Genomic DNA, 60,948 nt, shown 5'->3' with positions numbered 1-60,948 from the left:
ACTCACAGACCTACTGCAAGATCTGACACACTCACTCATTTTGGGACACATTAGGTACATTTGATGCAAAGATCTAGGCTAACATACTGGTGGATAGCCTCCAGATATCCAAGAGAGAGGAAGAGGGTGAGAAAGGGAGAGAGGGAGAGAGGGAGGGAAAATGTGGGGGAGAGGTGAAGACTCTCAATTGTATGAAGAAATGTGTGTGTTTTCTTAGAGGCCAAGGCACATAAAGATATTCTATTCTACTTAAGAAACATTGACTTTGTTTCACATGACCCTAAAAGATACAGTCAAAGGTAAATTTGTCTGTGCATTTGTATTTGTTTTTAAAAAGGTTATTCTCTAATATTAAGATACCTAGAACAAAAGTATAAAAGTGGGTAGAAAGAATAGTCTTCAACTTGTCCTCATTGCACAGATAAATTCCTCTCAGGTAAGAATAAGAGAATTCAATATTTACAATTTTTCCTATAAAGGTTTGAAAACAAATTAGTAGGATAGAAGAAACTAGAGTTGCTGAAAGAAGGAAATACAGGCACCTACATTAATTTGAATGTCATAGCCCTCTATGTTTTGACAATTTATTTGATAAATTAACATTTAAGTATTAAATAAAGAAATCATTTATATAAATTATATTACCAAGATGGTTATAATACCAGGAGGACAGACCAGTATTAAGTATTTCAATGTGAGAATTGATATACCCATGCTAAACATTGGTTATTTTAAGCTAGCCTTCAGCTAGTAGAGGCAAGAGTATTGCTTGAGGACAGCCCAGGGCTACATAGTAAGAATCTTTCTTCAAACATGGTCTCAAAGGGCTGGGAAGGTGGCTTAGTGGTAGAGTGCTTGCCTAGCATGCATGTAATCCTGGGTTCAGTTCCTCAATACCACATAAACAAATGGTAGAGTGCTAACCTTGAGCAAAAGAAGCTCAGGGACAGTACCCAGGCCTGAGTTCAAGCCCCAGGACTGGCAAAAAAAAAAAAAAAAAAAAAATCACAATCTCAAAACATTTGAAGTGATACTTATGTTGTATATGTAGAAATGTTAATAAATAATTCTGTCAGAAATGTCCATAGCACAGACTCAAAAATAAAAAGAATAGGCAAATTCAGTAAGTTGGGGAAACACTTCTACCTTTATGTTTTCTTTTAAAAATCACATATAAATACTGATTTAGGTTTCAAATAGTTACAAACTATAAGGATTTGAAGAAGAAACCATGGCTCTTGGGTAATTCCTTATCACAAATTCTTGTTGGATTGAGCTATGGATGATGGGTGTAATGGTTTCAACTAAACTTATAGCAGGCCTTTCAAAGCAAGAGACATTTTCCAATTACGATCTTGTTCAACATGAAACTTAATAGCTAGCCTCCAATTTTCATTGTTGACTCATGCTTCATGGCACTCTGCATTGACCTTTCTCTTTAGATTTTGTTTTTTGGGCTGGTTGTTGGGCTTGAACTCAGGGTGTAGGCACTGTGCCTGAGCTTTTTGTTCCTCAAAGCTAGAGCTCTATCATTTGAGCCACAGCTCCATTTCCGCTCTTTTGGTAGTTAATCAGAGAGAAGAGTCTGACAAATGTTCTTGCCCAGGCTGGCTTCCAACTACAATCCTTAGAATTCAGCCTCCTGAACAGCTATGGTATGATTATAGGTGTGAGCCACCAGTGCCTTGCATCTTTAGCATTTTTAACAACTCCTTCACACGTTATTATGAAGGTAAGATTATTTTTCAAGGAACTCACATTTTCAATCCAATAAGGCTGACTTTTCAACAATCACAACTTACTTCTAAAGAAAATAAGATTTAATTTACTTTATTATAAAAGGAAATACATTTTAGCACATAATTATTGTAGACAACAGGATATTCAGAAAGGTTTAAATTGATAAGTAAGAACATGTACTTCACTGAAATATACTTACTTATAAAAACATATTGCCTTTGCCATGTGAAAACCTGCTGTTTAGTTCTCTAGATTTCTTTATTAGGGCTTTTTTCTGAGCTTCATCAAACCGATTGACCTTGAGATCCTTATCCCGGTCAAATGGTATTCTCTCTTGGGGCTTGTTTTTATCTTCAGCAGCCTTATTTTTTAATTTTTTATGATGAAGGTCCATAAGAGATTCTGATCTTTTGGATTCCTAGAGGTAGGAGAGCAGGGAAAAAAATAAACAAAAAAATAAATACCTTAGCTTGTATAGATTATGCGGAGAACATGATCACAAAGGAGAGCAATTATACAGCAGCAGTGTTCACTAAGGAGGGCTGTTTACAAACCCAACAGTTTTCCCAAACCCCAAAAGGTATCTAGCAGAGACAAATTTACTTCCACAGAAATAGAAGGTATTTATTATCTACATGTCATGCAGTAAAATTAGAGTAAGATGGAGGGTGAACAAATTAATTATGTTATTTAAATACTAACAAAGAGGATAAACCAAAACATGGTTATGAAAGGATTCCACTCTAACTTCCTGAATGCTGGTCCCTGAAGTCTACATGGGTGGATAGGGATCTCAAACAAAAGTACTTGAAGATCCCTGGTCTCTATCTCTGTGCTGCTGAAAGAACTTCAGATTCCTGAGTGCCTCCACAGACTGGGAGAATTGACTTTCCCAGCATCTGGGACTCTCAGAAACTGGTGCTTTTATCAACAAGGTTCTAAAGCAGGTGATCCATCAGAGGGGATATGCACTGAGGAGGTCATGCTTTCTTGTAGTTTGTCTAAATGCTAAAAAGCTACACTACACAAACTTGGTGGCTTATCATCAAATTTCCACATGCTAATGAGGTAACTCCTTAATGAAGTTGTTATAAGGAGGTAAATTTACCAAAGGATATTATATATGTGCATGGAAATATCACAATGAAACCCCTCTGTACAATTAATATATGCTAATCAAAATAAGACAGAAGGCATTAACTCAACAAAAGAGGTAAATATTAATAAGGAAGAATGAAATGACAAGCTAAAAAGATGAAAGGAAAGGGCATGTAGATGTTAGAAAGAACTAAAGAAAATAAAGAAGAAAGTCTGTTAATACTAGTATAGACACATGAGAAAGGATGGAGTGGTAAGGACCCCATTTACCTAAAGAAAGTAGGGGAAATGGGGAAATGATTTATATTGATGAGCAAAACTGTATAAAATACAAATAAAACAAAATACAAATAAAATGGAGAAAAATAAGAGTTATGTACTGATTGTTTGATGTACTGATTCCTTATAATAATAAGTTAAACAATAGAGACAAATGAACACACAAAACTACAATTGAAACAATTCAACTCATAAATGTACCCAGCTTGAGCATTCTGGGCATGTGTTTTACCACTGAACTATACTCCCAGACCATAAATTATTATTTTTTAATCAGTTGTTAAAGGTGTATAGTTGGCCTGGTTTTGATGTGATTTTTCAGTGTGACACATAGAACCAAACTAGTGCTCAACTATTAAAAAATTACTTTAAAAACATAGAAAAACTGCTGTACTATTCACAATAGCTAAGTTGTGGAAACAGCCCAGATGTCCTACAACAAATGAATGGATCAAAAAAAATGTGATACCTATACAAAATGGAATTTTACACAGCCATTAGAAAGAATAATATTTTTCCATTTGCAGGGAAATGGATGGACCTGGAACAAATCATGGTAAGTGAGGTAAGCCAAGCTCAGAGAGACAAATGGCACATATGTGGAAGCTAGATCTAAAATACATGGGAACATAATAATTTTATACAGGTCTCTAGACAGTCACACAGTGAGACCAACGGGGGATAATGCTTAGGAGAGGAACAGAAAGGCATAATGTCTATATGCATCTGATTATACAAAATAATATTTATTGACATGAACAGGAAATGGAAATGGAAATGAGTTTTTTTTTCCTTTTTTGCTATTTTTGTTTCCTTTTCTTTTTGTTCTGTTTGTTTATATGTCTTTAGGAGGGTAAATGGAGGGACAAAGAGTGAAAAATATGCAGCAATGGTACTTACTGGATACTATTTTGAAAATGAGCTATACAACTTGTGGGTGGGGATGTTAGGAAAAGACTGGGAGAGAGAGAGGGAAGGGGTGACACTTTCCAAAAAGAAATGTACTCTAGGGCTGGGAAGTTGGCTAAGTGGTAGAGTGCTTGCCTCGCATGCATGAGGCCCTGGGTTCGATTTCTTAGCACCACATAAAGCAGACAAAAGCCAGAAGTGGTGCTGCGGCCCAAGTGGTAGAATGCTAGCCTTGAGCTGAAGATCTGAGGGACAGCGTCCAGGCCTAGAGTTCAGCCCCCATGACCGACAAAAAAAAAAAGAAAAAAGAAATGTACTCCACCTGATTTATGTAACCATAACCCCTCTGTGTATCACCTTTGTAAGATCAATTTTTTAAAAAAACTAGAAAAACAGTACTCTGAAAATCCTAAGTGCAAGTTGAAAGTCAATTAATGTAGAGATAACTTTGCTTTAAAAAAAATCTAGCTGATTTTTCACAGTTAATCATTTAACAAAGATGAGGGCTGACAGTATAGCTGAGTAGGGCATGTGATTAGCATATATGGGTTCAATCTCGAGCACCAAAAACAAAACCAGAAAATGTTTGTGCTTTCTAACCATTTATAGAACTTTGAAGGGGCTGGGAAGGTGGCTCAGTGGTAGAGCACTTGTCTTGCATGCATGAGGCCCTGGGTTTGATTCCTCAGCACCACATAAGCAAAAAGAAAAAAGCCAGAAGTGGCGCTGTGGCTCAAGTGGTAGAGCGCTAGCCTTGAGCTGAAGAGCTGAGGGACAGCACCCAGGTCCAGAGTTCAGGTCCCACGACTGGACCAAAAAAAAAACCAAAACTTTGAAGAGTTTATTTTGAATGGGATGGTTTTCTCAATAGCTCTTGTAAACATCATTCTGGATGATGCTTTTTGTTTTGTTTTCATGTTTTAAAATTTCAGTTTATAGGGGCTGGGAAGGTGGCTCAGTGGTAGAGCGCTTGCCTTGCACGCCAGAGGCCCTGGGTTCGATTCCTCAGCACCACATAAGCAAAAATAAATAAATAAAAATAAAAATAAAATTTCAGTTTATAAAAGGGTAGGACTATAAAGTATTCTAGTTTTAAGACTATAGTAATATTTTGAAAAGGTCGATTTCTTAATAAGTAACCAGAATATCAGCATGAGATTAAAACTCTAGATTTTGGAGGCACTTTAACCGAAACTGCAGGCCATTTCATGTCACCCTAAGTACTTCAAACACATTCACTATCAGTATTTGCTTATACCTTTTTTTCTAAGATAAACTTAAAATGTAATGAAACTTGCAAATATTAAGTACATATTGTTTTATAATTCAAAATCGAGTCAAGATTTAGTATATTTCCATCACTACAGAAAGTTCCCTATGCCACTTCCTAGTCAACTCTCATATTCCTACTCCAACAACCTCCATTATGTTATTTTCTGCCATGTATTATTCATTCTGCATATTATAGAGCTTCAGATAAACAGAATCACGAACATGTGCTTGTCTGTGTAAGACTAACCACTCAGCATAATGACTTTGATTCATCCACATTTGGCATTTATTTTAATTTGTTGTATTTTACAGCTTGATTTTTCTTTTATCAATGGATCCTGGACTGTAGTAACAGCTATTATGAATAAGCTTCTGTGAACATTTTTGTGTCTTTTTTAAGATTACTATGAATAAAGCATTGTGTCTTTTTGAGACTAATATGTTTTCATTCATCTTAAGTAAATACCCCAGGGTATATTTACTTAGAGTAAATACTATAGAGTCATAGTGTAGATGTGTTTGTTTTTTTAAGAAAGTCAGGTTGGAAAATGAGCTAGCTTGTTAATTTTAAGCCATTCTTCTAACATAACTCATTATTGTAAAAACTGTGGCTTGAGGTACTACTATATATTGCATATGATAGGATTGAGATGTAATTTTGTTTTCATTCAGGTCTAGGTATTTTCTAACTTTCATTACCATTTCTTCTTTGACACAAAGCTTAAAATTTCCCATTATATACAGCTTTTAAAAATTATCCTGGGGCTGGGAAGGTGGCTCAGTGGTAGAGCGCTTGCCTTGCATGCACGAGGCCCTGGGTTCAACTCCTTAGCATCACATAAGCAGAAAAAGCCAGGAGTGGTGCCGTGGCTCAAGTGGTGGAGTGCTAGCCTTGAGTTGAGGAGCCCAGGCCAAGTTCAGGCCCCACAATGGACAAAAACACAAAACAAAACTTCAATCACTGAGCTCTCAGTTTTCATAAAAGTCCCTTGAGAGTTGATTTTTTTGGTCAATTTCCAAAAATGCTTTGTATATGATTGATTGTTCACAATTTAGGCTAATATATACCCAACAAATCAATTTTTATATAACTTTTCATTTACTGAACTACTAGGAAGAGAGAAAGTGATTGACATTTATTATTTGAGCTGGAACACTCGTTAAGTTTTTTAAGAGTAAGAGGGATTATAACTTAAAAAAAAAAAAAAAGTGAGCCAGGTGCTAGTGGCTTACACCTGTAAACCTAGCTACTCAGGAGGCTGAGATCTATGGTAAGAAAACCATTGAATTGTATGTACTATAAGAGTGAATTAGATCTTAATAAAGGTGTTTTAAAAAGTTCTTACATTGTACGAAGACACTTGCTCAGCCAACCTCTTATCTCTTGCTGATGGTATGTGGTCTTCATCCTTCTTACCCAATGACTTCCTTGATTCTTGTGTTTCCTGAAGAACAAACACAGATAATGTATTACCCAAAATAAAAAGAAATCTTATAACCTCATCTAGGCTAGTAAATTCCTTCCAGTTAGAGATTTTTACATATTTGAAGAGACCAATTCATGAGTAGCCTATTTTGCAAACAAAACTTCTAATCAACCAACTAACTGGAAGAAATTACCTATTTACTAATCTAGGGTGAGTTTTGACTAATAATAACAAGATGTAGGAAAATGAGGTTTAAAAGAAATCTATCATCTGTTTTCTTTCTCTTTTTGTCAGCCGTGGGCTTGAACTCTGGGCCTAGATGCTGTTCCCAGAGCTCTTCAGCTCAAGGCCAGCACTCTACTACTTGAGCCACAGCACCTCTTCCAGTTTTCTTGTGGTTAATTGGAGATAAGAGTTTCACCGACTTTCCTGCCCGGGCTGGCTTTGAAGCACAATCCTCAGATCTCTGCTAGGATTATAGGTGTGAGCTACCAGCATCCAGCTATCGATCATCTGTTTTCAAAAACAATAAAAAGATCTGGGGCAGGTGGCTTATGTCTATAATCCTAGCTATTCTGAGGTAGAAATTGGGAGGATCTTGGTTTGAGGCTAGCCTGGGCAAAAAGTTCATGAGACCTCATCTCAACTAATAAAAAAAGCTGGCTATAGTGGTACATACTTGTCACGTAGTTATATAAGAGGCTAAGATAAAAAGGATAGTTAGTGGTAGAGGCAAAAAAAGGAGACCCTATTTCAAACATAATCAGAGCAAAAGGGGCAGGAAGTATCATTGAAGCTATAGAGCTAAGAGAGCTGGCATGATGGCACATATCTAAAATCCCATCTACTCAGGAGGAAGAGACTGAAACATCTTCGTTTAAGGCCAGCTGGGTTAAAACTAGCAAGATCCGATCTCACAAACAAGTCTTTTATGGTGCATGTGCCTGTAATCCCAAGGAAGTTGAGACAAGAGAGTCACAGTCTGGGAAGGCTGGGCAAAGGACAGGGTGCCACCTGAAAACAAATGGAAAGCAGAGGAACTGGAGGTATGGCTCCAACTGTACAGCACTTGCCTAGCAAGTGTGAGGCTCTGAGTTCAGTCTCAAAAAAATCAGCTAAGAAATGCTTCTAATAATAACCTTTTTTTTTTTCTTTTTGCTTATGTGGTGCTGAGGAATCGAACCCAGGGCCTCATGCATGCAAGGCAAGCACTCTACCACTAAGCCACCTTCCCAGCCCCTTTTAATGTGTGTGGCTCATGTATACATTTTATCTCCCCCATGTATATTCAATTACTGTTCTGAGACTTTTTTTGGATCTAAGGATCAAAGGGAATTTGTAATGTTGTCAAATGTACAAACAAATGATAAAGTGTAGAGATTTCAATGAATCAGGGAACCTGTGATTTCAACCCCAGGATAACCACAAAAATACTATCAACATAAAAATAACCCTCCCACTTCATAACCACCTCTCTACAAGAGAAAGTTCCTCAGGAAGCTATTTCATCTTTCTACCATCACCAAACATGCCTGACCAAAGTACTGATCTCATATTTACAGGAAGAGAATAATGATCCTGAGAATTCTAGGAGTAAGGATCACAGTAAATAGCAGATGAAGTAAGTATGGGACTGTTTAGATCAAAATTAAGCATTTAAGTCTTACATGGGACATTTCATGGGAATTACACCTTTAGGTAGGGTCAATTTAAGGAGCAGTGCTGAGGACACTTGAGTTTTTTATTTTTATTTTTATAATAAACAGGAAGACTTAAGAAGAGGCAGAAAAAAACAATTTTTATACTGTAGCATTTTGATGAGGATGCTTATTACCTATGTTGGCAGTCACATGGACTTTGGCACAACTGACTCCAGTATTCTGAGAGATTCTCTAGGTTGGAATTTGCTAGGTTAATCTGAAAATTTGGTTTTCTTTTCAAAATATTTTAAAAGATACATTTTCAGACAGACAGTATATGGAATATGAAAACTAGGAAGTTTGGATTTAGAAAGGTCAAAAATGGGATTTTTATGACAGCCCCAGAAAAAAGTGCTTCTACAATAAGACAAGGTAAACTAACCTGTGACTTAGAGCTGAAGCTTCACGAGACTATTGATTGGAAAACAGTAAATAACAGTCTGTCTCGTAATTACTCTTTGGAGGAAAATGTGTACTTTTCCTTTAGAATCCTAACTCCCCAAAGGAGAACATTTTAATACTTTGGCCTTAGCAAAACAGAGCCGACACAGACAAAATTCGTAAGTAGACCAATATACAAACAAATAAAATCTCCCACCTTAGCTTTCCTCTCCCTGTCTACTGGAGTATCTGTCCAGATTGATCGATCTCCAGACTTGTCATCAGCTCTTCTCTTAAAAGTTCTTGGCCCAAGACCAAAATCTTTCATTTCTGGAGGAAGCTCAGTCATCCATGATTCTCTTGTAATTGGTTTAGATGAATCCTTTAACAGAAAAAAGAAGTTGAAAAGAAAGCACCATGGACAGTATATATAGATAATACTGTGTAATTATGTTTTTCAAAATGAGATTTTAAATTTGCTTAAAAACTTCAATAGAATAGACTGTTTTTATGATATACATTTGCAGTACATATTAGGAAATACTTCACCCAATTTGTTCTTTTGTCTATCTTTTGCCATACAGAATATTTTTAGTAGACAATGTCATCAATTTTTCCCTTTGTAGTTTCTGGGGTATAAAGATCCTAAATATCAACATGTATACATGTACAAAAAGACACAGACATACATACACATATAATATTAAGATTACAAGTGGTATATATTTACTTAGTTTTTAAAATTTAGAATTTTGATCTATGAAGTTTATTTCTCAAAAGGTTTTATAAACTTACATCATCTCCTTTCGTTAATTTTTCTTTCATTCTCTGGGCCCTTTTTTCAAATTCTGCTGTTACACTGTAGTTAACTGGTCCTTTTGCAGGCATTGGTCCAACAATATCTTCATTTTCATCTTCACTGCTGTCTGTGTCCTAGTAAAACAAGATATAGTCTTTAGTCTAAGAAGAGATCACCAGGTATAGAAATAGATCCTACATTACTCAAACTGAAGTGGATTACCCATAGACAACAGAACAAAAAGCCAAACAATTTATTAGCTCATCCCTAAACCATGATGAGCTTTTCCTTTTCAAGTGTATCGTGCAGAAATGACAAACCCATGGCAAGTGGGCTATCCTATCACCCCTCCTATTTATGGGAGACTCCATTCAATTGTATTAACTTTCCTCTTGGTAGACACAGATACAGCCTCAGAATTATCAAAAGTATTCCTTTTTATTTTTTAACCAATTATCAGTGATGACAGGCAAAATCAAATTTTATTGTTGGTACATAAAGAGTGCTTTGGAAGATGTCAGCAAGCAAGGCATATTTTTCAGCGTTCATGAAACAGAAGTACTGTGTAATAACACAAAACACTGACCTACATCGAAGTGGTCCAGAATACCTCACTTACCCCAAAGGTAAAATAGCACTGTTATCATGGAGTTCAGCTTGTTCTTATTAAATAAGATAAGCATTTTCTCTTTGTGGGTCTGTTACATGCTATATACAGTAGGCTTGGGAGGCTGTCCTTGTCCTCCAAGAGATTTCTTGTGATGGATAACAATAATCTGATCGTCCTTCACACTGTTAGATGATTCTTTTTCTTCTAACTAGTCAGATCAGGAGGGTGTGTGTGTGTGTGTGTGTGTGTGTGTGTGTGTGTGTGTTATTTGCTCAAAGCTAGTGCTGTGTGTGTGTGTGTTATTTGCTCAAAGCTAGTGCTCTATGACTTGAGCCACAGTGCCACTTCTGGCTTTTTAGAGGTTAACTGGAGATAATAGTCTCATGGAACTTTCCTACCCTGGCTGGCTTCAAGTTGAGATTCTTAGATCTCAGACTCCTAAGTATAGGATTCTTGGAGTGAGCTACTGGTGCCCAGCATATTGCTTTCATTCCCCACAAATCACCCAAGTGTAGTTTACTTTCAATGAGTTTTCTTCTCTCTGAACCCTGATTGTTTTTACAACAATTCAGCAATTATTTATCCTCTCCCCACACATTTAGTATGTATGGACTTTGGCATTAAAATACCATACTTATTCCTTAGAAAACTTTTTGAGGAAACCTAAGGTTAAATAAGTATATTAAGAAAAGATACACAACTTGCCTGAAGATAGAATCTAAGAATTAATATTCCATGACTAAAGGCAGGATTTTTTTTTTTTTTTTGCCAGTCCTGGCGCTTGAACAAAGCCTATGCATTGTCCCTGAGCTTCTTTTTCTCAAGGCTAGCACTCTACCACTTGAACCACAGTGCCACTTCTGGATTTTTCTGGTTATGTGGTACTGAGGAATGGAACCCAGGGCTTCATACATGCTAGGCAAGCACTCTACCACTAAGCCACATTCCCAGTCCAGGATTCTTTACTGAGTGGCAGCAGTCCCTCTGTTCTTTTCTTAAACTATTAGTGATTTAACTTTAAGTGTTTATAGCTTAGCTCTACTATAGGAAATTCCTTGATATCACAGACATTATCTTTATTTTTAATTCCACGCATACTTGAGGAAATAAAATGGGCAAATATAAAAGATGTAATAGATATATTATTATTGTTTAAGATGGTGGGATAAGCTAATGGTATGATTACTTCTATCTGATAAAAGGCAGCTTTATGAAAGCTCATGTCTTGATAGAAACTTTCAGAAATAAAGAGAAACATAAATGAAATGGAGGAATAGAGATACAATAGGAAAAATGGACATAATACAGAAAACTTAAGTCCAAATCTACGCTAATCTAATTCAGAAAAACAAGATATTAGGCATCCTTCTAGGACATTAAGGACTGTAAATTTAGACTTAAAAGACCTCATTTGTAATTATTAACATTATAATTAACTAAGATGTTAGCTAACCTTTTTTTTGGGGGGGGGGGGGTACTAAGGTTTGAATGAGACCATGAGGTCTCCTACTTGGTAGGCTGGTGCTCTATTACTTAAGCCATGCTTTTTGCTTATAGTTTTTTTGCTTTTGGTTGGTCATGGGGCTTGAACTCTGAGCTTGGGCATTGTGCTTTACCACTTGATCCACAGTGCCACTTCTGATTTTCTAGTGGTTTATTGGAGATAAGAGTCTCATGGACTTTTCTGCTCTGGCTGGCTTTGAATCACTATCCTCAGATCTCCGCCTCCTGAGTAGCGAGGATTATAGGCATGAGATGAGCCACCTGCGCCTGGCATGCTTATTGTTTTTGAGATAGGGTCTAGTAAACTTTTTTTGCCTGGGTGGATCTTGAATCTTGAACTTTCCCTACTCCAGAGGATGCTCTGGAGTGTCTAGGATTATATGATGAACCATGTGTGCCCTGCTAAACATTTAAAAAAAAAAATCACAATGGAAATTGAACTCAGTGCCTCACATTTACAAGGCAGGCACTCTACCATTTCAGCCATGCCCTCATCATTTCAGCCATGCCCTCAGCCCCCTGTTTAACCTCTCTAAACCTTGGTTTTCATGGTTTCAGATGGGGCTGATAATAAATACTCCCCACCAACAACTTAAAGAGAATCTTGCATTTTGTTCTTCCTGTTTTGTAACTCTTGGGAAAAATGTTGATAATTCTGTCGATCACTCTGGTCTCAGTCTTACTGCCCATCTAACTAGCTTGGGCATGGACATCTGGTAAAATTTTGGTCAAACAAATGTGAATGAAGATCTGTAAAAAACCTTCTTCTAATTTGATGACAGATTAATTTTAGTGAGTATGTGTCTGGCACCTTGCTGGTTTCTTAGAAACTTCTCAGAGGAAATAACTCTGAGTTCAGTCTTTACAACTGCACCTTATTTCCATTCACAATCTCATTTTAACTGTTAACTCGTCAGCGGAGATGAGCAGGAATTCATGAATTCACTTGTAGGAAGAGGTGTTTGCTAAATAAAAATTGGCTTTGATAGACATTGTGTAAACCTGGGTAAGTTACCCACTATTTTTGGTCTTTCACTTATTATCTGTAAGCTACAGATAGTATCTATTTCATGAGTCTGGGGCAGAGGTTAAGATCCACACGTGGAGAAAAAACATTACAAATGATACACATTTCAGCTAGGAGAAAATGAGCCTTCATATATTACTATAAAATCATTTGATTATTTTTATAAAAAAATCACTCCTCCACCAAGTTTATTTGTTATCTGTAGGTAACAGATCTGGTTAGAGAGAGCTAACTTCAAGTTTTCTCTCCTCCAGGTCAAATCACAATGATTCCTTAAATTTTTCATCATGTTCTACTTTCCTAATGCTTTAAAACTCCCTTTTCCAAGATAAATAGCACCAACAGAACCTCAGATTTGTGGATAGCTTTTGAGTTCATCTACCTATGTTATGATCTTAAACCAATCTGAATATAACTGAGTCTTACAATACTCAATCTAATCCTGAGGTTCTGAGTTATTTATCTCCTATTTGTTAAATGAAAATGTTCCAAACCTTAGAATTGAAATATGTTGATGCTTGTCCTTGGTCCTCTCTGCCTTTGTCACTTTTCTGAGTAGATTTAATGAAGCCAGGTGGCAATGCAGGACCTATTATAGGCCTGAAAAATAAAATGGACCTTTGTCATTCTCCCTGACGAAAAAGCTGTTTTCAGAATAACAATTCACAAAAATAATAAAGTTAGATAATAACCCATGTTCAAAATAAGCATTTTAATTAATACATTATTTTTACTATGTGTTTATAAAGCTTACTGCAATCTTTTGATACTGGTATATGCATGCTTTCTAAAAGCATTATACTAGGTTAAAAAAAGGATAATATTATTTCATAATGGCTTTATGATGTACTTTTAACTAGTAGAGGTCTTTTTCTGTTTTGTGCCTTGGCTCTTTTTTTAGTTTTGATGTTCATGCCCACTAAAAAGTATCTTAAGAGCATTATAATTACAGTTAGAACTACTTAAGTTTAAACTGGATTTTTCTAAGGACACACAGAGCATGTGCACACAACAGAGGCCAGTAATCTGTGCCAGGACAGGATACAGATCTACACCCTGGCCTCACTAATAATCCAGCAACAGCATGGAAGTATAGAAGAATTTAACTCCCTACTTCACTGAGTTCTATGGATAGAAAAAAAGATGCTGTGCTAATCACATTTCAATCAGGCCCTTTTCTATTTCCTAAACACAACCCAGGTCAGTATAACACACTCCACTTTGGGAAAATTTTATACACACAAACTATAAGTGACTGAGCTGGAGCTTGAGTCCTGGCCTTCTAGTCTTTCGATCTGCTCACTGCCACATGCTGAAGAGACTGTTATCAGGTCAAAAGAGAGAATGTCTGAATTCTGGACCTTACTATATGTAGTGAAAAAATAAAAGAGAAAACATATTTTCTATTCTCTTTTATACTTTTTAGCTTCTTCATCCTTGCTTTTATGACAATATTTTTCCTACAGTTGTCACTGGGTGCATGTCACCAGTCCAGATGACAAGTCCCAAGCCAAGTTTTCCAGGTTCTCATATGTTCAAGTTAGAGAATCATCAGAAATTCTGGGTTCTGTTTTGGTTCATGAATTCTCTCTAAGCTTAACAATTTTGCATATGAAAGACAGGGAAGTTTGGTGTTGTTAGGTTCAATTAACTAAAGGAAGTATACTTGTTTTATACATGTTTTATTTCTGAGTACAATTTTCTAGTTCTTTGGAGGTTTTGAGGTTTGAACTCAGGGCCTCATACTTGCTAGGCAAATCCTCTACTGCTAAGCCATGCCTCTATTCTGTCTTTGAGTTAGGGTCTTGCTTCCTGCCCAGGTTGTGCCTGTATTGCAATCTGCTTATCTTATGTTTCATTTGGTAGCTAGAATGACAGGTGCATGCCACCATGTCCAGCTTCTTCCACTGAGACTGTCTCATAGACTTTTCTGCCCAGGGGTGGCATGAAATTGTGATCTCCCTGAGCTTAGGCTCTCCAAAGCTAGGATGACAGGTACACACCACTGCATTCAACTATGGGCCGAAAAGAAGTCTCTTGAGTTTTTCTGTTGGGGTCAGTCTCAAACAGTAATTTTTAGCCTCCCAAGTAGCTAGGGTTACTGACATGAGCCACCAGGACCCTGCTCTTAGTACATTTTTCAGGACAGCTACACATACAATTATAGTTTATTTTTCTGGCCTGAGGGAAATCTGTGGAGATAAAACTAACAGTATACAAAAATCTTAAAATATAGTAAACATAACTACAGCATGATTATGACTATCTTAGAGGCTTTTGACCCTCAATATATGCTGCTGGTTATTTATTTCACATATAGATTTTTATCATTTTGTTAAAATGTAATTCTTAAGAAACTGCTTTAAATCTAAATATAGTTAAATATCCTTTATTAAAAATGTTGGGAAACAGAAGTGTTCCACATTTCAGATTTTGGAATATATACATATAAATGAGATATCTCAGGATCCAGGTCTAACCTTAAAACCCATGTTTCGTACATATCGTATACATACAGCCTAAAAGTACAATACTAAACATTTTTTTATGTATGAAACAAGGTTTGAATACACTGAGCCATCAGACCTATGGTATCAAGTTGGTACTCAAATGTGCTGGATTTTGTAGAATTTTGGATTTTAGACTTTTAGATGAAAGATACTACACCTATAATGTCTGTACATGCCTGCCTGTATTACTTTATCTTTTTGAAAGGGAGGAAGGGTGCTGTCCCATCCAGCCTCCCACCACTTTAGTGAGTGTGAAACTAAGAGATATGGAAGTTTTCTATAATCTATGTCATAAATGTGCAAATAATCATCACTGTTATTATTATAAAAAAACAACTACTTTCCCCTATGAACAACTTTTTAATGCTATGGAAATATGTATATTAAAAAAACAATTTGACAACTCTTTCATGAATTAATAAACACTGGTGGCAATATTTTAAAAACACTGGCCCGAAACATCATACATTAATTATCACCTTGGTGGAGAATCATCCTGCTTTTTAAATCCAGGAGGAAGGGCTGGTCCAAAAAATCCTTCCTCATCATCATCATCATCATCATCATCATCATCGTCATCCTGGTTTCTCCTTTGTTTTCTGGAAACATAACAGTGTAACTTTATGTTGAGAAAATTTTCACAAAGAGAGAGAGAGAAAGAGAGAGAGAGAGAGAGAAGTTTGACCTTAAGGCCTCAAACTTGTTCTACTTGCTTGTTGGCTGGTATTCTACTACACTGCCGACGCTACTTTTGGATGGCTATTTTGGAGATAATGTCTCATAGACTATTCTGCCCTGGCAGGCCTCAAATTATGATCTTTCAGATCTCAACCTCCTGAGTAGTTAGGATTAAAGGTGAGCCACTAATTCCTGGTGGAAAATTTTAATTTCTAAAGAAATAAGTAACTAATAAATTGCACATCTAGTATTTAAATGGAAAAGCCTCTTAAAAAGAGTCTATGGCTAGAATGTTTAGAACACTTACTCATTTGAATAATACCTTAAGGAAACAACTCCAGGAATGTAATATAAGAATGTAATATAAGAATTTTGCTAGGATGAGAATATAACTTAGAGATTACTTTCCTACCATGTATAATCCTCACTATCATAAAAAATTACTGAAATTCTAGATATCTCGACAGCTATATATCACTATAATAAACTCCTCTGTTTATGATCAAACTATATATGAGATTATTTTTTTCCATGTTGTAGAAATCCAAATCCATATTCCTTTACAAGCTATGTGTTCTTGCCAACTTATATTTTTGATTTATCATATAACTTAAAAGACTTACTTTGCAGTTGGCCCACTGTCGTCTTCTTCAGATTCTTGATTTCTTTCTTCAGATAAAGAACTGCTGTCCTCATCGCTGTCTGATGAGTCTGAACTACTGCTTTTATAATTAGGGGGCAGAGCTGGTCCTGCAACTGAAGATTTGTTGCATGTAACATAAGCAGCCACAACTGTTTCACTGAACTTCCTCACTAAGTTTTCACTTTCTTTTCTGAAAGTCACAGCTGGCTATAGATAGTTTTTTATGGACTTTCATAAGATTTGGTCCTGTTTCATGCACAGTGGTTTTATCCTTTCCAACTCCAGGAATGTAATCACTTCATCTTATAATCCTCTCCCCCTTTTTGTACTGATACTGGGGCCTGGTTCTACCCCTTCGGTATTTTACTAAGGCTGGTGCTCTATCACTTGAGCCATAGCTCTACTTCTAGCCTTTTGGTGATTAGTTGATAAGAGTCTCATGGACTAACTTGCCTGGGCTGAGTTTGAACAGAGATCCTTAGATCTCAACCTTCTGAGTAGCTAGGATTACAAGTGTGAGCAACCAGCACCTGGCGTTATACCATCTTTTTAATAAAATTAAAAAAAAAACTTCGTTAATGCCCACACTTAAAACCATAAAAAAATAACATAATTTCTCTGGTAACATCAAGTTATTGTACCTGCCAAAATTGTACCACGAATATTAAGCAAAATATAGACCAAACAACTACAGTTCTTACATACTAAGAACTTGGCGAAATAGACAGGACTTCAAACCCCGGGGTATCTAACATAAAACATGTATTATAATGCAAAGAATCACTATTTTTTTTTTTTTTTTTGCCAGTCCTGGGGATTGAACTCAGGGCCTGGGCACTGTCCCTGAGCCTCTCTGTGTTCAAGGATAGCACTTTACCATTTGAGCCACAGTACCACTTCTGACTTTTTCTGAGTTGTTTATTGGAGACAATAGTCTCATGGACTTTTCTGCATGGGTTGGCTTCAAACTATGATCCTCAGATCTCAGCTACCTGAATAGCTAGGATTAGAGGCATGAGCCACACATTCAAAAATAGAAACTACTAAAATGCCAGTCAACAGTAAAATGAGTAAATGAATTGCAGAATTGGTCACCCAATGGAATTTACCCACACTTTTCTTCAACCTTAAGTTGAATAGAAATTTCTTTGCTAAAATAAAAAGAAGACCTTTTAAAATGGCTCTATCAGAAATGAAAGCTGGAAGGAAACCTGTAGTAAAAACACCATATTAAGGTAAAAAAGCAAAATTTGATTCATAAATGTTTGGGATCTCCCCTTGGGATCCTCCCTCCCCCCCATAAGGGTGGGTCCTGGGGCTTGAACTCAGGGCATGGACTCTAGGCCTGAATATTTTTTTGCTCAAGGCTGGCGCTTTACCATTTGAGGCACAGTTCTACTTCTGGCTTTTGGGTAGTTAAGTGGAGATAAGAGTCTCATGGACTTTCCTGCCCAAGCTGGCTTTGTAATCTTGATCCTCAGATCTCAGGCTCCGAAGTAGCTAGGATTACAGGTGAGAGTCACTGGCACACAGCGGGATATTCTTTTCTTTTCTTTTTTTTCTCTCTTTCTTTTTTTTGGTCGGTCATTGTGGGGCTGAACTCTGGGCCTGGGCATTGTCTCTCAGCTCTTCAGCTCAAGGCTAGGGCCCTACAACTTGAACCACAGCGCCACTTCTGTTTTTTTGTAGTGCTGAAGAATCAAACCCCAGGGCCTCATGCAAGCCAGGCAAGCACTCTACCACTGAGCCAACTTAATGTCACTCCCAGTATACAAGTGAGAACAAACTTCCTGGAAGCACCCGAGAGTGCCCGTTATACTTCAAGAAACAAGACCATAAGGAAATAGTGAAGATGCAAACATCAACAAATTATTTAGATACTGTGGATTACAGAGAGAAAAACGCTGAGGATAAAGAGGAAGGCACAAAAACGTTTGGGAGAGTTTAGAACGGTGACATTAAGTTTCAGGATTGGTTGGAGTTTGTAGATTGGTTTACCTAAGAATCCAATCAGAGACCAAAGGGAGCTTAGCGTTGGTGAAGTGTGCGGACACTTTTGATTTGGTGCTAGGCGATGCGTCAGGCTAGGAAGGCAGGCCTAGGGCTGGAGGACATGGGGTTTTCTGCACTGATCTAGTAGGCGAGAGGCAACCTGGGACAGAGAAGAGGGAAATGGCTTCGTTCTATTTTGAGCTTCACCAATAAGGGTGTGATCTGTGACTTGTATCATGAGGATAACACCGTTTTCCTTATAAAGTTGCTTGGGAGGATTAGATGACTGAATAAGTTTTGATCAATTAGCAGGGTATCCAGCTTCTGTTCAGTGCTGTGGTGTTGCTGTTGTTGTTTTTCCCTCAAGCTGAAGCAGTTCCCGAGGAGCCTCTTCCCCCCCCCCCCCCCCCCCCGCCCGCTACGGCCAGGGAAAGAGAGTTGGCTCCGGTCGGGGTGCACTGGAACCCCACTCCGCCGCCCTCGGATGCCCAGACTGCCTCCAGGGACAGGGTCGGGCTGAACACGCGGCCGCTTACCGGGGCTCGGGTCTCGCTCCTCGTCCTCCGAGGTCCCGCTGGCCTTGAAGCCAGGGGGCAGCGCTGGTCCGATCAGGTCCCTCGCCATCCGCGGTGGCGGACAAGATTCGGGCACACAAGTTTAGCCGCGCACGTCAAATCCTGCTAAAAGGCGGTCCGCTAACGCTGCGAATGTCGGAAGTTTTTCCGGCGCCGACCGATGACGCTGCAGCCTGTGGTTGGTGGAGACGGTGTAATTAGCATAGCGGAGGTGACGTTTCAAGTCTGTTCCACCGCCGCACGCTGGGATCCCAGGCTCGGGGGTGGCATGGCCGAGCCTGCTAGCGGTTTCGTGCCTTCAACCGGGTGGCTTCCAGCCCCGGAGATGAACCCTACCGTGGGGCCGCTGAGAAACACCGCCTCGCCACAGGGCAGCTGGGCGCTCTGGGCGATGCTGCCGCCACCGCCACCTCCCTTGTCGCCACCCGTGGACGGGTCGAAGCCTTCCTCGGAGGCGCAGCTCGCCGGGGAGATGCAGCCTCTCTCCGGGGCGCCGCCCCCCTTTGACGCCCACATTCTTCCCGGGGCTCAGCCTCCCTTCGACGCCAAGTACCCCCTGGACTCTCGGCCTCAACTCAGCGGCCAGCCTTCCTGGGATTTCCGGGCTTCGACATCCTGGTACTGGAGACAGTCTCCCGATGGTTTTCCCTGGCATCAGAACGCACACAACTTTCCAGGTAGGCCGGTATGCCTCTGATCGTTCTTCCCCTTATCTTTTCTCTCTCTCTTCTTTCTCCCCTACCTCTCAACTCTGTGCTTTATTCTTGGTGTTTGGTGATGTTTTAAAATATGTCCGACTGGAGTTAGCTAATAGGTTCATTCTGTTTGGCTATTATTTTTAAATTTCAGCTATGTTCCGGAAACGTCAAATAACCCCCCCCCCCCTTTTTTTTTAAATGCCAGTCTTGGGGCTTCAACTCAAGGCCTGGGCGCCGTCCCTTAGCTTCTTTTGCTTAAGGCGGCTGCCTTGCCACTTGAGCCACAGTTCCACATCGCGCTTTTTCTTTTATGTTGGTTAAACTGGCTGGTTTGCAACCTCGATCCTCAGCCTCTGAAGCTAGGATTGCAGGCGTGAACCTTATCCTTGTGAATAATCCTTATCTTTATGGAACTTAACATCTTCCGAGAGTGGGAAGACAATTAGGCAAATAAAAGTATGTGTTTGAAGGTGCATGTCGGACATAGTAGGGCATGTAATCCTAGCTGTACTCTTCGCACACTGCAGGCTGAGACAGGAGTTCAGTGGTATTGTAGGGGTACATAGCAAGATCCTGCCTTAAAAAAAAACGAAAAAAAAAAAAAAGACCAAAAAAGGAGGGTAATGAATTCTGTGAAGAGATAAAGGAAAAACGAGTGCAATTTTGAATATTATTGTCGCTTACAAGGAAAGTGACATTTGAGTACAGACTTCAAGAGGTGAGAGATTAGAACTGTAAGCGGGGAAACAGGCCAAAAGAAGTTCCAGTGAAAAGGCTGTAAGTCAGAATAGAAACTAGAGTGGCTAGAGCAATACTGGCCCTGGGGTCCAGCGCAGAAGATTGAGTGAGAGGACAGATTGGTAGGTCGTTCCTTGTAGATCATGGGACTTTGACTTGTATTGTGATTTGGGTAGTCCAGGGGAGTTCTACCCATTTGATTCATGTTTTTAGCAGGGGTGGAAAACCTTTTAATTCCTCACCCCTCTCAGGCCCACAAAAATCACTTGATAAGTGAAGGGGAAGGCACATTTCCTTGTAGATGACTGCCAGAGAGCTGTCTGCCTGTATTGATCATTTAGCATGGCTTGTAATGATGTAAATATTCAAGTGGATTTGGGCAGCAAAAAGGCTTCCCCACCCCTGTAAAAGATTACTCTGGCAGCTGATGGAACTTGAAGGAAAGTGAGACCAGTTAGGATGCTATTGGAATTGTTAGTGAGAGATACTAGTGACTTAAAATCAAGAGTGTATGCATAGGGTGACACAGTCAAAAAGCCTGGGATGTGAGGTGTGTGAGATAAAGAGGAGACATGGGTAACAAAGGTTGTTTTTTGTTGTTGTTGTTGTTAGGTTTTTTTTTTCCCAAATAGCTAGAAGGATAGAGTTGTAGATGGGGAAGAATGTGAATGGAGCAGATTTGGAAGACCAAGATTGAGTTTGGAATATATTTAGATCAAGTAGAAATTCTGAATAGGCTGTTAGCCATTTGTTAGCTATTAATCTATACTTTCAGATGGAAATTTGTTAGTAGAGTTGTAAATTTGGGTCTGCAGGCATTTAGATTGTACTTTAAGCCATGAAGTTTTTGGGATATACATTTATCCAACTATATGAGATCCAGTTTCCATTCAGTTGAATCCACACAACTAGTACTTACTGTGTGCTGGATGTTAGGAATGCTAATTTGACTAAGTCAGATGAGATAGATTCTCTAAGTCATAGTACAGTGTGATGGATAATAAAGGCATTTCAAAAGCAATTTAGAGTTTAGAGGAGGTTGGCAAAAGATTTTGAAAGAAGTGTCTTGAGAGATACTTACATAGCTAGAGATAAGTTTTGGAGACTGCAGAGTTCTGGTGTGACTGAAGCAATGTATATGGAAAATGTTGGGGAAAGGCTGGGTAAGAACTGAAATCTCTTAAGAGAACTCTAGGAGCCATTTGTAGGTACTGGCTTTGGGCTGCAGAATTATTTTTGTGGTGTCAGTATGCAGGATCTGTTGGAAGGGGTTAGGGATTCAAGACAATTCAGGAGAGTGGCACGGGAATGTAAGATGAAAGATTAGGGTTTCTGAGCAGGATAATAGCTATAACAATAGAAAGACGTGGTGGGATTTGCGATGTGTTTTACATAGTTCTCTTTTCCTAGTATGAAAATGATGCTGAAGGATTAGGATTAGAGGATTTACTGATAACGTTCCTACTAGTTGAAATAGCTGAAATAATCTAATTAGGTTATATTGTTCATTCTTTTACATAAGCATCAGTGGTCACAAAGTCTCACTTGTATTACTTTATTTGAAAAATGCTTAATGTAGTAATTGATGCTAGGTTTTTTGTTTTGTTTTTGTTGGTCATGGGCTTGAACTCAGACCTGGGCACTGTCCATGAACTCTTGCTCAAGGCTAGTGCTCTACCACTTGAATCATAGCACTACTTCTGGTTCTCCAGTAGTTAATTGGTAATGAGAGTCTCGTGGACTTTCCTGCCCAGGCTGACTTAAAACAATGAACTATGGTCAGTACTCAGATCTCAGCCTCCTGAGTAGGTAGGATCATGGGTGTGAATACCAGTGCTAGTTTGTTTGTTTGTTTGTTGTTTTAAACCATTCTAACTAAAGGGCTTAGTGTACCAATGCTTTTACTCCAGTATCTATGCTATGTCAGAGTAAATACAATTTTATATTATAGTACAATTGCAATCTTTAATGGATTTCTCTTTGTTTTTTAGTTAAGAATTCTTATTTTCCACGAAAATATGGTACCAAATTTACGGACTTCAATTTTCCTCCTAATAAAAAACAGAAAAAAAAGGTATTTCTAAACTATTGTTAAACATGAACTTTGGTTCTCATATTATTGTGTCATATTTTTTAAGTGTCTTTGTTAGTGAGATATTGGAGCTCTACTATAGTTGGATTTAAAATAACTTTTTTGTTATTATAAAGGTGATATACAGAGGAGTTACAGTTATATCAGTATAATAAGATTTTTTAAGGGTCTTAGCTAGAAAAGAAAAACTTAAGGGCTGGGAAGGTGGCTCAGTGGTAGAGCGCTTGCCTTGCATGCATGAGGACCTGGGTTCGATTCCTCAGCACATAAGCAAGAAGAAAAAAGCCGAAGTGGCGTTGTGGCTCAAGTGGTAGAGCACTAGCCTTGAGCTGAAGAGATGAGGGACAGTGCCCAGGCCTAGAGTTCAGGCCCCACGACCGGACCCCCTCCCCCCCCCCCAAAAAAAAGAAAAGAAAAACAAAATCATTTTGAGCAATTGGAAAAAAGAAAACATTAGCTGTTTCAATACGAATCAGGAATAAAAATAGTTGAGAACTATGATTACAAATAAATGTAAATCTTATTAAATTCTGATAAGTTTTTAAAATCAGTAGCACATTGGGAGGTGAGGGATGAGATTCTGGAAGGTAGAAGTCTAAGTTTTTTCTTAATACAGCATGGACTTAGATCAAACTATAATGAAACAGACCATTTATTTTCCATTATTGTTTTTTGCTTTTTAACATAGAAGGGTCTTATAGGAACATATATCTCTGTAGCAAAAAAAAAAAAAGCAATTTTTCTGTTTCTTTTTTTGTGTTAAATTCAGGTAAAATTAAATGTAGTGTTTCTACTTGAAATAGTTTATATTTAGTCTTATTGTGCACAAAAAGTGAAATTCAGACTTTTTTGTATTACAGTTATGTTTGTTGTTTATCTTAATTGATTGCTATCAGTTCTTTTTTAATAGAATTTGTCATGTTTGTGAAAATTTTTGTTTGTTTGTTTTTGTGTGTGTTGTTCCTGGGGCTTGAACTCAGGGCCTGGGCACTATCCTTGATCTTTTTTGCTCTGCGTTAGTGCACTACCTCCTGAACCCAGGGTTCTACTACTTCTTTTTTGTTGGCTAATCGGAGATAAGAGTCTGATGGACTTTTCTGCCTAGCAGGCTTTAAACCTCAGTGCTCAGATCTCAACTTCTTGAATAGCTAGGATAACAGGCATGAGCCACTGGGGCCTGGCATGAAAGTTTTTTGTTTTTGTTTTTGGTTTTGGTTTTTTTTTGTGTTGAATACTCTTGATTATGCTTCACAAATCTAAAACTGTTTAAATAGACTGCCTTTATTCAAGTTACGCTTATATACCTAGATCTTTCAAATTTGAAGTGTACAGTATACATAATAAATATTATTAGTTTAGAATTAGTTGAATGCATAGAGTTGATGTTCTTCATTTTGACATAAAAAGTTGAATAGCTTGAAAAACAATTTATATTAACAATTGGTATATATGTAGCTTATTAACAATCTTTATATTAAAAAGTAAGAAACCACTTTCTATATAGTATGCAGTCTAGTAATAATTTGTTTTATGTTTATGAAAATAGCAAATTGTGAATTTTTAACAAAATAATTTTATTTATACCTGGTTTATGCTGTTACTTTGCCAAAAATAAACAGAATCCATCGTTTAAAAAAACAGAACCAGTTATTTATTCCAAAGATCCTAATACACTGGGGGTTGGATTTTAAAAAACTATATATATATATATATATATATATAAATATATATATATATATATTTGTAAAGGTGATATATAGAGTATTACCATTACATAAGTCAGGTAATGATTATATTTCCCTTTGAACTATGTCATCCTTTCCCTGTCTCTCTCCATTTTTGCCTCCCATCCCCACCCACAAGTTGTATCGTTCATTTTCCACATAGTGTCTAGTGAGTACCACTATTGTATTCAGTCTTTGTCCCATTTTTTCTGTACCTCCCCTTAACTTCCCAAGGAAAAATAAATAAGCAAGCAAAAGGAAAAGATAACAAAAACAGTAGCAACAACAAAAATCTTGGAAATATAATTAGAGGTTTCTTCCACATATAAAGGGTATATGAAAATAAAATGTGTTTCTAGAAGGAGAGTTATGTTTTTATTGTTGACCAAAGTTTTTACCAAGAGTCTAATCCTTGTTTGTTTTTCTTAGCAGAAAAGAAAGGAACCAGTTTTTCACTTTTTTTGTGATACTTGTGATCGTGGTTTTAAAAATCAAGAAAAGTATGATACCCACATGTCTGAACATACAAAAGTAGGTATTCTTGCTTCTCTTGAAATTCTCAGCTTTCCTTACAGGTTTATAGTTTTCATAGAAATATTTGATGATTTGACCAATGGGAACAAGCCTGGGATTTGGATTTTGAGGGTGGGGACCCACTGCTCTTGGGAAAAGTAAGATGGCAGCAAAAAAGAACAATCTGACAGCTCTTTGTATGTGTGCACCTTTGCTGCTAGGTAAGAGTATTACTTCTCTTCTCATACTCTCTGCCTCTTTGTGAGTTCATTCCCTGTAAGGCTTCCTTGACTATACCCATTCTGTAATTAACTCATCCCTCTTAAGGATGATACAAATTTTAAATATTGGAGTACTCCTATAATCCTAGCACTCAGGAAGCTGAGTTGGAGGCTCATGAGTTCAAGGTCAACCTGGGCTATTTAGCAAGACCCTGTTTTAAGAAAAATGTTAAAGTTAAAAAAAACTGAAAACATTTTACATGGTGCTGATCTGTGCTTTCATTCCAATGGAGAAACAAATGAGGTGTATTACTGTGCTGTTGACAGTGAAAATATCTTACCTTTCTAAATATGGCTCTGTTTTGGTGCAATCTTTGTTATTAAGTGATGATACCATAAAGATGGAAAAACTGTGTACATGACAACTTACCTTTGTATGAACAGTTGGCAAATTTAATGTGGGAAACCTTAAATTGTCTTTTTTTAAAAAAAACTCTTGCAGTGTCCTGAGGCAGATTGCTCTTTTAGTGCACATGAGAAGATTGTACAGTTCCACTGGAGAAATGTAAGTTTTTATGTTTTTTTAAAACTTTTTTTGATACATGCTCTTCTTATTTTATTGATGTATTACCTTCACAATTCTTCATTTGTGCAGACTAATAGCACTAATGGAGTACTTTGTAAGGGAGTTTCACATCTTACTTAATCTTATCCTCATAAAGAACTATGCCAGGTATGTCAATAGCTCCATTTAATAGGTTAAAAACAAATGATTTGTCTAAGGTATCAAGATTGATTCTTTCACTGGAGTTTCTTGACTCTAAATTCTGTGTTACGCTACTTGAAATTGTCATGTCTACTCACTGTTTTAACTTTCACCCTCAAATTTGGCTGTAAGTCACTCATTTCAGTATTCACTGTAAGTCAGAAAAAATAATTTAGTCATTTCCTATATCTAAAATTAGGTTACTCCTATTCCCTTATCAGTAGCATTAAGCTAAATACATGAGAAATCACTCCTTTTCCTTTAAAGGAATAATCATAATATGCTTGGAAAATACGGGCTTCTTAGTCTAAAATTCTTTTTCTGCTTGTAAATTTCTTGTTGGCTTCAAAGTCATCCACATAATCTAGAGCATACACTATACTTCCTGATGTTCAGTAGGCTTTTTCCCCTAGATGCATGCTCCTGGGATGAAGAAGATCAAGTTAGACACACCAGAGGAGATTGCAAGGTGGAGAGAAGAAAGAAGAAAGTGAGTAAAGAGCTGAGAGACAGTAACTTTCTTTGACTGTGGCAAATAATGACAGTCTCATCCTAATGTAAAATACCAAAAGGGAAATTTGAAATTGATCTTTTATAATGTTGTGATCATTCAACTGGAAATTATTGGTGCTGATTTTTTTTTTGTTCTTCAGAATTGGTACATAGTGACATTTAGAAAATTGCTACTTGATTATTTAAAAATACAATTTTATTATTATTGTTGTTGTTATTAAGTAGTTGTACAAAGGGGTTACAATTCCATAAGTCAAGTTATAAGTACAGTCCATCATGGTCAGTGTCAACCCTTTCACTACTCTCCCTCATTTTCTTCCTCCTGTCCCTACCATCAAATTACGCAGTTCATTCTTCACATAATGTACATTGAATATAATGACTACATTTGCTCACTCTTCCTCTCTCCACTCCTGTGAACCCCCCTTTTCCCAACACCCCAAAAACATGTTTCTACTTCCTATTATTTGTTTTGATAAACAATACTTTATTCAGGGAAGTTAGGCCTTTGGATACCTTTCAAGTATAACCACCTTTAGTCAGTTTGTGTGTAAATGCATTGAGCCCTTGTATATGTTATCATGCATTAAAAATATAATTTTTATTGGAGGAAGTTCTATGGTACTATGGCACAGGACTGTAAGCTGCATGGCGTGGGAGCTTTGAGTGTAGCTTTTGGGAGAGTTAATAGGAACTCTTATTTAAATGACATCTATTGTAATGCTATTATATTTTATTTTTTGAGGGGAGCTAGTATATGCTGCTCACTTGATGTTTAGTGACTGACACAGTAATGGGTTAGGTAATATTATTTAAAGATGTATTGTTTACGTAGGTGCTGGTGGCTCATGTCTATAATCCTAACTACTCAGGAAGCTGAGATCTGAGTATCATGGTTGTAAGCTAGCTGGGTAGAAAAATCCATGAGACTTTATCTCCAGTTAACAAGTAAGGAAAAAAACAAAACAAACTGGAACTGGAGCTGTGGCTCAAGTGGAAGAGTACTAGTCTTGAACACAAAAGCTCGGGGACCAGTGCCTAGGCCCAGAGATCAAGTCCTGGGACGGCCAGAAAGTATAATTGTTTACTGTTTATTCATTCATTTTTATTTTTGACACAAAATTGTCAAATGACTGTTATATGCTGGTCATATAACAAATTCTGTTCCCTATAGAGCAGTGAACAAGATTGTAGCAGTCACCTGGCTTATTACTATCTTCTTATTCTTCATTTCTCCTATTACAGCCTTACCAGAGTGCCTGTCTGTAACAAAAAGAACTTGTACCTTTCTTCACTGAGAAAATCTTGCTAAGAAAAGAAAATGTCAACTGAACTAACTGTTGTTAGCGATAATTGGTTTAAACTCTGGTTCAAGTATGTAGATTATCTGCCAGTCCCTGAATCAAATTTAACCTTTTCTATAAATACATAGCTTTTTAATGCAACCTCAGCATTTTTCATATATGGTAATTGGCATAGATTTAGATGTCTGTGGTTCTGCTGAATTTTATATGGTATTTAAAATTTACCATATGAATATATATATATATATATATATATATATATATTTGTCCATTGAATTACTGTTAAAGAGTGAATTATGTGAAAAGAAGACTCAGCTTGCACAATGATAAGGATGGCTGTAGGTTCCAACTTGGAAGGCAAAGTTTGGACCACAAAATAGTTTAGTGGAAAATTTTCATTCATTGGATACAAAGCTCCTTACTTCCCATGATGCTTCTTTACAGGTCCCTTTTTTTCCCCTGAAGTCACTACTCCCCAACTATCTTGTTTTTTTTTTTTTGCCAGTCGTGGGACCTGAACTCTGGGCCTGTGCACTGTCCCTCAGCACTTCAGCTCAAGGCTAGTGCTCTACCACTTGAGCCACAGCGCCACCTCTGGCTTTTTCTGCTTATGTGGTGCTGAGGAATCGAACCCAGGGCCTCATGCATGCAAGGCAAGCGCTCTACCACTGAGCCATCTTCCCAGCCCCTCCCCAACTATCTTATTTGTTGTTTTTCTTTGCTTGCTTTTCGTTTTTGTTTTTATCTGTTTTTCTATCTTTTTCTTCCTAATTTGCACAGAGGAATAAACACAGAAGAAGAGTTTTAAAAAACTGTCAGTGATGGTATTGAAGATTGTTAGATGGGATGGAATTGTTCTGTTTACACTATTTTTTCTCTGCTACTTAGCTCTGACTTTGGTCAGTTAGAGGCTGTTGTGGTTCAGTGGTACTAATCCCATTTTTAACTTTAATTCTTCCTAGAGCACTGACAGTGGTCAGTAGTTAACAAATTCTGCATAATAACTAAGAAGTTGTATAAATAAATTTAATTCTTGTGAATCTCCCAAATTTCTAGTTCTCTTAAAGCAATAAGAAAGGTCGGAAATGAGTTTCATTTGCCAGTTGGATTTCTTATCTCTAGTGGGTATGGAAATTAAATAATTACATAAATGGGGAAATAAGACCAGTGTTGAATTAGTGTCTATGTAGCTATTGTGCTCTCCCAGACTCTTCCTCCCTTTCTCTTAGCCTATAAGAGGAAGAGGACCTCATCTAGGCTGGAAAGTTAGGGTTTCCTATGACAAAGGAGGATGAGGTAACAGAAGCCAGGAACAGAGGACAGACATTGGCATATTCAAGGAACTGTGAGTGTAGGTTAAGACAAGATAAAAGTGTCATAAAGTGGCACTTGGAATGGAGAAAACCTGGAAGAACACAGATAGTACTTGGTGGCTGATGCTTGTGAGGCTGAAGAAGAAAAGGATTTTTGAGGAGACTTCCAAGTTTCTTTCTAAGCCCTTCAGTGAAAGGTGGTACCTGAGATAGGGAACTCTGGAGGAGACAGGATTGTGAGGTACTGATTTTGGACACTTGAGTATGACAAGATCCTGAAATATCTATTAAAGACTGGCCTGCGTGTAGATTTTTTTTTTAACATCATGATAACTACAAATGTGGCAAAGAGTGAAAAGAGATGCAATGCTGAGCATTGCATCTTGAGTCTATGCTCCTTTAACTCTATTGAAAGGCCTACTAGAGTGTAAAAAGCAACAATGTGGCTAGGGGGGATCCAGAAAGGAGGAAGAAATGGGACTTTGGTGTATCATAGAAGCTACTGAAGAGGAAGAAGGTTGGCAGTGTGGATTGCTATGGAACGGTCAAATAAAACAAGACCAAAAGGACTGGCTTTGTGAAATACGTAGTGCTTCCTTGATGTGGATTCCAGGTGATTCCTTAGCCTTTGTCCTCAAGTTTTTTTTTTTTTTTTTTCCATATCTCTCTATTGCTTTCTTCAATTGTGGCACATTAGATGCTGCAGTGGAAGTATGTGTACTTTGAATCCGTTGAGTACCTTTTTACCTTCCCTTTTCCAGAGTCCCTCACTATGCAGCTTTAGCCTTTTAATTTCCTGGCTATCCTCTAGATTGTCAAGTTGGACATAACTTCTCATCCATCTATCCAGCTCTCACTGTCACTTCCAACTGGTCTGGACCAGTTAAGCCTTTCCATTCCTTAACTCTTTAACTTCTTTGATGTCAACCGCCTCTGTCACTCTCCCTGACTTGGCTCACTTCAGCCACTCTTGTCAGTATCTCAGCTCCCTCACTCATTGCCCTTCATCTTACCCACTTGGCCAAGTCTTAGTACTGGCTCAGTTGCTAGGTCCTGTTCCAGAAAACCACACCATTGATAGGTACCCTGCAAGTGAATATTCAGCAGTGTGATTTGACCTCAGGAATTGACTTGGCTAATGAGAAGCTTAGGCTTATTGTTTGTATTCATTGTTTTGTGGTAGAAAATCGAGTGTTCGGTCAGTGCTTACATGTTATACAGATGAATGTGTAGTATAAAATTTAAAAATAAATTTAAGCTGATTTTCTCTTAGTTAGCCAAAATGCTAATTAAAACAAAGTTCTTTAAAACTGATAATATTCAGTAGTGTGAGCTAAACTTCGCTATAACACACAAGATACTGTAACAGAGTATATGCTCTTAAACGTTCAACATCTTTTTACCTCCAGATTTCTGGTGTTTTTCACCTCAGTGTAGGGTCAGCCTCTAACTTTCAAGGCCATCCATGACAGTGGTTATTTCAGCATGTTTTCCTTATAGGAGCTTTTGGTCCTTGCCAGACTTGTTATTTATGATAACTCATATACTTCTAGAAAATCTTAACATTTTTCATCTTCAAATTCTACTCCTTCTTCTTTGCCCAGCAGAAATCTTGCTGTCTTTGGGGATGCATTTCTTCATCTCCCTAGAAGAATGTCTCCCATATTTTTGAATACTATATCTCTTCTCTGCTTAGCATAGATGTCTTTTATTGGTCTATCATTTTTTTCATTTGTTTTTATTCTGGAATAAATTGTCAGCCTTGAAGGTAATAAGACCATCTTTTACATGGTTGCTGTTGTGTCATAGATATGTGGGAGGCTTATTTTTTTTTTTGGGGGGGGGTCCGGTCGTGGGGCCTGAACTCTGGGTCTGGGCGCTGTCCCTCAGCTCTTCAGCTCAAGGCTAGCGCTCTACCACTTGAGCCACAGCGCCACTTCCAGCTTTTTTCTTTTTGCTTATGTGGTGCTGAGGAATTGAACCCAGGGCCTCAGGCATGCAAGGCAAGCGCTCTACCACTGAGCCGCCTTCCCAGCCCATGTGGGAGCTTATAAATGTTAATATATGTAAATAGTTGAATTATTATTATTTTTTTATTTTTATTTTTGCTGCTCCTCGGGCTTGAATTCAGGTGCTGGGTGCTATCCCTGAGCCTCTTTGTGCTTCAGTCTAGCACTCTACCACTTGAGCCACAGAGCTACTTCTGGCTTTTTCTGAGTAGTTTATTGAGATAAGACCCTCACGGACTTTGCTCATGCTGGTTTCAAATCATGATCCTCAGATCTCAGCTTCCTGAGTAGCTAGAATTACAGGCCTGAGCCATTGGTACTCAGTAACTATTGTGATTTTTCTTTTTAACATCAAAAGTCTCCTTATATAGAACAGACTACTAAGACAAACAAAATTGATGTCTATTTGAAAGCATTGTTTTCTGAAGTTGAAGGTGAACTCTGCTTTCCATGGTTCTATGCAACAAATAGTTAAAAGGAAATATTTCTACTAGCTTAAGAAATTTAAGCAGTATTATTACTGTGTGTGTTTATATAAAAACTCCTGATAGAAGATACATTTGATTTTCTGTTAGTAAGAAATATCAACTTTTGGGATGGGAAGGGGAAACAAAGGAGGAGGCTACAATGCTTGATAAGAAATGTATCATTATCTTGCCCATGTAATTGTAACCCCTCTGTACAGTATTTTCACAATAAAAAAAGAAATATCAACTTTTGAATGTATATTAGTGAAAATTATGATATCCTTTAATAACTTTTTGGTGTTAATTTAGCTTGAAAATTGGAAGCAAATGTTTTGTATTTTTAAAAGCAAACTTTTGCTGTCTATGGCTAAGGTCATGAAGACTAGACAAGAATAGATTTGGGAGGTAGAAGCAGAAGCCAGTGGTCAGACAAAAGTTAGCAATATCTACCCAATTAAAACAAAATTCCCTGGCTGGGAAGGTGGCTCAATGCTTGCATGAAGCCCTGGGTTCTATTCCTCAGCACCACATAAGCAGAAAAAGCAAGAAGTGGTGCTGTGGCTCCAGTGGTTAAGTGTTCTAGCCTTGAGCTGAAGAGCTCAGGGACCGTGCCTAGGCCAAGTTCAGGCCCCATGACCGACCAAAGAAAAAGCAACAAAATTCCCCCAGCCTTTGCAAACTGTAAAACTTTCTTTTAACAACCGGCCAAAAACGAAACAAGTGGGAGGTACAAATGCTATATTGGCATTGAGGAAAATGTAGTAGAGGTTGGTTTCTATAGACTGGCTTTCAGAAAGTAGACCATACTTCACAGTATGACCACTAGGCGGCATGATTTTGTAATATTTTTCAATATTCACTTTAGCTCAGGAAATCCATTTGATTTGTATCCCAAATTCATTCAAACTAAAGAACAGAGGCTGCCTCCTCTTTAATAATGCAACATCTTTTTGAAGTTCAGAAAGACTTGAAAAATAGTGGCATAGCTGTGTTAAAGCAGTTGTGTTTTGGTGAGAATAAAAAGGATTTGTAGTTACAGAAGATTGGTCTAGAAGAAAAGTCAATGAATGGGTAATCATTTGAGAATGAGGAGCAAATCATAGTAGGATGGAATATGTGGAGATAATGGTTGGCACAGTTTTGTTGTACTTAAGGGTAGTCACTTAAGACATTGTTAGCTAGAGGGGATAAGAAATGAAGAAGAGAAAAAGGTTTGGTGTCAGGACTTATCCCTCATGATAGAGGAAAGATAGAAGTATGGGGAGGAAAGTGATGTTAGATCAAAATACAGAGAAGCATGATGTGAAATATCCTCTGTTAGAAGTCTTAACATCCATTCTCTAACAGGAAATATTGAGGTAAGTTTTATCTGTATATAATTATGCAATATAAGATATAACTTGAAGTTTTTCTCTAGAGTCTTAATATTTCAAAGAGTATTTTATTAGCCTGAACTATATGCTCTTTATTCTTCCTCACTCATTATTTTAATTTTTTAGTTGCAAACCTTAACTATATAAGGAGGGATTTCACTATGATATTCCCAGGCAGGTATACAATGTATATACCCCTGCTGTGGTCTTCCCCTTCCTAATACAGTTTCAACAGATTTCATTGTTTCATTTTTATACATATTGACAATCTATTTTGACCATATTCATACTCTTTCACCCAAAGATAAAGTGACTCTGTTTCCAAGGGCTTTTGTGTTTGTTTTGTATGTGCCAGTACTGTGGTCTCACAATCTCTTGGCTTTCTTGCTCGCTGTTGGCTTTCTGCCACTCAAGGCGCTTCTCCTTTTCCTTACTCTTCCTGCCGGCCCCCCCCCCCCCCCCCCCCCCCCCCCCCCCCCCGTCGTGGGGCCTGAACTCTGGGCCTGGGCGCTGTCCCTCAGCTCTTCAGCTCAAGGCTAGCACTCTACCACTTGAGCCACAGCGCCATTTCCGGCTTTTCTCTTTTTGCTTATGTGGGGCTGAGGAATTGAGCATGCAAGGCAAGTGCTCTACCACTGAGCCACCTTCCCAGCCCCCCTATTCCTTACTCATATTTCAGTTTTATGTTGGTGAAGAGGGGCTCCTGATTATAGGTGTGTATATAAATAGGTCTGGTATTTCTGATTCCCTTTCTGAAGAAGAATTTTGTTTTCTAGTATATTTATTTTTCTCTATTTTTTAGTCTCCAGGTTCTGTATAAATGATAATAATATAAATTTGGAAGAGGATTTGACTGATTTCAAAGCTGAAACTTAAAATCTTGCAATTTTGGAAGGAAAATTAAGAGATTTCTTACCTGCAGGAGCATGATCATTTAATCTACCAGAAAGAGAACATTTGCTATTTTTTTTAAAAAAAGACTTCTTCCAAAGGAGTTTCTCCAAGACTTTGGTGTGTTATTTAGAAAATCCCTTTATATGTTGCCTAAAATCCATTTACTATTAAAAAATGTTTAAATCCTTTATATTGAAAAGCACATATGTAATATCTGCCTACTTCTATATGATAAAGTCAAACATTGTGAAATATCAAATCATACTGTTTAATCTGTGGTTCACCATGTTAATAGATTGCAAGATTCAGAACAATAATAGTAAAAAAAACTGTTAGGATGGACATGTAAGCTTGAGATTGTGAAGGAACCTGAGTGCCTCTTTACATTCCATGCCCACCACTGTGGGGCTGGCTAAAATGATTACTTCTTTTGTCATCATTTCTACTTCCACATGTTCTGTCTTTAGATTGAGAACAGCTGGCTACCATCTTTCCTTTAAGACTTATTTTATTGTCACTTCTCATCCTCTTTAAGAGGCTGCAAATAGTTCTTTCATCTTTATTCAGAGGTTTTATTTTTCACCCTTTTAATCATCTTTGAGACTCTTCTGAATCTCTTCCAAGTATTTTCCTTGTCATTTCATTTCCATCACATTGACGCAGTGCTCTGAGAATATCTGGCCACTTTGAGTATCACAAAGCTTTTCACACTTGTACTAGAGTCAGAGTCCACTTCATACACCCTTAGATTATATTTGTTTTTAGAAGCATAGCTGTATGTTATTGGCCAGCTATCAGATTTTTTTTTTTTATCTTGTATGACCTTGATCCTTTCCTTTTAGGTTTATTTGTAGCTTGAACATTCATCATCTTTTGTTTATAGAGGTGGTTTTTCTTGGCTGGGTATATTGCCTTTCACTGTCCTTATTGAAATTCATTGCCTTTTTCCTGATTACTTCACCACTACCCAATGTCATTTCCTTTCTTCTCTTCCAGATTGGCTAACTCACGGGCTTCATATTGTCTGTGTTATTCAAGCTAGTGATGTAGTTTATTGTTTTTGTTTTAGAGGTGAATCTGGAGAAGTGTCCTAGAAACAATGGCAGAACACAGTTTGTTAATGTTTCTCAAACTTTCCTCTGATGACTAGTCAGGCTGAATAGTGAGACTGGTGTTCTCTCCTTTCATGTTTTACCTCCAGAGGTTGATCTCTCTTATCAGAGTTTAGGCCTGCATCTCCTTACATCTGTGCTACAAAACAAAGAAAGCAATTTATATTGCACATTATCATCAGATTTAATCTTTTTTTTTTTTGGCTGTCATGGGGCTTGAATTCAGGGCCTGGGCACTGTATATGAACTTGTTTTGGCTCAAGGCTAGTGCTCTACCACTTGAGCCACAATGCTCCTTCAGACTTTTTTTTTCTTCTGTTTATGTGGTACTGAGGAATCGAACCCGAGGCTTCATGCATGCTAGGCAAGCTCTACCCCTAGCCCCTAGCCACCTTCCCAGCCCCAGATTTAATCTTAATCATAGTCTTGTACATGTCTCTCTGCTTATAACTTTTTATCGCTTCCCTTTACCTGCTGAATTATATACAAACTTTCTCAGATGAGAAAGTATCTCACAAGGCACATTTTGGCCAGAACCTCTCTTTCTGTGCCATCATCTATAAATGTATTTCATACATAATTACAAATATGTGTGAATATCACACTTTCTGTGGTCTTGGTTTGTTTGCATTATTTTTTCTATTTAGATCACTGAAGCTTGCTTTCTATCTTAATAAGTCAATGCAAGACCAATGTCCTTCATATTTCTTTCTTTCTGGATTTTTCCATTTTGAAAATCTTTCTTTTCTACCCACCCCAACTCTATACTCTTGAGTATTTATATTGTTAATATTTTTGTTCTAGTTATAGCTGTTTATCTGCTTTTCTTGCCCTTCCTGGTATATCATATTTTGAGAACTATCTCGGTGACTTTGAGGAAACCCAGCATGCATTTGCAAAAGTTACTCAATAGACTTGTTATTTCTTCAAGTATGTTAGGGTACTTGCCAACTAGATTTTATCGGTTTGAACATATTATATGACATATTTTATTTCAATTCTAACATAATCTGATCTGGTAAAGCTTATCTGTTGTAAACTAGTAGCACTTTATAATGAGGTAATATTGGTTTTTTAACAAAAATTGCTAAATTTAGTTACTAGATTGTTAGCAACTATTAGTTGCTAGGTAGCTTAAAGCTTTACACAAAAAACCCTTTTATAATTAACTTCCATTATTTTCTAGAAACTACCCAACTCTGTCCAATATTGAAAGGAAGAAAAAGCTAAAACTTGAGAAGGAGAAGAGAGGAGAAGTATTAATGACAACACAGTATGGGTAAGTTTTATAAAACTTCACTCTCAAGGTGTGATATACTTTTATGAGTAAGTAAAGGAACAGAAATCAAGGACTTAAAGTTTCTTTCTTTTTTCTTTTTCTTTTGTGTTAGTCCTGGGGCTTGAACTCAGGGCCTGGCCACTGTCCCTGAGCTTCTTTTCTCAAGGCTGGCACTTTACCACTTGAGCCACAGCACCACTTCTAGCTTTTTCTGTTTATGTGGTAATGAGCAGTAGAACCCAGGGCTTTATGCATGCTATGCAAACACTACAACTAAGCCACATTCCCAGCCCTTACCATTTCTTCATTCTCAGTTCTGAATCCTTTGCATCTGTAACATTTTCACTTTAAAGAAAGTTTAATTATAGCTTAAGATGAGTATTATCTTGTATTCATAGGAGTTCTTTTTTTTTTTTTTTAAGATAAAGTTCCTTGAACCTTTGTCTCTCAGCTGAATTGTCTCCTCCTTCCAGAGGTTTTCAGTCTGTATAGCACATGGCTGAGTCTTTTTTCCCTCATTTTCTGACACTATTCTGCATCTTGCTTTCTTCAACACTGAAAATTTGACTTGGTGATTGCCCCATATTGTAATCTACAATAATCCCCATGCTTTACAGATGTGTAAGAAACTGAAGGATGCACTGTGGTATTTTTTTGTTTTCTTTTTCAACCAGTTTCCCACACAGACATTTAAGTTCTTACCAGCCTTTTACTGGTACCGAGTTGCTATTACATAATATATTTCATAAAAGTATCCTGATGATTCCTAGAAGTAGATCTGCTGAGGTTAAATATTATATTCTTCCTTCCTTCCTTCCTTCCTTCCTTCCTTCCTTCCTTCCTTCCTTCCTTCCTTCCTTCCTCCCTCCCTCCCTCCCTACCTCCCTCCCTTCCTTCCTTCCTTCCTCCCTTTTTTCCTTCCTGTCTTGTCCTGTCCTGTCCTGTCCTGTCTTGTCCTGTCTGTCTGTCTGTCTTTTTTGGCTAGTCTTGGGGCTTGGACTCCTGAGCTTTTGCTCAAGATTAGCACTCTACCACTTGAGCCACAGCACCACTTCTAGCCACTAAACCTCATTCCCAGTCCAGTTAAATGCACAGCGTGAAATTTTATGTGTGTGTGTGTGTGTGTGTGTTATATATATATATATATGAAATATATATGAAATATATATATATATGAAATATATGTGTGTATATATATATATATATATATATATATACATATATTTCATATGCACACACACATTCCTTTACACATTGCATGGCCTCCATATCATTTATAGTGTTTTTACCTCACCAAGTTCGCTTAAGCCATCTCCTGGTCAGTGTCTAACCATGAAGTTCTTTTTCTAATTTCTGTCATCACAGATATATAATGCATGTTCTTAGAATTATACTAATTATGATTTACAATGATTTCAGTGGCTCAAAATTATTTTTGTGTTTTATCTGTTATATGTAGCTGTTAGTAGTTTCATTTTTACTGTTGTATAGAAGTCAATTATGAGAATATATATCTTTTTCTCTAGATAGACATCTAGGTTCTTTCCAGTTTGGACAATTATGAATAAAACGGCTATGAATATTGGTGTGTGTGCATGTGCCAAGGCTTGAACTCAGAGCCTCACTCTCTTGTTTAGCCTCTTGTTCATGGCTGTTGCTCTACCAGTTGCACCATTTCTTCAGTCCAGTTAGCTCTTTTGCTGCTTAACTAGAGAGTTTCAGAGTTTTCTGGCTTCAAACTATGATCATCAGATCTGAGTCTCTTAGCTAATATTGCAGTTGTGAGCCATTGATGTTCAGCTTATGAACACTGTCTTTTGTGGGAATTAGTACTCATTTTCATTGATACATATAGAGTTATATAGAGAGAGTAGATCATAGGGTGTCCGTGTTTAGCTTTAATAGGTTTAACAATTAAACCATTTACATTTACCAAAAATAGTTTGAACCAATTTATGCTTCTTGCTTTGTCTGTGTCTTGGTCTTTGTTTGGTATTGTTATACTGCTCTCCCATGTTACATCATTTTCCTTCTGACTATTGATGTTGAACATCTTGTCATGTGGATATTCTCTTGTGAAGTATCAGTTTATACCTTGGACTATTATTTTGTGTTGTGTTGTCTTGTATTTTGCAGTACTGGGGTTTGAGGTTAAGGCCTCATGCTTTCTAAGCATGTACTCTTATCCCTGAGCTATACTCCACTTTGAGTCTTTGCCTAGTTTTTAATTGAGGTTGCTTTTTCTTGACTTGTAGGAGCTGTTTATTAGATACACTTTTTTCTTTGGAGTATATGCATTACTGATACAATAGTCTTTGTCTTGCCTTTCTACTCTCTTAATGAATGTCCTTTGTTTTTGTACAAGAGTGAGTAATTTTTCAGACACATCTGTGTTAGGCACATCTGTGGTTCTTGATAAGGCTCAGTGCTATTGGGGACTGGTTGGCTGATAGGCTACGATAGATAGGCAGATTCTATTTTGGTGCTCTCTATTCTTTTGTGTAGAAAATTGGGAGTGTATACGTATTTTGTGTATATAGCAGTATGTGTACATGTGTGCATATATACACATGTTTTTGTATGCTTGTATAAATATATGAATATGTGATTCTTTTGGCATCAAATTCTTTAAAAATTATAGCAAGCCCTTGCATTGTAGATTTAAACTGATCGTGTCAATTTAATTATTACGAAAACAAGGTAATACCTTTCACTTACTAAGGGCTCAGTCTCAGAGTTATAGTACCCTAAATGCAAAGCATTTTTTTTGTGTGTGTCAGTTCTGGGCTAATGCTCTAGCACTTGAACCATAGCTCCACTCCCAAAAGCACTTCATTTTATTTAATTCTTTCTGTCCGCATGATTCTCATTCTACAGACAGGAGTAACAATAAAAGATATTTAATATTGTCTAAGAGGGATGGTGAGTAAGGAGCAAAATTGAAATTTAGGCTCAGATTTCTAATTCTTCGTACTTCCACTATTAAAGAATTTTGCCTGATAAAGGGCAAATAGTTTTTCTTTGAGTAAATTTAGTCCCTCTAAAAAGCTACTTTGTATTGTTTCCTGAGAAATCCTTCATAAATGCTTTTTGAAAAATACCATGTTTTTCTTAAACATAAAGTTAGAAGATGCTCACATAAATATTTGTTTTCTTTCTAAATGAAGTCGATGCAGTTACCAGAAGCACACTGCACCTGAGCTGGCTGTGGGGCTGGGCAGAGAGCAGTCCCTGTCTAATCTACTTTAAAGTTCAGCGGGAAGCTCAAATAAAGTGGCATATTTTTAAAATTATTTTTTAAATTATCTTTAGATCATTGTGCAAAAGGAAAGGTAACATTTTTAAATGCTGAAGAAAGTTTAAGACTCCTTTAAAAGGAGTAGACAAAACCATATAAACTCCAAGGTATATTTTTATATTCATAAACGTAAGTTAAATTGATCGAATGATTGCACAACAGAGCCAAATGTCAGAGTGGTAAACATAAGAATGGGAGTGTGTAGCTGAGCATGAGTAAGATAAATTATGTAGTATTGGTAGATTGGTAGATTGTGTGGTATTTGTTCATTTAACGGACTACTGTAAACTTCTCTGTCTTTGGGAGACAGTTTCTTTTATTTTGGTTGATTTAGTTTAGTAAGCTACACTTGATCACTTTAACATCTAGTTTCTTTTACACTCAGTATTCCTTTTCAAATATTTTTTTTTGCAAAAGTCACTGCATTTTTTACTGAACTGTATTTTTTTTCTTTCCCCAGCAAGATGAAAGGAATGTCCAGACATTCACAAATGGTGAAGATTAGAAGTCCTGGCAAACACAAGAAATGTAACAATAGCAATGCTACTCATGGAGCAGTCACTTCATCAGGGAATCACTGCTGTGGTTCAAAGCCTGAAGGTCCAGCAGAGGCAAATGAAGATCCTCTTGGTGTATTGATAAACAGTGATTCTGGTAAGCAAATAGGAAAGCAGTGTGTACATAAGTATGTGGACAGTGATGCTTAAATTGATTATCCATAGCCTTGTTCGTGGAGATATAATGGAAAATACATACAAATGAAGTGATTATTTTATTTTTATATTTGTAGTTCCGCAGTTTTACCTCAGGGCCTTGTGCTTACCTGGTAAACACTCTACTGCTGAACTGCATCTTTAGGCTTTTTTTGTACTGATTATTTTTTAGGTAAAGTCTTACATATTGCCTGGCTGAATATTTGGACCAAGTTTCTGGGATGGCAAGTGCATGCCACAACCACACCCAGCTGCTTCTGTTGAGATAGAATCTTATGGGGTTTTTCTGCCTGGGCTGGGTTGGATCCTTCTAATCTCATCTTCCCATGTAGCTAGAATTTTATAGGACTGAATGACTAGTGCCTGACTGGTTTTTTTTTTTGTGTGTGTGTGGGGGGGGGGGGTGGTATGCTTGAACTCAGGGCCTGAGCACTATGTCTGGGATTTTTTGCTTAAGGCTAAAACTGTACCACTTGAGCCACAACTCTATTCCTGGACTTTTGCTGGTTAATTGGAAATAAGAGTCTCATGTATTTTCTTGCTCAGGCTGGCTTTGAACTGTGATCCTCAGATCTCAGCCTTTAACGAAGAGCTAGAATTACAAGTGTGAGCTAACAGCACCAGCTTAATTTTTGTTTTTATGAGGAATATCTTATCAAAAACCTCATTTCAGAAATCCTTTCTGCGTCTTGGGGTAGGTACATGGGACAAGCAAGTTATAGTGAAAGATACTATTTGTTGGTTAATTTCCAAAGTATGCTATAGTATTGGGAATTTTATTTAAGGTTATTTCTCATTACTGTCTGTACAAATTTGCTTGATTATTTTCTCCTTCATTCCACCTATAAAGCATTAATGCTTTGGAAGCCAGTGTTATTTGTGTTCCAAAGAACAGGCTTACTCTCCTTGGAAAAATAGTCCTATTTATTTTATTTGTGTAATTATATTCTTCAGAACTTAAAAGTATACGTATATGTGTCCATAGTTTATTCAAATGTTCTCTTTAAGACTTAAGAAAAAAGTTGAAAGCACTAAAATACTGCTATCATGTACAGGTAGTTTCAGCTTCTGAGACTCCAGTTTTCCTTCAGAGAAATGGAAATGTATGTAACATTGTGCTTTAATTATATATTCTTTCTACTACAGAAGAGAAAGATTATTAGTGAGTGAACTGCTGTTTATCATAGGTTTGATTCTAGTCTCTGTTCAGCTTGGATGACAGTTTCTATGACAACCACATGGTAAAAGTTATTAGAGATGGCAAGAAATGAGGGAAACCTTCCCTGACTGGATTAGGATGCAGAAATGTTGGGTTAAGTAAAGATGAAATTTAGTAGGGATGGTAATAATAAAAGTTTAACGCCAGTTAACAGTTACTGAGTAAGGTTATTTCTTAAGCTCTATGTGCTTTATGAATATTAACTCTTCCATATGATGACCATCTACATAGGTACTATTACAACTTCTGCTTTGGAAATGAGGAACACAGGTAATCTACCTTAGCCATACTGTTGATTAGTAGCAGAGCCTTTATTTGAACTTCAGTAATCTGATTCCACTAGTATCCTACATGTCCTCCATAGGTGAAGTTTGAAGTTTTCTCAGAAATACTGCAGTCCTACGATAGTGAAGGTGTGAGAACAAGTTTAAGGAAAGGCATACAATACTTTAGCCAGTGCTGAGTTTACTTCTGGACAGTGACTTTTTTTTCTTCATTTTAGTTTTAGAGACATCTTCAGATTTGCAGTGTGTGATTTTGGTGACAAAATGTCATCTGTAGCCCAAATATAAGTTCCCTGTTAAAATTCTTACATATTCTTGGTTATTAGCCTACTTAAGAGTTTGTTGTTGTTTAAATCTCTTTTTGATATTCATCAGTTAAGACTGAGTATTTTTTTTTACAGTTTAAATATATATACAATAACCTGGTGGTATAATCGGTAATAGCAGCTTTCAGGATGCTAAAGCAGGAGGATTGTGGGCTACACAAGTTCCCACCGAGGATACATAGTGAAACTCACAGTCCAGGGTGGCTAGCAGCTCTTTGGTAGTTTTGGAATAGTGACAGAACAAAAGCCAATAAATAAAAATGCAAGAAGTTCTTTAACTTTTCTTAAAAATTTAAGTGTCCTATCTGAGTTAGAAAAAAAAAGCAGCTACTCAGTAAGGTAGCCACAACCTTCTTCAACTGTAGAGCCTTACCATCCATAAAATAATGACAATCTAACTCATTAGTCACTTGTTATCAATATAGCTCTTGTCATAGATCATTAGAACATCTGTTGGCTTTACTGGTTAAAGAGTAGATGGTAAAAATAACCTGGAAATAACCTGGCCTAGTGCATAGCTAGCAAAAAATGCTCCATCCTTAAATGTCTTTGATTGTATTATGATACCAGGAATCAAACGCAGGTTCTAAGTAGTGCTAAGCAAGCACTCTCTGAACCACACCCCAGCCCTGAGTGTCTTAAGAGTTGAGAGACTATAGAAGACTGAATCCAGAACTTTGTGTATGTTAGGCAAACACTCTGCCACTGAGCTCCATTCCCAACCTTTGCATTTTCTTTAGTAGACTTAATTATAGATCTTCTTGTGGGCTAAAGAGTGTAATTGTTTTCTCCTACAGGCAAAATCAAGTAATGGCAGTCAGCAATGTATAAAGAAATAAGTTATAGAAAGAAATTGGATGGGAAGCTGGTGTATAGAGTTGGATAAGACATTGATATTGACAATTTCTATACATATATATATGCACACATATGCATACATGGTTGATTTGGATATTCTTTTTTCCTATTTTTGTTTTTGAGGAGATTTATGAGGTTCAACATTTTGCTTGCTCAGCATTGTAATTCAGAGAAATGCTGTAGACTTAAAGAGTCATCCCTGCTTTTAGTCTAGGATGGTTGGCAGCCCTTAGATACTTTCTGAATGGGACTGGTCACTGGAAAGAGCAGTGCTAGATTAGAAGATTAGGTCTTTCATCTCTACCTTCCAACTTCCAGGGGGAGAAGAGAGGCTGAAGGTTAAGTTGATTTTCAGTGGCCTACAATTCAGCCAGCCATGCCTATGTAGTGGAAGCTGTATAAAAGTCCAAAAGGAGAGTTTGTAGAGCTTCCACAGAGCTGAGCATATGAGAGGTCCTAGTGGGAAGGCAGCCCGGGAAGTTCTATTCCTGTCTCTACTTCAACCAGCACCTCTCTCCAACTGTACAGTATTTGTGAGTTGTTCTATGTAATACATTGAGAAATGGGAAAAAGAAAGAGATCTAGCCTTGAGGTGATTGTTCATTATTAATTACTGTATTTTCTTTTGTGTGTGAACATAGCATGTGCACTCCTTTGCACGCATACACATACACATAATTAGAAGAATTTCTCCAAGAAAGTGTCACTCATGTTTTAACAATTAGAATATATTTTGGTTTATTATATAGTAACTCTCAAGTCTAGTTCTATCATCTTGATTGCTACTGTCTTTATGCTGTTATTTTTAGTTTAGAGAAGTGTTTTAGCTGCTCTTTAAAAAAGAGGGAGGGGGGAGTTTTTTGAGTATCTTTTTGTTAGCCAGTACAATGTCTTTGAATGCCTTTGACCGTCCTTCTAGGATGGGTGCTAAAAATGCTGTTAGAAATGCATGGGACTTTGGGGGATCCCCTCCACCCTTGAAGACGGCATTGTAGAAGATGATTTGATAGTGCCAAAGCACACAGTGCCTCTTTCAAAGTTTGAATTGTGATAGGTTTTTATTTTATATTCTATTTTATATTTAAATGTAAAATGAAGAGCCTCGATTACTCTTATTCTTACACGTTATAGGCCTTTGAAGGCTATTGTTTGAATAATGGATAGACATTAACATCATACAAGTTTTCTGCTTAGTTTACATATGTAGATTACATAGTTTCCTTTCCCTTCATTAATCCAGAGGAAAAGGTAATAATGTAGCTTAAAACTGATAAGGAGCAATTTTTGTGTGGATAGTAGAAGATAGGGGATGTCTTCATCCCACTGGAGTGCACGGCCAACATTCGCATACAGTGGTGTTTCCATTTCCTGGTAGAACGTTTGCTTTCCCTTTCCCAGTTTTGAACATCAAATACTCCATCTTGAAACATTTCATATTGGTTGTGGGTCAGATTGGTTTATTAAAGAGACAAGTTACTTATTGTCTTCAATCCAGCTTGATTTTTATGGGTTGTCTAGAATAGAGTTAATGCGTTTTTAGAGCTGCCAAAAATAAATGTAATAGGTGGTGTCCCACGGCTCCGGTGGAACTTGCTGGGCTCTGATCAAACACTTTCCCTTTGGCAGGCTCTTTAGTGCTTGTGAAACTCTCATGGTTGGCTTGTTGACTTAAGTTCTTAGAAGTTCTGAATAATAAAAAGGTTGAGACAGGCATTTCAGTAAAACTCTAAGCCCATAGAATGGCTTAAATCTTACTTGATTCTGGAAAACAAGTCCTAAACCCACAATATTTTATTCGTAAATCAACAATAAAAACAGCACTATTTTATTCCTCTGTCTGATTTTCAGAGTTAATGATCCTTATCCAGTAAAGTTAAGTAAATTTTTTACTTTTGCCCTACATGTAAATTAATAGCAAAGACTGTGTAATTAAGTTAATTTAGGGATGGCTCAAATTCCATCACCTGTGAAGCATGGTAAGTTAACTGAGCTATGTGTAGTTTCCATTTGTCCCTGTCCCTGCCCTGGAGCAAATAACTTCTTTGCTTAAGATTTAAACCAACCAGAAATTTGTCAAGCCTTCTAGAATTCATTTTTTGGGAAGATCAAGGAAATGATAACAAGTTACTTTTATTAACAGATGAAAGAGTAGACGCCAGCTTTCTTGTGGTGGTGGGAGCTGTTTGGGGGTATACTGTTTAAATCCTGTTCTTTCCCCATCTGTTCAGAATCTGATAAGGAAGAGAAACCACCACAGACAGTCATTCCTAAGGAGGTGACGCCAGCCTTGTGTTCACTGATGAGCAGCTATGGCAGTCTCTCAGGGTCAGAGAGTGAGCCTGAAGGTAAGTTAAGGCTTCTCTTGGTATGAGGTGTCTTTTTGCCTTTGGTTCAGTGTGTGTTAATAGCACTAGGATGAGTAGTCTTTATTTGATCTTTAAATTCCTTTATTCTTGGTTTTCAAGGATCCTTGTCATAATATTAGTTTATAACACCTAATGTTTATAGGGTATTGCTCTTTATGGAGCACATTTACATAAATTATCTCACTTGGCAAATACATCCCTATATTTGTGGTTGAAATAGACTGGATACAAGAAATGGAATACTTTGAGAATCTTTCTGAGAGGCCAGTGGTGCTTGGATGATTACAGTGAAATTTGTTATGACAAGTGAGTTTAATGGACAGCACCTTTTTTTTTTTTTGGAGGGAGGATGCGTACAAGTACTGTGAATAGACTGTTGATATGATGCCAGGTGACGTTTTGTTTTGGGTTTTGGTGGTACTAGAGTTGTTGAACTCAGGACCTTGTGCTTGTTATGCAGTGCTGTACCACTTGAGCTACACTGTGACTGCCTTTTTGCTTTGGCTGTTTTATGCCTGAGCTAGCATGGACCTCATTTCTATTTGTGCTGTCTGTGTTGCTGAGATCACAGTTGTGGGCCACCATACCTAACTTTATTGGTTGATAATGGGGTCTTGCACACTTTTTTTGGGGGGGGGGGGTCCAGTTGTGGGGCCTGAATTCTGGGCCTGGGTGCTGTCCCTCAGCTCAAGGCTAGTGCTCTACCACTTGAGCCACAGCGCCACTTCCGGCTTTTTTCTTTTTGCTTATGTTGTGCTGGGAATCGAACCCAGGGCCTCATGCATTGCAAGGCAAGCGCTCTGCCACTGAGCCACCTTCCCAGCCCCTCTTGCATACTTTATGTTCAAGCTGGCCTCAAACCACAATCTTCCTGATTTGTACCCCATGGGCATTTAGGATTATAAGTGTGAATACTATGCCTAGCTAGAAAGAAAAGTTTTAACCCAAGGTTTGTATTGATAATTCTACATATATTTGGTGAGTAAACCTATGTCCTGTTATGGATACTCGGTATGGTAATTTTATTTAGGCTTCTCCAACTATGAGAGAACTTATGCATATGTGTCTCAGGAGAAATGTAGTCAAAATACGGTAGCTTCAGTACAGTCAATGTAGGACTGTGCTAAAGGTAAGAATACAGTCTTAGCCTTTATTTAGAATGAAGATTTGAAAATAGTTTCATGAAAATAACAGCTCATTTAGTATTGATTAGGCTAGAGATAACTAATGTTTGGATAGTTGGAGGATGTTGAGTAAGAAGAGCTAGGCTTCAGTATGAAATATGAATATAACATGGGAAGTTTTAAATTAATAGCCTATGGTGTGTTTTGTCCAAAAACAACTTGAAATTTGAAGTATAAACTACTTTAACTTTATCAGAGTCCTCCTTAACAGATAGTGGCCTATTATATCAATTTTGGGAAAACAACTTATTTCTTACTCTTGTTTCAAATATACTGATTTGAACCTGGAGTCATTCTCTGAACACATATTACATTTCTAGGGAAGCAAACTATTAACCAGATTACGGAATCCCATAAAGACAAGCTGAATTAATTCTTTCTACTCTTTCTTAAGATAAAAATACTGTTACACTCATACCTTTATTTTGAGGCTGCTACCACTTTTAATTGAAAGGAAGAAAGGAAAGAGGAAAAGATCTTTGAATTCTCATGGATTCACTTTATAGGTCATATAGCATTAAGTATGCTATGTTAGTTGTGGCAGAACAGATATAAAAACAGGGTGCAGACTTAAAAGCCATAGAGGCCAAAGCCATATCGCTTTCCCTTAACGCCTTTGTATGTCATTTGCTGTCTTCCTGAACAGTAATATGAAATCTTGTAGGTAGCAAAGGACACTTTGTGATCAAATAAATGTTTAATTTTTTTGCGGGGAGAGGGGGTCTGGTCGTGGGGCCTGAACTCTGGGCCTGGGCGCTGTCCCTCAGCTCTTCAGCTCAAGGCTAGCGCTCTATCACTTGAGCCACAGCGCCACTTCCGTCTTTTTTTCTTTTTGCTTATGTGATGCTGGGGAACTGAACCCAGGGCCGCATGCATGCAAGGCAAGCACTCTACCACTGAGCCACCTTCCCAGCCCCTACTTTTGTATAAATTAATTTTGACTAATTATTTAAAATTCCTTGCTTTAAAAGAGAAAGCCCTTGTTTCATATTCCTAAGTCTTGATGTTTATTTTTTATATATCACGTGAGTGCGAGGCCCCAATACCAGCACAAAAGGAAAAAGATTACAGCCAATATACTTAATATTTGGTCCTCTTTTCCTTTGTGCTACTGTTACCATAGAATTTATTTCTACAGATATTATAAATCCTACTCACTATTTTAAAATACTTTAGTCAATTATGTTTAATTTTTTTCAAATAAGAGGAAATATGTCTTGTGTTTATCCACATATTTCTGTTTCCTGTCTTAATATTTATTTTATAGATCAAGTGTCTTTGGGTATTATTTCCTAATTTGTGGTAGTCTCCTCAATTCTTGGCAGTTACAACTTTAAATTTGAAAAAAAAAATTGGAATGCATTACAAATGCTTTGCAAAATCTCTCTTAGTCTTCAGTTAACTAAGTAGCCAGTATGATGGCTCTTTTGGTTATCTTTGAAAGTATACCTGTTTTCTGTGTGTTGTTTAACTTTTGTGTTTGTTTTTCATAAAACTTAGAAACTCCCATCAAGACAGAAGCAGACATTGTGGCAGAGAATCAGGCTCTGCAGAGCACTGCTCCCAAGAGTCCAAGTAAAAATGCTGTAGCAACTGTTCAGAACTCCTCAGGAGCCCAGTGTGGAAGTACAAAGAAAAGCTTTAGAAATACAAACCCCAAGAAGAAAAAAAATATTCGCAACTATCAAACATTATTTGAACCAAGAACACATCATCCCTATCTCCTGGAAATGGTAAGTGATTGCTCTTCACACTGATGTTCATATATGTTAGAAAGGTAGGGCAGAGCCATAGGGTCCTTGAACGCTTGTCTATATATCTTAATTTTAAAGTTGAAGCTGGGATATAGCTGCTGTTCAGTAAGTGAAATGATCCCAGTTTTCAGGACTGCTTAAAATCAGACATTAGTTTAAGGAAATTTATAATGAGGTGAAATTGTCCTTTGAAAATACAGCTGAAGTTGAGCACTGGTGGTTCACAGCTATAATCCTAGCTGCCCAGAAGGCTGAGATCTGAGGATTGAAGTTCAAAACCAGCCCATGCAGGAAAGCCCATGAGACTTTAAAAAAAAAAAAAAGCCTGGAAATGGAGCTGTGGCTCACATGGTAGAGCGCTAGCCTTGAGCACAAAAACTCAGGGACAGTGCACAGGTCCTGAGTTCATCCATCAGGACTGGCACAAAATAACAATAACAAAAATTCCAGATTACTACAGCAGCTACTATTAAGAAATCCTTAATAGGATTTGTTGTTGTTTAAATAGAAATGCTTATTGAAAACCATAAAGCAATGGAAAGAAACTGAAGTTTCTAATTTCCTGCCTTTAAGAGTAATAGAAATGGGCTAGGAAGGTGGCTCAGTGGTAGAGCGCTTGCCTTGCATGCATGCGGCCCTGGGTTCGATTCCTCAGCACCACATAAGCAAAAAGGGAAAAAAAAGCCGGAAGGGGCGCTGTGGCTCAAGTGGTAGAGTGCTAGCCTTGAGTTGAAGAGCTGAGGGACAGTGCCCAGGCCCAGAGTTCAGGCCCCACGACCGGACCCCCCCCCCCCCCAAAAAAAGTAATAGAATTATTCCACTGTGATCTGGGAGCTGATGGCTTATGAAAGGCTACTCAGAGATCTAAGATTGCGGTTCAAAGCCTGCCTGGACAGGAAAGTTTGTGAGACTCTTTATCTCCAGTTAACCACCAGAAATCTGGAAGTAGAGCTATGGCTCAGAGAAGTAGAGTGCTAGCCTTAAGCAAAAGAGGTCAGGGCAGCTGGGCACTGGTGGCTCACACCTGTAATCATAACTACTCAGGAGGCTGAGGTCGGAGGATAGAGGTTCAAAGCCAGCCCAGGCAGGAAAGTCTGTGAGACTTCTATCTCCAATTAACCACTAGAAAACTGGAGGTAATGCTGTGACTCAAATGGTAGATCACTCGCCTTGAACTGAAGAGCTCAAGGACAGTGCCTAAGCTCTGAGTTCAAGCTACACAACCAACCAAAAAAAAAAAAAAAAAAAGAAATATTCCTCAGTGCAGTGGCAAAACAGCTGGCATTCCCTGAAAAGTCTTTTTTACTTAAGTATATGTGCCGTAGTTTAATTATTCTATGAATACTGGACCTGAATCATAATACTCTTGTTTTGAAAATATCACTGCTATATATAGTAATTTGCATTTTTTATACTAAACTGTAATAGTGATGTCAGAAAATAAACTGAGAAGAAAATAAATTATTTTTAACAAATATACTTTGAATTTCTGTACTATGTATAGATTTTGATTTGAGGGAATTCTCTTATTATATTATTATTATTATTATCTATTTATAAGAGATGGTCTTGCTATATTGCCCAGGTTAGCCCTGAACACTGGGCTCATGTGTTTCTTCCATCTCCCAAGTAGCTGAGGCTACAACAGTTAGGAGCCACTGTGCTCAACTGGGGGAGTAACATAGGTTTTATAGTAAAGAATTACAGGCTGTGAATATGGCTTAGCGGTAGAGTGCTTGCCTAACATGCATGAAGCCCTGGGTTCAATTCCTCTGTACCACATATAAACAGAAAAAGCCGGAAGTGGTGCTGTGGCTCAAGTGGTAGAGCACTAGCCTTGAGCAAAAGAAGCTCAGGGACAGTGCCCAGGCCCATGACTGGCAAACAGAAAAGGTTTTCATATTTTAGCCAGGCACCAGTAGCTCACGCCTGTAATCCTAGCTGTTCTGGAGGCTGAGATCTGAGGATCGCTGTTCAAGCCAGCCTGGGCAAGAAAAGCCGTGAAACTCTTTATCTTCAGTAAACTACTGGAAAACGGAAGTGGCACTGTGGCTCAAGTGGTAGAGTGCTTGCCTTGAGCTGGAGAGCTGAGGGACAGCACCCAGGCCCAGAGTTCAAGCCCCATAAACGACCAAAAAAAAAAAAGAATTATAGACTTAAATTTGCTATCTTGTCTTCTGTTAGATAATTCCTAGAGAGGAGTACAAATGTGAATGTTTTTGCTGTTTAAAAAGCTTATCCAGGTACTCTTGGTATAAGTTAAAAGGCAAATGAAAGGGCTTTGCATTACATTTTACTGATTTAGCAATTAGTAAATATATAATATAACACATTAGTAAATATGTAACACATTGTTCTGTATTCTTTATATGAGTTAGGCATATGATGTTTTAGATTGCCTTTTGTGGACATACATAATTTTTAACCAGCTAATGTTTTTGTTTTGTTTTTTAGCTTCTAGCTCCAGACATTCGACATGAAAGAAATGTGATTTTACAGTGTGTTCGGTACATTATCAAAAAAGACTTTTTTGGACTCAATATTAATTCTGAGAAAACTAAAGATGTATAAATGTTCAACATTCATAAGTAAAGTATATAAAATACTGTCAACCTCAAATCAGGAAAAACAAAAAACATTAAAAAAACTGGATTATGTAATGAAATTGTAAGTCTCATAAAATATGATGTTGGATTTTCAAGTCTTAACTTTGATTCTGGCAAATAAACACAGAGCTGATTTTTTTTTTTTTAAGACTTCGCTTGCATTGTTGGTATTTGGGAGAATTTTTCTCTTTGTGTTGAATTTTACATATTATCCTTATATAAGGGAACATTGTGGTTGGGCTAGTTAAGAATTGAAGTTCCTGACCAGATGTGGTGGTTCTTGCCCATTGGTGCAGGCCAACCCTGTGCAAAAACGTGGGACCCTATGAAAAATAATTTAAAAAGCTAGAGATGTGGCTCAAGAGATAGAGCCCCTGCCTAGCAAGCACAAGGCCCTGAGGCTAAAACCTGGGACTGTCCCCACCTTCCCCCACCCAAAAAAAGAAAAGACCAGTAGAAGATAAACTAGTACAATATAGCAAAACCCTTAGTTGAACTCAGCAAAATTAGGCAAAGAAATATGTTTTGTTTTTAATGTAGAAGAGGAAGAATTGTTCTTTTAACTCTAGCAAGAAAGATTTAAAAAAATAAACTAATACTCAATGAACATATACATCAGAAAGTCTCAATTTAAGTTTTCCTTGTTTATACTGGCTCCACTTACATAGCTTAAATATTGAATGTTTGAAATATTAATATAGATAGGATCTCTGTTTAGCTTTAATTAGTGCTTTTTCTCAAAATATGGTTTTTAAATCAGATCTTTTTACCTACTCTAAGAAAATATGTATAATATTTGCTGAGGTTCATCTTATATTTCTTATGGCAGTGTGACTAGTCAATTCCATTTTAAGGTGTAATTAAAACTTGTTCTGTGAAGGTAGTGATTGAATCCTCTTAAACATTTTAAGTAAATGAAAAGTACCCAGATCTTGCCTCCTATGACAACAGGGGATTTGGTCTTAAATTGTAGTCTTGTGTTCCTTTTTTGCTGTACAGCTCAAAGGAACTACGTTTGTTTGGTTAACTAGGATGTTGCTATAATTGAAAAATTAATTTTATCTAACATTGAAGTTCATGAATCTTGCCTTCAAGGAAAAGGTAAGACAGCTGTCATCAGCGTTCAAGAAAGCTTTAATTCTCCCCACAACCCTGGACCATCTTCCACGTACACCAATGACTTCATTGTCCTAAGGGGAAGATTCATGTTTAGCCATTGTTTCCCAAGTTCGTAACCACCTTACAGGCCTTTCTGTTCTGTGTCACCCTAATTCTCCAGTGAGTTCCGTATTTTTCCCACTTCCTAAAAATTGTTATTATAAAGGTGATATACAGAGTGGTTACAGCTATAAGTCAGATAAAGAGTACGTTTCTTTTCCTTTTTTGGGGGGGAGGTGTCAATTTGGGGATTGAAATCAGGCCTGGACACTGTCCCTGAGTTTTTTTTTGCTCACTTTACCACTTTAAGTCACAGTGTCACTTCTGTTTTCTGGTGGTTAATTGGAGCTAAGCATCTCATGGACTTTCCTGCCAGGGCTGGCATTGAACCAAATCTCATCCTCCTGAGTAGTTAGCATTACAGGCGTGAGCCACTGGTGCCCAGCTGAGTACATTTCTTTTTGGACAATGTCATCCCTTCCCTTGCCCTCTCCTAGTTTTTTCCTCCTGTACCCACCCAGAAGTTGAATTTTCAACATAGTATCCTTCTATCCAGCTAGTTTGAAATCCATCATTTCAAAAGACTTGGGGCCAAAGCAGAAATGTAGTCAACTGTTTTAAGGTACTCAAGACTGTTTAACTGAATCTCCTCATTTGTTATTCAATTTTTTGAGCAAGCATCTTTGTATTAAGTCTTCTTTTTATGACTTATTGGAAATTTTCAGACATGTGAAATCATAGAAAGTAATAACACCTTCCCAAACAACATGTGGCTTCAACAGTTGTGTCACAACATGGTCAATCTTGTTTTTATTTACATGTAGCCCACCACTGCAATACTGAAGCAAATGCCCAAGTATCAAACTATTTTTTTTGTTTTAATTTTAACTTGGTATCTGATGCTTTTGCTCATTGACTGGTGCTCTACCACCTGAGCCATGCCTCAGACCCCTTGAACTATTTTTTAACACCCTGTCTCTCAGTTTGCTGGTATAGCTTTGGGATGCTGAGGCAGGAGAATCCCAAGTTTAAGACCAGGCTAGGGTACAGAAACTGTCCTTTTTTTTTGGCCAGTCCTGGGGCTCAAACTCTGGGCTGGGGTGTTTGTTGTCCCTGAGCTCACAGCGAGTTAGCACTCTACCACTTGAGCCACAGTGTCACTTCCAGCTTTTTCTGTGATTAATTGGAGATAAGAGTTTCAGATATTCCTGCCCTGGCTGGCTTCAAACCATGATCCTCAGATCTCAGCTTCCTGATTAGCTAGAGTTTCAGATCAGATGTGAGCCACTGATGCCCACCAGACTGTCTTAATTTTTTTAAAATTTTTCAAAGGCTATCTTTTAAGAATTAATTACATTAATTTCTAATTGCTTAATCATTCAACTATCAAATTAAGTTCTTGGCACTCTTAAGTTACATAACTGAGATCATACTATAATATTTTATTTACACCTTGTTTTAGATACCATAAAAACAAGACCATAAACTATACTTTGAACATATTTACAAAAGCACTGCTCATTTACTGCATCTGCTGGTAAAAGTCACTCCTGGGTGCTGGTGGCTTATGTCTGTAATCCTAGTTACTGAGAAGGCTGAGATCTGAGAATCATGGTTCAAAGAGCCAGCCTGAGTAGGAAAATCTGAGAGACTCTCATCTCCAAATAACTGCCCAAAAGCCAGAAGTAGAGCTGTGGTGCAAATAATAGAGCACTAGCCTTGAGGAATAAAAGCTCAGGAATAGCACCTAGGCCCTGAGTTCAAGCCCAGGACCAACTTGTGTGTGTGTGTGCGCGCGCACGCACGCACACACACACACACACACACAAGGAAAGGAAAAGAAAAACATTCTGACCTGGAGATGAGAGGCTGGCAACCTTTCAATGTGAAAGTGATGGCACTGGGTACTGGAGTTCACCTCTCGCTGCCAAGTCCATCAAGTCCTGGGTGGGAGGGGGCAGAGCTGAGGGAGCTGTGGGGGCAGCTTGACCCTCCACATCCATCAGCCTTTGAAAGTTACCCTGCTTATCCATCCATCATTTCATCCCTGATAAGCAAGAATAAAACAACACTCATGGCTCAGTTGTAGAGCAAGGATGGGATAGAATGGTCACTGGAAGAGGCCACAGCTGCTTTGGGGGTGAGGGAGGTGGTGAGGGACTTGCTCCAAAACAGTGGCCTTTAGCATAGTTCTTGCCTCCTTGGGAGTGGAATGGAACTAGAGATTATTGCTTCTTCGAAGTTGTGAAAGAAGAGAATTGGTGAGTGTGAATAAATAGGATAATAAGGAAGATGGGCATTCAGCATATAGAGGACCTCAGGAAGGAAAAGTTCCAATTACTGTCAACTACCCTGAGGATGGTGTGTGCTGTACAGCAATGACAGCAGATGCTGGATCAATTTCTGGGTCTTCTCACAGCAGGACACAAAGCTCCTATTGATCTGCATCCATCCGGTCAACTCAAATCAGTCTCTGTACATACTCAGGGGAGATGGATGTCTTCAGTCACTTTTATAGCTATTTCAGTGTCTGCCAGTTCTCATCTCTGCTTATTAGCAGGTACCACCATTTCCTGTGTCACAACATATTGCAGTTTAGTATTTGTTTTCCTGATCTATTTACTTTTTAAGCTGAATCATAGGCTTTATTTCCATTTCCTTGGTTTTCCATGGACGTTTTATTTTGTTTTTCAGTACTGGGGTTTGAACTCAGGGCCCTGCACTTGCTAGGTTGGTGCTCTACCACTATGCTGTGCCCCCAGCCCCATGAGTTGTTTTGATTATTCAATCTGGTTTACATTTAGTTCATATGTCTCTTATACTTTGTTTTAAGTTTAGATTTTTTTAAACTGGTCCCTTACTACTTGAACCATACCTCCAGTTGTGCTTTTTTTTGCTGGTTAGTTTGGAAATAAGAGTCTAGCAGGCTTTTTTGCCTGGTCTGGCCTTAAATTATGATCCTCCAGCTCTGTCACCTGAGTAGCTAGGATTACAGGTATGCACCACCACTCCTGACTTAACTTTCTTGATCTGCACATTCTGTATGTTTTTGACTTTTTAAAAAATCATTTTCTGACAAGTACATAAAGATTTCTTTTTACTCATTCTCTTAACAGTGTTTAGTTTAGTTGAGGCTTACCATTCAAGTGCTTTAGAATGATGTGCAACTGGGAGAAGGATCAAGCAGAGTCCCTTTCCACAAGTTGCCCGAAGGTTTGGGGGTATGTTTTCCTTCTACGCAGTACAGCTGTGCAGGACCTCCAGGCTCACAGCGGTGAAACTGTCCAGTGTGACATTATAGTGAGAGGAATTTGTTGAGGGATGTCATGTGCTACAACAGCAAATAATGTCACTCTATCAAGTAGGAGAATGGCTTCTTAAAATTGCATTTTCCTGAGACCAGTGAGGCTATGAATTTTTTCTTCACTCCTCCCCCTCTTCTATTATTATTATTATTATATTATGCTACTGTTGAATTGTCTGTTCTACTCAGTTTTCTATTTTCCTGATGGATTGCTTGCCTTTTTGATCCACACAAACACTTTACTATATATATATCTTGATCTTTCATTGAATATTTAAAGCTCTTGCTAGTATTTTAGCTTTTGATGAGATCAGATCTATTTCTATTTCTTTGGTGCTTTTGTGGCATTACCAAATGGATACTTTTTCTTCTAATATTTTTCTTCTATTACATTTCAATCTTTAATCTATTTTGCATATGGCATGAGATAGGAGTCTGACACCTTTTATTTCTTATACTCTATTTATAGAAAGAGAAGAGGGCTGTGGATATTTCTCCCTCCCTTCACCCCCCTCTCCCGCACTAATCCTCTTATTTTTAAGGGTACTGCCTTCTAGTTTTTGTGCTCTTTAGAATTTGTCTTTGTTTCTTCAAAGATCCTGATATTCTACCACAGGAAACAATCCATTATTTTGATTATGCAGCTTTATGGTTAGTGATTTCTGCTTGATATCTTCCAGGGCAAAGTAATTTAATCAGGGGTACCTTTTCTTCTTGCCTATCTTTGTTTCCATTTTCTTAAAACAACTGAAATCGTTTCCTTATTTTATTAGAGAGGTAGCAGCAGCTACTTGGCAAATTCCTATTTTACATAAAGCTTGTTAGCTCTAACCACTAAATTGTCCAAAAACATCCTAACCAGGTTTTGCACCTTCATACATACACACCACACACACATTAAAATGACCACTCTTCTTACATCCTGGCAGAAGTAAGTTATGCTGTCTTATTTTGCTTAAGAACTTAAATTAACAATGAGGCCAAGCAATATTATTGGCAGGTGAGATGCACAAATCCAAGAATGTCAGAAAACCTCATAGTGATAAAATTCTTTAAAATACCCTTGTATAGAAATGGCAACATCTTTTTTATTTTGGCTCTGGAAGTTTTAGTTTGTTTTTAAACATAATATTTTCTTAATTCCATCTATACTTATTTTTATGTATATTTAAAACTGAGACAGGAGTGAAGAACCGGTTGTGTTGCCACAGAGGCTATAGAATGTCATAAAGTGACAAAGTGACCTAAGGATTAATGACAGGTTTTGTTCCAGCAAGATGGCAGAGATGGGTTGATGTGCCATCTTCACGGCTTGTCTGTGCCACATGCTCTCTTTCTTGGTTGTATTTCTTTTCTAATAAACTTTCTTATCATCTTATGTTCTTACCTTGCCTGAATTTTTCTCTTGCCAGACATAAGAACCTGAGATCAATTTAGCTGTCCTAAATTTCTGTTAACAAACTTGCTGAATCACTATGATAGAAAACCTACTTCCTCTCTGCAGCAGGAAAAAGAAAATGAATTGTTTTCATATTTATGTTTTAAGGCTGGATACATTTCCTTTTTTTTTAACTTGATCCAATGAGGTCAACATTATTCTCTTCACGTAGGCAAACAAGTGGGGAAACTAAGGCTCAGGGAAGTATATTTTCCAAGGGCATATAGCAAACCAGAGGTGGAGTCTTGATTCCCAGTTTAAGTGTACAAAATGTAGTTTTTGTTTGGGTTTTTTTTTGGATACATTTCCTTTTAATATTTTGCCTGGGGTGTTTTCAAGAATAGATTGTTTTAAGTTGGAGATATAAGAAGACTTAAATTTTGGTAAGCACTAAGTATGATACAGTGGGCAATGACTGACGAAACAAGAGACTCGCAATAAATGTCAAAATAGGAAATCTCTGAAAGATACTGTTTTAAAATCAAAGAGCCAAGAAGATGGAAGCTGTCAATCAAATTATACACTGAATCTGCTTATAGAGCCTGAGATACTTATTGCACTTAATTTCCTGATAGAGACAAATAACATTTGGAAATTAATTACCATGTCAGACAATGGATTACTTTGCTATAGACCAGGTTCTAAACCTGGGCTGATTGTCTTGAAGATGGCCTCCTCAGTCCTACACAGATTCTCATGTGTGTGGACTTTGGTGTTAACCAGGGAATACCTGCTTCCCCAATGGTGTGGACAGTCAGGTAAGTTTGGGAATTGACTTGTGTATACAGTTTCCTATGGGGCTCTTACTGAAATAGAGCTTGCTGGGCCCCACCTGCTAAATTCCAAATTCATGCATTTTAAGTGGGGCCTGAGGATATGCATGCCTAATCAGTTCCTAGGATGGCCTGAGGACCACCCTTTGAGTCCTTGCATAGACCATCTTCTAGACACCTGCACCTGGACGCACTTCACTAAGAAACAACCAACAGAATTCTACAGGAAGGTCTTTTTTTTTTTAATCACTTAAGCTTTTGCATTTTGCTTTTTTGTTGTTACTGTTTTAGTGGTCGTGTGTGTTTGATACTTGGGACTGAACTCAGGGTTTTGCACCTTTAGAAAGTGTACAACCACTTCTGTCCCTATGGTCCCCACTGACAACTAAGGACCAACCAGAGGAAGCTGAGCATGTACCTCAAACCAATCTCATAGAATATTCCAAGTGTCCACTGCCAGCTTACCCATGCCATTAGTCCCAGCCAACAAGCTGAAAGCCTTCCCTGCTTCTTACACTAATGTTCACTCATTTGCTACTTTTGAACCCCAAACCCAAGTGACTTTGGTTTACTACCTGCACAGCAAACTCCAAATGAGCAGTTACTGCCTTTCTCACATTGCTCATCTTCAGGTACATTGTTGCTGCTGCTCTGATCCATCACTTGGCTGCTTCCCCCTGGCATCTCTGCTGAGCATAGTCTGACTTAGGCTGGGCATTTTACCCAGAGAAATAGTGGGGAAAGATGGATGAACAGTAATGCAGATGGGCATCTATTTTTGAAGATTACTAGGAAATGCTGTGGGTTGTTTCCTGTAAGTAAGGCAGGAAGAACATGAGCTCCAATAGAACAGGCAATGGGAGACTAATGCAGTCTGAAGAGTATGTGGTTGTTGTTTTCAGACTGCTAAGAGAATATGCAGCTCCTGTGGGACCAGTAATCAGTAGTTGACATCTTAAATTCATTTGAACATCCCAGTCTTCTTTTAAAGTTATTACCCAAGAACAGCTCCATGGTATATATTGTTCCACAGCTTCCAGAGGTAGGGAATGTGTGTGTGTGTGTGTGTGTGTGTGTGTGTGTGTGTGTGCATGCACATGCATGCATGCATGTATACGCAATGCATGTGTTGGCATATGGGACTTGAACTCAGGGCCTGGACACTGTCCCTGAGTTGTCTCACTCAATGCTAGCATTTTGCCACTTGAGCTACAGCTCTACTTAGTATGGTAGAGATTTATTGCTTATCAGCAGCTTGGAAATTAACTGGAAGTTCTAGTAAATGTCCCTCATCCCAAATCACATTTACTTAAGGGTTCAGGACAAACAGCTTCTTTCAGCCAAATTCTTTCCTTCCTTCCCTGCCTCCCTCCCTCCCTCCCTCTTTTCTTTCTTTCTTTCTTTCTTTCTTTCTTTCTTTCTTTCTTTCTTTCTTTCTTTCTTTCTTTCTTTCTTTCTTTCTTTCTTTCTTTCTTCCTTCCTTCCTTCCTTCCTTCCTTCCTTCCTTCCTTCCTTTCTTCCTTCCTTTCCAGTCTTAGGGCTTGAACACAGCTTGGGCACTGTCCCTGAGCTTTTCACTCAAGGCTAATGTTCTACCACTTTGAGCCATAGCGCCACTTCTGTTTTTCTGGGGTTACTTGGAGATAAGAGTCTCATAGACTTTCCTAACTAGAGGCTGCCTTCTTGCCGTAATCCTAAGATCTTAGCCTCCTGAGTAGGATTGCAGGTGTGAGCCACCAGCATCCAGATTCTTTAACTATATATATATATGTATATATATATATTTATATTTCAAAGCTCAGAGTTCAAACCCCAGCAGTGCTTTCCCAAATTCCTCTACTAGTACATACTAATTGTACAAAATGAAAGGTTTCATTGTGATATTTCTGTACATATTTACAATGTATTTTTGTCATATTCAACACTCCTGTTACTCTTTATATCCCCTTACCTGTCCTCCCATTTTTAAACTTTCTTACAAAAATTAAAATAGACTGGGCACTGGTGGCTCATGTGTAATCCTAGCCACTTAGGAAGCTGAGATTTAAGGGTCCTGGTTTACAGGCAGCCTAGGCAGAAAAGTCTTAGCCACTGAAAAGCTGGAAGTAGAGTTGTTTAAGTAGAGCACCAGCCTTGAACAAAAAGCCATAAAAGGCCCTCATTAGAGCACAAATTCCTGAGTTAAAGCTCCAGTACACAAGTGCACGTGCAAATGTATGCACGTGCACACACACATTCAAATGGATCACAGAACCAGACTTTGCCATTAGGGAATGTATGATCTACCATAGACAGAAGCAGGGAAATGGGGCCAGCCCAACAGTGGATGGCATGCGCCACAGAACAAGCACCTAACCCAGTGTGAGAGGTTCAAGGATGTTCGTCCTGAGTCAACAGATATGTAGAATGTCACTAGATTTGGAGAGGTGAGGAGCAGTTATATGATCCAAGCAAGCCCTTGAGGAAGCATGTCATTCCAATGGCCTTTGGAGATCACATCCAATTTTAGAAACTGAACCCAGTGTTAGGCCATGAAGATGAACTCCCTTGCTTGGAAGGCAGAGGCAGGTGCTATTACTCAAAAGAGCTCTGAGGGTAACTTTGTGCCTCAGGCTGAGCATTGTTGCTGACCAGATCTTTCTTTGGGAGAATAGAGTTTAACCTGTATTTATTTTTGTGCCCTTATAAAGGATGAGTCTTGGTCCATTGAAATGGAAACTAACCTTGCTCCTAAATAACTGGCCTGAATTACACCAGCATCATGTTGGCTAATGTAGATGTCTGGCAAGTGCAATATGTTTGGGGCTTTTTTCCAATATCAAATGGTGGATAAAATGGGAGAGCTGCCCAAAGAGAATCAGTGCCTTATATGCATGGGAACAGGAATAAATGTTCCTTGTGTCAACAAGAAGGCTTTTTTTGTGTGTGTTTAGAGTTAAAGAAATGTAGCAGCTCACTTACTGGTTTGGCTAAACTTCAAAAATGTGTGTGTGTGTGTGTGTGTGTGTGTGTGTGTGTGTGTGTGTGTGTGTGTGTGTGTGTTCCCCATTTCTCCCAGGAGCATTTTGTTCATGCTGGTGGTTAAAAGGTGGCAGCTTTCACATAGCAGTACAACAGGAAGTATTTAAGTTAGAGAAAAGGAAAGACTGGTTGGCAGAATGATTGAGTTCTGGACTAGGTTCCCAGGGAGATTATGGGGTCTGATTTTTATTCATGGGCCGTCCTATAAAAGTAGTTTAATCAAGAAGGTGACAATCCACATCATGTTTGAAAGACCTGTGCTTTGGGGACTCAGAGGAAATGGGGGGGTGTCTTATAATGGAGGAAGACAGGAGGTGGTTTCATGGGGAGAGCTGGCCTTGGAGTTGTGGGTCAGAAGTGGAGAGAAGAGCCTGGCAGAGGAGCATGTGGCAGATCTGCACTGTGGGCTCCCTGCAGATAGGCTTGGAGGATAGTATTAACAGGCTATGCCAGGGTTAAAGTATGAACGCTGGAAAGGCTTGGCCAG

The 60,948-nt window shown here is 38.0% G+C and overlaps 2 protein-coding genes across 3 annotated transcripts; one reads left to right on the top strand and one right to left on the bottom strand.

Annotated features, from left to right (window-relative positions):
• Positions 1 to 1,754: 1,754 nt before the first annotated feature.
• On the bottom strand, positions 1,755 to 19,279 carry Gpalpp1 (GPALPP motifs containing 1). The gene is made up of 8 exons (XM_042685495.1): positions 19,105 to 19,279; positions 16,557 to 16,689; positions 15,735 to 15,854; positions 13,240 to 13,345; positions 9,602 to 9,739; positions 9,024 to 9,188; positions 6,645 to 6,743; positions 1,755 to 2,158 (listed from the first exon to the last, which is right to left on the bottom strand). Exons 1-8 carry the CDS (start codon positions 19,190 to 19,192, stop codon positions 1,940 to 1,942), a joined length of 1,068 nt encoding a protein of 355 aa, XP_042541429.1. The 5' UTR covers positions 19,193 to 19,279; the 3' UTR covers positions 1,755 to 1,939.
• A 113-nt stretch (positions 19,280 to 19,392) lies between these two features.
• Positions 19,393 to 50,913, top strand: Nufip1 (nuclear FMR1 interacting protein 1). 2 transcript variants are annotated; one of them, XM_042685457.1, is made up of 10 exons: positions 19,393 to 19,820; positions 22,571 to 22,653; positions 24,828 to 24,926; positions 25,632 to 25,694; positions 26,309 to 26,385; positions 36,067 to 36,159; positions 39,918 to 40,111; positions 45,086 to 45,202; positions 47,908 to 48,140; positions 50,616 to 50,913. In XM_042685457.1, exons 1-10 carry the CDS (start codon positions 19,412 to 19,414, stop codon positions 50,730 to 50,732), a joined length of 1,485 nt encoding a protein of 494 aa, XP_042541391.1. In that variant the 5' UTR covers positions 19,393 to 19,411; the 3' UTR covers positions 50,733 to 50,913. The 2 variants fall into 2 exon arrangements, with proteins under 2 accessions (XP_042541391.1, XP_042541390.1); XM_042685456.1 differs by having other exon boundaries at positions 24,825 to 24,926.
• The last annotated feature ends 10,035 nt before the right edge of the window (positions 50,914 to 60,948 follow it).

This window comes from Dipodomys spectabilis, unplaced genomic scaffold (assembly GCF_019054845.1).
Source record: "Dipodomys spectabilis isolate Male_0828 unplaced genomic scaffold, ASM1905484v1 ptg000095l, whole genome shotgun sequence".
NCBI lineage: Eukaryota > Metazoa > Chordata > Mammalia > Rodentia > Heteromyidae > Dipodomys > Dipodomys spectabilis.
The sequence above is the reverse complement of the archived record's forward strand: the minus strand, read 5'-3'. Positions and strand labels throughout refer to the sequence as shown.

Bases quoted from the DNA above. Each gene is read 5' to 3' on its own strand.
- Gpalpp1 (XM_042685495.1), bottom strand. From the start codon at position 19,192: ATGGCGAGGGACCTGATCGGACCAGCGCTGCCCCCTGGCTTCAAGGCC. The intron at 16,690-19,104 runs GTAAGCGGCCGC...ACAAATCTTCAG, and splicing joins GGAGCGAGACCCGAGCCCCG to TTGCAGGACCAGCTCTGCCC. The intron at 13,346-15,734 runs GTGATAATTAAT...TTTATTTTTCAG, and splicing joins CAGGATGATTCTCCACCAAG to GCCTATAATAGGTCCTGCAT.
- Nufip1 (XM_042685456.1), top strand. From the start codon at position 19,412: ATGGCCGAGCCTGCTAGCGGTTTCGTGCCTTCAACCGGGTGGCTTCCA. The intron at 24,927-25,631 runs GTAGGTATTCTT...AAACTCTTGCAG, and splicing joins ACATGTCTGAACATACAAAA to TGTCCTGAGGCAGATTGCTC. The intron at 48,141-50,615 runs GTAAGTGATTGC...TTTGTTTTTTAG, and splicing joins ATCCCTATCTCCTGGAAATG to CTTCTAGCTCCAGACATTCG.